This window comes from Vitis vinifera, chromosome 13, assembly GCF_030704535.1.
Source record: "Vitis vinifera cultivar Pinot Noir 40024 chromosome 13, ASM3070453v1".
Classification (NCBI taxonomy): Eukaryota; Viridiplantae; Streptophyta; class Magnoliopsida; order Vitales; family Vitaceae; genus Vitis; species Vitis vinifera.
Genome location: NC_081817.1, coordinates 1147769 through 1217092, shown reverse-complemented (window position 1 = coordinate 1217092; position 69324 = coordinate 1147769). Strand labels below are relative to the sequence as shown.

The window sequence follows — 69324 nt, the reverse complement described above, 5'->3', positions numbered from 1 at the left end:
CTTATGACTTATTTAGTCATATTTTATGAATAATCAAACGGTCTTATTTTTTATACATAAAAAATAAATTACCAAACATGTTTTCAAGTGTGCAAAGTAGTTTTTTGATTTTAAAAATAAAAAATTGATTTTTTAAAACAATTACCAAATAATTGAATGGAGGGTAAAACTTACAAATAACATTCAATAAAATTTAGTTAATATCATCTACATTTGATAACTTTATTCAATGATAGTACATGCATTTGAACCAATTATTTAGGGATTCTGTCAAGTTAGGATGAATGAACTGAATTAAGATGCAAGTGCAAAAATTGAAAGATAACTTCAATTTATTGACATGTCATAATCCTTGGCCCTACTTCATCAATTATATGAGAGGTAATAGTAATGTCTCGTATCAGATATGTGAAAAAGTTATTAATACTATATAAGTATAGACTCATCTTTAACCATATAAATATGTTTTAAAATTGAGAGGGTCCCCTTAAATTTAGAGCGGATAATATCGATAACTTTATCTAATTTATATTTATATAAACTCATTTTAAAATTATAAGAATGAATAAACTTACTTTAACTCAAAATTTACTTCAAATTTCCTTATTATTCTCAATCATATTTTGAGAATACCCGATTCAAACTTTTCCATTATTCCTTATATTGTGATAAGAACACCAACATGTACATGAATAAATATATAAGGCCTCTCTCTTTCATGTTCAACAAACCCTTTTGACGAATCTATCAATTTGGCAAAAGTGGACAAGCACTCTAGGACGATGATGAGGATATTTAATTAAGTTGGAAGCATATATTCAATGAAATCTTCTTAAAGTTTGTTTTGGTGTTGGGAAGATAAGTCCCATTAGGTTGAATAGTTAAAATGACCCACAAAAATTAATTAATAAGTGCTTCTTGACGTATGTAATCGAGCATTGTGGACATCGAAAAAGCTAGCAATTAAAAAGAATGACGTGTTCAATGTTGGTTTTACTTTCATCCTTCATTTTCATAAACCAAGTTTTCATAGCTTTAGGTATTGTGGTCGGACTTGTAAAACACAAAAGAAATGGTAGGTTAAAAGTCAATAATTTGAAATACAAGGTGCATTATTATTGATTTCTTATTAGAATTATGTTTTTTCTTTCTTTCTTTTCTTTCTTTTTAAATAAAATATGAAAAATTAAAATGAAAAATAATGGGATATTCATGTACGCCTATGGTGAAAGTGGCGGGTGGAAATTGTTTTCTATTTTTTTTTTCAACAATGCCTCTCTCAAGTCTCACTCAAGCTCTCGATTTTCTTTGCTATCATGATAAGCATAACTAACGTCAAGAATTGATATTTTGATTTTAATATTACTTTGATTTCTTCAAAGTTAAAAATAATTCTAAATAATAATAATTAAAAAAAATTACCTATTCTAGAGAAGAGACTAGGTTAGGGTGGACCGCCTTAATAGAATGTATCTATATATATTGTGAATTTCTATCTTAGAAGTTTAAGTTTTTAATAAAAAAAAATATTTATCTAATATGATACCAGAGTAATTTGGCATGAGGTTATATGTTTGAATCTCTCATATTTATTTCTTTAATTTATTAAATCTAAAAATAAGTTATTTTATTTTCTTAATTTATTATCACCTTAATTATTTAAGTACATTTTCATTGGATCTCAAGTTTGAATTGGAGCAAATCTTAACAATACTAGTCTCATCATCTCTTCAAATTTAGAAAAATAACTAAAAATATAACATTTGAGTGATGAAAAAAAAAACAAAAGGCTAGTTATAATAATAAAATAAAGTTGTTATATTCTAATAAAATAAAGTTGTTATATTCTAGAAAATTGATTTTAAATATTTAAAATCTATTTGGGAATGTTTTTAAAACCAATTTTTGAGAATATTATTCTCAAAATCAAATCTATGATATTTTATTAAACAAAAGTTCTATTGAATTTTAGAATGTTCTCAATTGGTTTTCTATATTTTTAAATATTTCTTAAAAGTAGCTTTTATCTCAAATATTTTATTTTCAATGCATATTTGTATAATCATGTTTAAAACAACTCACAAAAGGAAAAATAACTAAAAATAATTAAAATATATTCTCAACATCTTATTTTTGGAACAAATTCTAAAAAGCTTATGACTTATTTAGTCATATTTTATGAATAATCAAACGGTCTTATTTTTTATACATAAAAAATAAATTACCAAACATGTTTTCAAGTGTGCAAAGTAGTTTTTTGATTTTAAAAATAAAAAATTGATTTTTTAAAACAATTACCAAATAATTGAATGGAGGGTAAAACTTACAAATAACATTCAATAAAAGTTAGTTAATATCATCTACATTTGATAACTTTATTCAATGATAGTACATGCATTTGGACTAATTATTTAGGGATTCTGCCAAGTTAGGATGAATGAACTGAATTAAGATGTAAGTGCAAAAATTGAAAGATAACTTCGATTTATTGACATGTCATAATCCTTGGCCCTACTTCATCAATTATATGAGAGGTAATAGTAATGTCTCATATCAGATAGGTGAAAAAGTTCTTAATACTGTATAAGTATAGACTCATCTTTAATCATATAAATATGTTTTAAAATTGAGAGGGTCCCCTTAAATTTAGAGCGGATAATATCGATAACTTTATCTAATTTATATTTATATAAACTCATTTTAAAATCATAAGAATGAATAAACTTACTTTAACTCAAAATTTACTTCAAATTTCCTTATATTCTCAATCATATTTTTGAGAATACCCGATTTAAACTTTTCCATTATTCCTTATATTGTGATAAGAACACCAACATGTACATGAATAAATATATAAGGCCTCTCTCTTTCATATTCAAAAAACCCTTTTGTCGAATCTATCAATTTGGCAAAAGTGGACAAGCACTCTAGGATGATGATAAGGATATTTAATTAAGTTGGAAGCATATATTCAATGAAATATACTTAAAGTTTGTTTTGGTGTTGGGAAGATAAGTCCCATTGGGTCTAGTAGTTAAAATGACCCACAAAAATTGATTGATAAGTGCTTCTTGACGTATATAATTGAGCATTGTGGACATGGAAAAAGCTAGCAATTAAAAAGAATGATGTGTTCAATGTTGGTTTCACTTTCATCCTTCATTTTCATAAACCAATTTTTCATAACTTTAGATTTTGCGGTCTTGGACTTGTAAAGCACAAAAGAAAGGGTAGTTCAAAAGTTAATAATTTCAAATGCCCTTATGCATTATTATTGATTTCTTATTACAATTATGTTTTTTTTTTTCCTTTCCTTTTTTTCTTTTTAAATAAAGATGAAAAATTAAAATGAGAAATAATGGGATATTCATGTACTCTTTGGTGAAAGTGGTGGGTGGAAATTGTTTTCTACTTTTCTTTTCAACAATGTCTCTCTCAAGTCTCACCCAAGCTCTTGATTTTCTTTGCTATCATGATAAGCATAACTAACATCAAGAATTGATATTTTGATTTTAATGTAACTTTGATTTCTTCAAAGTAAAAAATAATTCTAAATAATAATAATTAAAAAAAATACCTATTCTTAAGATGAGACAAGGTTAGGGTGGATAGCCCTGATAGAGTGTATCATACATATATATTGTGAGTTTCTATATTAGAAGTTTAAGTTTTAAAAAAAATATTTATCTAATTTGATACTAGAGTCTTATTTGACATGAGGTTATATGTTTGAATCTTCCATGCTCATTTCTTTAATTTATTAAATCTAAAAATAACTTATTTTATTTTCTTAATTTATTATCACCTTAATTGTTTAAGTACATTTTCATTGGATCTCAAGTTTGAATTGGAGCGAATCTTAATAATACTAGTCTCATCATCTCTTCAAATTTAGAAAAATAACTAAAAATACAACATTTGAGCGAAGAAAAAAAAAAGGCTAGTTATAATAATAATAATAATAATAATAATAATAAAATAAAGCTGTTATATTTGGGAATGTTTTTAAAACCAGTTTTTGATAATATTATTCTCAAAATCAATTCTATGATATTTTATTAAACAAAAGTTCGTTGAATTTCATAATGTTCTCAATTAGTTTTCTATATTTTTAAATATTTCTTAAAAATAACTTTTATCTCAAATATTTTATTTTCAATCATTATCTCCATATTTGTATAATCATGTTTTAAAACAACTCACAAAAGGAAAAATAACTAAACATAATTAAAATATGTTCTCCACGTCTTATTTTTAGAACAAATTCTAAAAAACTTATGACTTATTTGGCCATATTTTCTGAATAATCAAACAAAATCTTATTTTTTATATATACAAAATAAATTACCAAACATGTTTTCAAGCGTACAAAATAGTTTTCCCATTTAAAAAATAAAAAATTGTTTTTTTAAAACAATTACCAAATAATTGAATGGAGAGTAAAACTTAAAAATAACATTCAATAAAATTTAGTCGATATCATCTACATTTGATAACTTTATTCAATGATAATACATGCATTTGGACCAATTATTTAGGATTATGTCTAGGATGAATGAATTGAATCAAGATGTAAGTGGAAAAATTGAAAGATAACTTCAATTTATTGACATGTCATAATCCTTGGGCCTACTTCATCAATTATGAATTGATTGGTGTTACTTTTCTTAATATTAGGATTATTATTAAAATCAATTTTAATTATAGTGATGATAATTTAAAAATTACTATGTAGAAAGAGCTTAGGACAAACTATGGAGGACCATGATTTTTTTATATTTAAAATATATTAGTGTTTTCTTACCATGAGAAAGAAAATGGATTAAAAATTAGAAAATATTTTGTTTGAATAAGCAAAAGAAAAAAAAAATGTAAACCGAACAAAATTAATCAAAGATAATTAAATTGTAACAATCCACACCCAATCATATAAATATTATATGCTCTACGCTTAAAGGGTTCTCACTACTTTAAAACACATTTACATGGTTAAGAAGAGTTTATATTTATGTAGTGTCAGAAACTTTTCCCTCATTTAATATAAGACATCATAAATGTCCCTTATATATTTTATTTTATTTTTTTATAATAAACAAAATTCTATTTAATTAATTTTTTTTAAATATCAACATTATTTCTAATTTTAATTAAATGCATATGTAAAATATAGTTCCCAAAATATAAACTATATTTTAAGATTTTTATAATATTCTTTAGTGGTGAAAAAAAAAAACAAAAGCAAGACAAATTAAAGAAAAAACACGTATAAACACAAAAGAAACTATGAACAATAAATAAAGGTGAAAAAATAAGATAGGAGATGGAACAAATAAAAATGACATTTTATTTTGGGCTACAATTATTTGGGCTGGTAGTGTAATTGGCCCATTAAAGGGCTAAACAAAGGAAAAGGAAAAGAAGTGGCCCGTCGAGTTTTAGTCCAACCCAGTTAGTATCTGTCCAAGACTAATACTGTGGGCTTACGGGCCCAATCATTGACTACAAAAAACACTAAATAGGCTTTACCAAAGAAAAAGCTGAAAAAATAAATAAATAAAAAAGGAAGAAAGAAAAGCGAATCCCAAAGTTTTCCGATCACTTTCCTTCTCTTTCTCTCCCTCTGTTTGTTTTATGGGAAAATCACTCCCAACCACAACCAGGCTTCAAGAATTCGCTAGGGTTGTTACATCTGAGAAGTTCCAAAGTCCCAAGCACGCAAAACCCATATCGAGAAACCGGGTTTCGCCTCCAGAAACAACGAAATTGAGAGGGGCACGACTCGGCTCGGAACGGGTGAGGTTGAAGATGGAGAGCTCAGAGGGGCAGCGTCGGATGCCGCTGGCCCAGGTGGTCTCCGACTGCGCAAAGCGTTGGTTTCAGGACACTCTTAAAGAAGCCAAAGCTGGTGACACAACCATGCAGGTTTTGGTGGGTCAAATGTACTTCAGTGGCTATGGAGTTTCCAGAGATGCTCAGAAGGTCAATCCATTGATTTTCTAGTTTTCTTTTGCTTTTGGGCTTCTTAATTTTTGTGGGTTTTTGTTGTTAGCGCCATTGTCATCATGGTCATGTGTGTGCTGACACCCTTGTTTTTCCTTTATGCTGTGCTTGCTTTATGAGAAAAATTAGGATAAGATGGGACATTGAACTTTTGAGTGTTAGATATTTATTGTGGTTGTGGTGTTCCTGGGGACGCGTATGAAGTGAAAATTAGATTGTTGTAATGAATACTATTTTTTGGTTTCTTAATTTTCTTTCTGTTTTTTTTGTCCAGATACGAGATTTAGGGGATGTAGGGTAGTATTAGTTTTTCCCCGCATATGAGTTGTTTGGTTGCTGAGAAAATGTGGAGAAGAATTGGATCTTAGATTGCTATAAAAGACATGTTTCTAAATATTGCTCAATGGAGAGACAAGTTATTTGCATAGTTGAGCGGGAATATAAGACTTATTGACTTGAAGAGACTCGGCATATTATAAGGATTCAAAACTTTGTTTCTTTTTTTTCCCCCTTTAATAAGATTTATGGCCAGGGTGAAGAAAATTTTGATTCATTGCTTTGCTTGATCTGTCAAGTTGTTGATATTAGCATTTTCTATTTCTTTGATTTGATTACTTGGGACTTTCTTTTTTTTTTTTTAATGTTTTACTTTATGTTTTATTTTTAATTTTGGCAATTCAGGGCCGGGCTTGGATTAGTAGAGCTTCCAAGAGTCGATCGTCAGCTTTGAAAGTTGGTGATAAGCATCCAGGTGTTCTCTCTCTCTCTCTCTCTCTCTCTCTTTCTCTTTCAGACCATTAATAGTAGCTTTGTTTGTTATGATTGATGTGGGTTGGTTTCTTTTAGGTTACAATGCAAGTGACTCTGATTCAGACGACTTGAAGAATGATGAAAAATGAAGGCAAATGTACTTTCCTATCCAATTTAAAGATGAGCATGTGAAAAATGATGACTTGAATTTCTTGGACCGAGTTTTTAAATTTTATTTGAATTTCTTTTTAGTCTATCAAACATACAAATTTGCAATTGTCTTTACTGTTTACAGTAGGAAAATAAAATATTGCACTACATGCACTTTCCAACCCCAAAAATTGCAAAGTCCTGTGGGAAGAAGACCAATGTAGTTATTCCTTCTCACTTTTGTGCTCTAATTGAAATTGGGGCTTGCAAAGGGCCTATCTCCTAGTTTTTCTTTTATAGTAGATGATAATAAGGCTTTGTTTAAAGAATAAGGTGGTCAAAAGAAGCCTCTGATTTAAAGTCTGTACTAAATACCTTATACTGGTTTATGATCACTCTTATGTTCCTTTTACTTTGAAAAGCTAAGTTGTTGCAAGCTTAGTCACATAATCTGTCTGGAGGTTATTTCTATCGGTTTCAACTTTTTCACCCTAAGGGTAGCTGTTGGAATGCAAAAGCCAAAACACCGAAATATCTTCCCACTTAACCATTGTGGATATGGTCATTTTTGTAGATGGTGTAATTGCATTTCTAGACCATCAAGAGCTCCAATGGGTGAACTCCTAATTGTTGCTCGTTTTGTCTTTCCACTTAGTTGTTCTCAATTTATTTTATTTTATTCAAGTTATAGACATATGCAACCCAAACACAACCATCCTGACATTCATGGACCAACACCACCCAAAAGTATATACGCAAGTTTGTGGTGTTGTTTGAGCTTGTGTACTTGGATCTTCTCTATTGGGTTAATTTTGGTTAAAATTGTTGCTTAAGTGGTGAGATAGATCCATATAATGTCACTCTATATGCTCATTTTCTTTTGCTTTGGTAATGGGCCAGCTTAACCGACATATAGAGGAAGACTTCCCATGGCATATCTTGGCAAATAATTTTGGTTGAGGACAATATGAGTTTTGTTCTAAGCTTTTGGTTGATGATGCTATATTGGGGTTCCAATCTAAATTAAAACTACTGAAATGTACTTTATAATATTAATGTTTTAAGATGAGCATGACTGAGAATCATCAGATCAGCTTGGAAGGTATAATCGGTCCCTTGTTAGTTGGTGTTGGTTTTGCAAAGCTGGGGAAGAGATGGACATCACATTCTTATTCATTGTGGAAAGGTGTTGCAGTTGTGGTCCTTGGGATTCACTTTATCTGAGGTCTCTTGGTTCTAGACCTTTCTGTTGAGAGATATGTCTTGGTTGGCATGATAGTTTGGGGGGAGGGGGGAAGAGTCACATGAGAGTGTGGAAGCCCTGCCTGTTTATGCTTGTTTTGGTGTATCTGAAAAAAAGAGATTTCTTCTAAAATCCTGTTTGCTTAGTCTGTTGATTTGGTTTGGCTTCATAGTGTTCCCATCTTAGATTCCATCGATAGCTTAGGTGTAGGTTAGGCCAGTGTAAAGCTTTTTGTATCTGTTGTTTTCTTTTATTAATGTTCTTTATGTACTTCATTTTTTCTATTTCTAATTTATACATATCTATCTTTGCCTATCATAAAATAAAAAATAAAAAAAAACTTCATGCACACTTGGATTGTGCCCTCCCTCTTTTTAGTTAGGTATATGTATGTATGTATGTACACACACACGCACACCCACACACTCACATATATATATATATAATTGCCCTTGAAAAAAGAAAAAGAAAAAGATGAACAGGATTGAGATTGTATCATATGTGACTCCTTTTAACAGTCAAAACTAGGAGCATACATGAATAGTGATTGGCTAGGACATACTCAGCAGTAAATATTTTCATTGTCTCATGTTCGGATCAATTATCAACGAGGAAGGAGTAATTGGAGAGTGGTGTACAGGGATGGATGAAGTTGAGAATGCTTTTGGGTGAGTTCTTATCAAGATAAAGGGATGATATGATTTATTTGCATTTACATTTTCTTTTTCATTGTTTCCATTGAAATGCCATGCACAAAGGTTATGCTGGCCATTGGGTCTTTCATTTGGCTCTATAGGTTTCTATGAATAAACATTTATTTTATTGGTGTCTACGAATGAACATGTAGCTTGTTTCAACCTTTACTGTGTAAATTATTTAACAACATAAAACCAACGAGAGCAGGCTTGGTTCCTTTTATTTGTCTATTTAAAAACTGGTCTTTTTCCTCTAATGCACAGATGATATACTTCTTCACTGATACTTTACAAAGTGCCCAAAAAAAAAATCATATAATTTAAATGAAAATTTGTAACAAGATGCTTTCTTATCACCTTTTTTAACTCTGCCTGACACCTTGAATCTGTGGCTGACTCCATGATTTCTAGCATTAGTAAGTGGAGAATGATTTTTAGCATGAGAAAGTGGAGATGGTTAAGAATTAGCATCGATCTTGTTGTCTTGCAATGGCATTCCATTCCGTCTCAGTAACCCTGCACCTACCCCATACTTACCCAAGAATCCCAGCTTCTCATTTTTCAGTTCATAGCCTCTTAGAAGTAGAAGGCACTCTGGTGGGATCCTCATGGACAGAAAAAGACTGCAGTTAGTTTGATAATGATCAAGTGACATTGCTTCTTCGGCCCAAACCAAGGAATCCCTCCTTCTTTACATGGGCATTTTAGACAAATCTTTGAGGAAATATATGCTTATATGTGAAGACAAATTATGAAGGAGATTAACTTGGAGAAAACCAAGGCACTGCTTCAGTTTCTTATTGTACACGACATTGTTGGAAGCCTTTGCTTGATGACATTTTGATGGAATTGCTTATGCTAATAAATGCATGTTTTAGCCAGCATCATTTCCTTAAGACATGGTGTATTGCTGTTGTCTTGAGAAGATTATGTGAGATAATCAAATGCATGATGGAGTTGCATTTCAACTCACTTTATCTACCCTGTACTAATTGCATGCTGATAATGTGTTTTTCAAATCCTTCTTCATTCTGCATAGGCAAGGTCCTGTGATAGTTGTCTGGATTGGATTCTTTTACAGTATGATAAAAGTACACATGTTTCTAACTAAACCGGTATGATAAAGTATACTTGCTTAGGCAAGCCCTAAGCAGAACTTTAACATTGAAATACACTGGGTCTTATTTGTGATTAATTTATAGGATTTGGTGTGGTGACTTTTTGGTTTGCAAGTATTAAAAATGATGGGACAGTGGCCCAGTGAAAATTTTTGAGTGCAAAACAGGACAGATCTTGTATTTGAAATGAAAATGAGAGTGGCCATTGACTTCTTTCGTTCCGATAATAATGAGAAAACTAAAATATAAAATTTTGAACTGTAAACAAATGTAAATCAAGGCAACTCATGAACGCAGGAAAGAAAATCTAGTACTAGACTACATGGCCAATCTTGGCCTGGGACTCGGATTGGATGGGGAACTTTGCTAAACACCTATTAAAAATTATTTGGGCCTAACTTTCATCTGTTCTGTATAGGCAGGATTTTTAGCATGACATTCATTTCTCATACCAGAAGAATAATTAATGGTACCAATACTTTGTGTGGCACAATGAGTCAATCTTGCAAATCCTTTTTTATAAAACCTGAATTTTATAGCCCTCCTATTGTATACTAATCCATGCCTTTTTGTCTTTTGCAGTCTTGTCTTGGCCTGTGCCAATTACATGCTTGCCAGGTTTCAGTAACAATCAGCAGCTTCTATTGTCTCATTTTTCCCTCTACTTAGTTCATTTCTTTTCTCGAATTTTTGTTCATTAGTGGGTACATTAACTGTCACTTTTTTTTTTTTTTTAATCTTTTATATACATGGTAAAAAGAACTGTTTGCTCTATTTTCACTGAAGTTTTTGGGGCTGTGATAGAATCTTTTCATGTTAATTTTTTGTGGAAATTGATGGATTGATGAGGCAATTAATGCTATGTTGATGAATAAAGAGAGTTCTTGCCCTTTTTACACCTTTCATTCTCTTTTACTTAATTGTTAATGCTTTAGTTGATGAAAATCAATGTCCTTGTTAATTTTTGAGAGTTCGCTTTGACCAGTGGTGTTCTGCATATGGGTTATATTTGAGAAACTAAGAACATGCTTAAATATTTTGGAACATTCATTTCAAGCTTCAAATTTGGTTTACAACTTAAGACAGCAGTAAACACCGGCGAATACAATTAATCTTAAATACGCTCAATACATGAAAATGAAACATAATTTCCATCTCTTAGTGCCGTGTTCTCTTTTCTGCTAGCATTCCCTGGTCTTGAAAATGTGAGCCTTCTTTGCATTAGGTGCTTGCCTCATATGAGTTCCGGGCAGCCCAGAGGAGGCCACACTTGTCCAGAAGATCACTTTGCTCCTCTAATGGCAATATCATCTCCCTTCACGTCGGTCCTTCCTATAATCCCATGGCTTCTCTGGGTTGGGTGAAGCCCACAAACCAATGCGCTTTGCTCTGGCCTCTTTCTCCCACTAATGTCACAGGTATAGATTTCTTAGCACAATGAGGAATTAGAATGATCGAGGAAAGATAATTGGTTACTTACTGTTGCAAATTCTAGGCGCTGGTCATAGGCTGTGTAATGCCATGCACACCCTTTCTTGAGCATTATTTCCTGAGAGAGCTTAGTTTGGATTAATAAACTGTTGCTATGAAACTAGAAATCGACGGGGTATTAGGAAAACAGTACCTGTACAAAGATACCATTGCAATATACATCACCTACAGTGCGTCCATATCGATCTTCTCCATATACTAGGACTCTCAAACACTTTCCCTGAACAAGCATAGCTAACTCCTCCTTTGCTTCTTTCCCATATGGCATTGAATTCTCTGGTGCATCTATTCCTCTGCTCATTCCCATTACAAAATCATTAAGCATTAACTATTCACTGAGCATGCTGAAGATCCAAGCATGCTATCCTATTAGAACAGTCAGTTATACCTTAGTCGAATTCGATACTTCTTAGCAAGAACCTCCTCATTTTGAAAATTCAGCACTCTGCCATGAAAACAACTCTAAATCAATGATCCATGGATCTAATTAATGAAAGGGAATTTCTGGGGAATACTAATTAACCAACCGATATCCAGCATCAATGATCTTATCATGAAGTGCATCTGCCTTTGCATAGTTCCTCTCTGAGCGGGCCTTTGCTCTCTGAACAGCTAAGATTTGTAGTTCCCCAGGAACAGAGGCCGACTCCCTTGGGTCGGTAGAACTCACGTAAACAGTTATGGTATCCCCATCTGCCACGGCTTTAACGTCCACCTAGTTTCATTGAAATCATTCATCAAAGCCCAACAATACTTCAGTATTACGTTGATTATGATAATCTGAGTTGTTAGAGTTGTTTTATTGATACCGGAAGTGTCTGCAATTCAAACTTCACTCCTTGGGGCAGTGAAGTTGGAAACCCAGATGAAATTTGAACCAGAGTGTGAGGAAGAGGGAGACCATAGAAAGCTAGAAGCCCCTACAAAACATTCAACAACAGATGAATTACCAAATTAGAATCAACCTCTGTTTGTTCCAAGCATTTTCCACAATGCTTCCAGAGTTCTTGGTGTACCTCAACATCAGCCTTTTTGTGTCTCTTCAGGGTCTGAATCACAAGCCTAGCTGCCTCTTCAGGTGTTTTTGGTGGTGATTTTGATTCTCTCCATGCCTCCAGTAGTTTGTTATACCTTTATTTACCACCAAGAAACCAACAAAAATCAAGAATGTGCAGCAAATCAACTATTTACATCACACAATTTTCAGCTAAAATCTTAGTAATTAAGAAAAGGGGGAGGCTACTGATCAATATGTTCTTATATATGTAACTAACCGGAATCCACCCAAACATGGAGACATTTATCTCAATTATCAGCAAAACAAAAAAGCAAACTTCTGGGTGATATGGACTTGTCCTTTACCCTATATCCCATTTCACCTTATAAAACATAAATACTGGAGTGGAGAGACTCAATTTGGGATTCTGGATGATAACCAGAGGGCCTCAATGATTCCACCTTATAAAATTGACCTCATTTATTAACAGAGAAGCTCCTTGAAAGCATTCCCAAAAGGGAAAATCTAACACTACATTAATGATCAAAGAAAATTCAGTTCATAATGCGAAAAAAAATTCTGTCATTTCACGATCCTACACTACGAAGATAGATCCCTCGAGAATTTACCAATTTGCCTGAGCCTTCTTGGATGAGACAACATGCTGGCTGAGCTTTTCAGGAACCTTGAAACCACAAAAAAAGAGGGAAAATGAAAATCCCCAATCAAGAGAAAAACTATGCTAATTACACAGAATTAAGCATAAAATTAGGAAGTTATGTCGTGAAAAGTACTTGGGAAGTGATTTCAAAGTGGAAGAGATCGTGAGCGAGAGCCGAGACGCCGACGGTGGAGGTGGAGACGCCGTGAGGTCCGAGCGACTCCGACTCCGAAGCGCTAGGCTTGCAACAATTGGCATATAGAAATCTCAGGGCATTTCCCATTTCCGATTACGAATTTCAGAATTTTGGGAATCCAGTAGATGAGGAAGCAAAAGCAAGTCTTTTTGAGAAAGAGGACGAAGGAGGAATCTTACGATCAAGCAGATAGAATAATAATAATAAATACACAAATGGCGGAGCCAATGAGAACGCGGTACGCAATGTGGCGCATTTTGATTCCTCGCAATTAATTTACTGCGGTTAAAGCCGTTGGTCAATGTGGGCGTCTGACTAGTGATTTTCTTCCCGTCCGTTAGATGTTAGTGAGTATATCACGGCCGTACGTCATGAATGTTAAAATAAACGTTGGGTATGATTATCAACTTATAAAGGACGATTGCGTCCAGAAAAAGCATTACGGTCATAAGGTGAGATGTAAATTTCATTTTAGAAAAGTTCTTAAGATAAAACTCTGAGAATTCATTGTACGTTTTAAAATATAAAAATATAATTAAAATTAAATAAAAATGTATGTATTTTAAAATTATTTCATCTTTATATAATAAAATGAATTTGAAGAAACTTATAAAATTAATATTTTATTAAATTTAAATCTTTTTTTTTTTCCAAATTTTGTTAAAATTAAGGGAGAATTATCTAAAAGGGTAAGCTGGCCAAAACAATTACTAGAAAAGGTGGTATCTTTTAATAATTATTGGAGTGAACTTTAGTAAGCTTAATATACCAAAACTGTCCTTTAACTAAAACTTTTAAAATTCAAATCATTTAAAGCACTTCACTTTATTTGTGAATACATTTATGGTACATGGGTCCCACATTTATTGTAATTATTGATATTTAAATTTTAAATCAAAATTTTGGGTTTAACCCTTACAATTATATATAATTTGTTATTTAAATTTACTATTTAAAACAAAAATACTTTTAAAAAATATTTTCAAAATATCATTTATTGTTTTTTTACCTTTTTTTATTTTTATTCTAATTTTTAATTTTATGAAGAAAAAAATAAGTTTTATAATTATATAATAAAAATGATGATTTTTTCATATATATATATATATATATATATATATATATATATATATATATATATATATATATATATATATATATATATTATAAGTTTAAATTGATAAATTATGTTTTTGTATTAAATTTAAGGAAGATAAAATATTTAATTTTTCATTCAAATTCTCTAAAAATAATAAGAAAATGATAGAAAATGTTTAATCATTTTTTATTTTTATAATAAAATAATTTTAAAAAATTTATATGATTTTTTACCTTTGCATAGTGTTTTTTTTTTTTTTTTAATTTTCATATAAATTTGTTTTCTCAATGTATCGAGTGGATGATGTTAATATATTTGATATGTTGAATATTAATAAGGTATAAAAGGTGATCCTTAAGATTATTACTTTTATTATACAATACAAGTACAACAAAAATATGTTATAATTACAATATAAATACACTTACATTATAATACATTACAATAAAACCTAATTAAGAAATTTATGAATTTTTTTATAAAAATGGTAATTTTGTATGATCATACCATATTTCACAACATACCTATATCATAAATAATTTATGAAATAAAATGAAATACTAATTTAAATTCACGTAGTTTATATATATATATACAAAAATTATTAAATAATTTCAAAACACTAAATAAATGTTGTTAATATATTAATATGATGTGTTAATACCAATAGGGTATGAATAAACATTTTTAAAATTATTACTTTTATAATAAAATATAGGTACGACATGAATGCATTATACTTACAATATAAATACACTATCATTACAATATATTATAACATAATTTAATTTATTTTTATTTAATTTTTTCACGTGCTATATTACCCAATGAATAATTGTGAGTTATTCCATTTAATAGGTGTGTGTTAGTCAATTGAATATTTATATATTATTCAATTGATGAGTGCTCGTAAAAAATAATTATTTATTATATTATGATAACAAAGTTTTTAATTGTATGTTTTATAGATAAAATGATATAATAACTTTAGGATATGGTTTTTATTTATGAGATATTAAAAATTAGTTTTTTTATAAGGTTCTTTAAAAAATCTCAATTTAAAAAAAAAAAACAAATTTTTAAATAGTTAATTGTTCAAAAGTGATAACAATTTTTTCAAGTTGAAAAATGTACCGTTGATTGCCTATCAACATGTACTTATCATCATGTATGTCCCATATCATTTATCAACTTGTACTTATCATCATGTATGGGCCCCACATCATTGACAATCTTAATTTATTTATAAATAATATAAAAAATATATTAAAGGGTAAAATTATCTTCTAAAAGAGTGAGTCTTCATAATCATTATGTTTTCTAACCCACCCTTTTGGGCCTAAAATTAATAAGTCCAGGCCCTAGCTGGACTGGATGCTTCCAAAACTCAAATATATGAGGCAAGAAATCTTGTTTCGTTTAAAGAGATTAGAGGTGCTTCCCAGAAATGATTGACCATGAACACTCGCCTTCCTCTCATGAAGATCTAACAATGGATTCTAACTCTAAACCACTTCCTTCAAACTTCTGGCTCGCAATCTGGTCGAGCCGTTGCACCATCTCTGGACTCAAATGGTTCTTCCAATCTCCAACAACTCCCTGCCTGAAAAAAGACCCAAACCCAATTCCACTCCAGTGAACCTTTTCTGATCCATTCTGATTCACATCCAAGTTTCGGAGCCTCTGATAACTGCTCTTCTTCACAATCTCCTTGATCTCAGATGAAGCCAGCGAACATCCCAAGAACTCTGCAAGCCTCTTCACATGCTTTTCCGGGTCCTCCTTCAGCTCCTCGTACGTCAAAAACAGTAGACTCTCCTTCTCTTTCTCCTTCCTGTACTCCAGAACATGATCAAAATACAAACCGCCCGGAACAGTCCTGTAGGGACCCCTCCCCTTGAGAAACACGTGGCACGCAGTTCATGGTGACGCGTGGCACATATTATCATCCGGACCATCATCATCTGGATTCCCCTAAAGGTATGCATGGTGCAGTTATCCTATCCGGACCACCTCAAGGAAAGCCAAGCCCTATCCAAGGAAGAGCAAACGATGCAGGCAGAGCGTAGACATCCGAATGGTCTCCACAACACATCCGGATGATCAGCATGAGCCATCCGGATATAAATCGTTTGGATGGTCAATTAAAGTAAAGCGAGTCTTACACGCAATCACAACAAGCAGCCATGACCCACATCTCATCACCTGCAGAGTGAGAAGACAAGGGGAAGTGACAGCAAGTCACTTCCCACGATCATTCTACATAATCACTGTCCACGATCTCTGACAGCCGCATCACCTACCATGGTTTCTGACGGTCGTTCGTAGGGCGATAATGCTCCTACTAACACCTATTGTCATCATCACAACATAAAATATCTCCTCACCATTAATGAGAGGAACAGTACCCCTGAAGCTGTATATATATACCTTCGCACGAAGAAGAAAGGGATCCCCTGGTAACCTCTTGATACCTAGTAAAAGGCCAACTGATTTATATATCTCTCTCTCACCATGGCTAACAAAACCATCGGAGGGTGCGTCCGGACACCCTGTCCGGATGCCTTTTGCAGGTGCAACCGCTGAATCAAGAACCCCTTGTGTGTTGAGAATCACGTGTCCATCCATATAGCAGCAACGTGGACCACCGGATACGCGAGGCGACAACAAGTCCCACTGCAGAACTCCTCATAAACCACGTCCAGAGGACTGAGAAGCCGAGCGGCTTGTTGAAGAAGTGCCAGTACGAGACGAGCGTGTCCATGGGGTTGCGGGCAATGTAGAGGACCCGGCAGCCGGAGCTCAGGACGGAGTCGGGCAGGTTGAGGAGATTGAGGTGGGTGCTGAGGATCCTTGGAGAAGGGATATCTTGGATATTGTTTTTGGGGTCTTCGCCGAAGGATTCCAGCTCCAGGAGAGGAATGAGCTCGTGGGGGTTGTGGGTGAGGAGAGGATCAGAGGAGGAGGAGTTGTGGTTGATGATGGAGAAGTGAGGGCTTTGAGCCATGCGGTACCAGTCTTGGATAACGAGGTTGTGGTGATGTTTGTTTTTTTATTTAATTCTAAATAGAACCTTAATGCTTAACAGTGTTAAATATTAGGTTGTTTGTTTTTGTAGTATTTTATTTTTATTAAGTATTAAAAAGTAAAAAAAACCAATATGTTATTTTTTATATTTAGAAAAAGCTACATATTTGATTTTTTCTATTTAGTAAAAAGTTTATAATAAAACATGAAAAAGTAGAAAAATAAATAACCTAAATTTTAAAACTAAATTATTTTTAATAAAAAGTCAAAAAAACAAACACCACCTATGAGTATGTCAGGATGGAAGAGGCTTGAAGTCTGATTGCATGGCCAATGTGGCTTTCACTACTTGGGAAGTATGCCAGAAGCCATTGATTTCCGTACTTTAAAATTGAAATATGACCTTTCAGTTTAATCCACACCATGTAAAAAGATTTATCAAAATTTTGTAATAAAGGAATATTTTAGAAAAAAGATTTAATAATTTAAAATTTCTTTATTTATTCCTAAAATCAATCAAGTGTTTTAATTTTTATTTTTATTTTTTCCTTTCCTTCCATGTTTTAACATTCCTAAAATCATGTGTTCTAACTATAATTCTATTTTATTTTATTTTTTTCCTTTTATATTTTAACACTTTTTTTTTTTGTTAAATTATCTTTCACCAACCATTTCCTTAAATATTTTATTAATAAATTTATATTCAATAAAAAAATTATTGATAGTATTGATGTAGGAAAAATTACCGAAAATGGTGGACTAAATGTGATGACAAGTCAAAAATGTTGACAAATTTGATAGTTCTTGAGAACGAAAAGACCAAAATTTCATTAAGAAGGAAAATTTTTGTTGAAGGTTATTTAGCAAATGCCAAAATTCCGTAACTATCCTTTAATTAAAGTGGGTGAAATCCTTTTTAGGCATTTAAAGCGAATTGAATTTTCCCTTTTCCTTTTTGGGCATTTAAAGCATGTGACTCCCTTAATGGTTGAAATCAATATTAATACTATCATAAATCGTGAATCATCTACAATAGGCAGCTGTTCGGTGCCTTAAAGTACTCCCTAGCAAACAGCAAAAATTAAATTGATATCTTCAGGCATAAATGGAGGCGATGCCATTCTTTTTGGCTTAAAGCTACCTTTTTAATTAATGGCTAGTAAAGCAGGCTTTAGCATGAAAGGAATGAATTGATCATCGTGTCTCTTCTGCTGTTCCGCTCCCCACTAACCGATGACCTTTTTTTGGCACTTTAAGTTTTCAATCATTAATCTAACACATCATCTCGTGACTTGAAAATGATTCACAGAGACTAATTTTTCAGGAATAATGACTTGAAAACGCCTATAATTTCCCCTAAATCAAATTAATATTAATGCCTGGACAATACCCTAGCAGAAGCATGGTCTCTAGAGTCAACAAAAAAAGAACAATAAAGGTTACCTTTCACAAAGTTATATTCCCATTCATGAAGGAAAGAATCTAATTCCTTACACTAACCATGTATTTATTTAAATATGTGCATTCAGAGAGCTAATATCAATATTTTTGCAATCTTCTTCTTCTCAAGTACTGAAGAATTTCCCCACCAAACTCCCAGAATTGTTTTCATCCAACCTCATCCATCTGAATGGCTAATGTAAGTAACCCAAACACCCCACTCCTGGCTTTGTTTTCTGAACTTCTTTTCTCCTTTTTCTGTGGCCTTGATCATGGAGGTAATGGCTCTTCTGGATTCTGCAATAGGTGGTGGAGTTGAAGGTCGGCTTACACTGCGAGGAATGCATCAAGAAAATCTTGAAGGCCATCAAGAAGATTGAGGGTATTCGCCCAAATCTCCGGTATCCATTTCGCGACTACAGTATTCCAAATTCTGATTTTATATTTTCTTCTTTGGGCTAGCAGATATTGAAACATACAACATTGATACACAACTCAACAAGGTCATAGTGACAGGCAATGTAACCGAGGAAGAAGTCATCAGAGTCCTCCAAAAGATTGGGAAAAGAGCAAGCAATTGGCAGTCAGAGTAAACCAGTTTCGGATCTTAAACGATCATTCCTACAGTTTTTTTGGATCGTGGCCATGGAAACAGAGAAAAAAGGTCACTATTGGGGGAATGGAGCTCCCAAGCACCTGCAGAAACTTGCTTTAAGGCCCTATAAATCTTCATAGAGGAGATTATTATAATTTTTGCCTAGAATATTATATCTATGGAATGTAAAATTGCCTTCGATTAATTCTATTCGATTTTCCTTTTTCTTGTTGTTGGATATCTCGATTTTATACCATTTTCGATTAATTCTATTCGATTTTCCTTTTTCTTGTTGGATATCTCGATTTTATATCTTTTTCCGGAGGATTTTGAACAAATTTTATTTATTAGAAACACATACACAGAACATGACCGCTGTTTTGAAGATCTATTCATCGAGTTAGAGTGATCTCTATGTACACATTCAAAGAGGGAAAAAAAAGCACAAATAAACTCAAACTACCAGGAAACCCTAACTCGCCGGCCTCGAAATCATTGACGCCACAAGCATCGGAGTCGCTCTACCGCGGCTGCTGAATCGGCCTCGGACTCACCTTCACGCTCACTATCTTCGGAGCCTTCTCGAAGTGCCTAGGCGTCACCACCGGATCTCGAGTCTTCCGCCACTTCAACGCCCCCAGCGACACCAACTCCCTCTGATGCTCCTTCTCCTCCTCCGCTTTGCCTGCACAAAGAAGGACAAACTGAATCGAATCGGACGAGGTATCGAGTTGGGACTGAGAGAGTCAATAGATTGGAAAAGCGCTACTTACTTCCGGTGCAGTCGTCGAAGAGAGCGTCGATGTCGGGGAGGGCAGGATCGTCAATATCGTAACAGTAAGGGTCAGTTTCGGGATCTTGGAAGCATTCTTGAAGCCAGTAATCGCGAAACCAGGGAGAGGACTGTACCAGGGCCCACCATTGATCGGAAAAGTCCTCCACCGTCCGATATGCCAACGGAACGAACAAAGGTGCGTTCGGATTCAACGTCGACGATGACGGTGGTGTACGTGAAATTACCTCCATAGCCATTTCGCTAAGAAGCTGAAAAAATATCTCAAGATAGAAGTTTGAGCTGGTTCTGATAACGAAAATGAAACTGGAAATACGTTCTCCCATCGCCGTTTATATAGACAAGGAAGCCAAACAAAAGGACCCTAACTTTAATGAAATTACGTAAATGCCATTTACGTTATCTTAGGAACTTTAATAATCCATTTTTGGTTTATACAAATCCATTATTAATTCTTCAGGGCGTTTTTCACTAAAAATATCTCAAGATAGAAGTCTGAGCTGGTTGTGATAACGAAAATGACACTGCAAATACGTTCTCCCATCGCCGTTTAAATAGACAAGGAAGCCAAACAAAAGGACCCTAACTTTAGTGTAGATTACTTCTTCCTTTTTTCTATTTTTATTCTTAAAACAATTTTTTTAAAATATTTGTAAAACCATAAAATTTATAATTTTTAAAAATTATTATATTAATATTAAAAGATTAAAAAAATCTTTTGGACATGTAAAAAGTGGGAAAGAATGAGGGCAATTTTGGTATCTGAAATGGTTCATCTTCCCGAGTCCCAAGTCATACGGGTATTTTGTCCGTAAATATAACAGTGGCGCCCACAGCCTACCGGCCTATTTCGATGGGAATGAACCTAGGTGCATCTGTACCCGGTTTTCCAAAGCCCAATAATTCCCCTTTTTCGACTCCGCTATTTCCACCCAAGCTGGTCAAACTTTTTCATCCTGATTATTTTATTTTAATGCACGATCTTGATAATAATCAAAGGCTATACTTTTTTTTCGGAAAGCAGTAGAAAAAAAATATATATTATTTTTTTATATTTGATTTTATTAAGAAAAAAATAAATATAATTAAAATTTATACATTTTAAAAAATTTTATCCAATCATATTTTACATTAAATAAAGATTGGACAAAGGTATTAATTTAATAATAAAAGGTAATATTATTATTGATATTTAAAAAAAAAATTGAGTGAGTACAAATAAATAGTATATTTTAAATAATTACTTTTTGGTACTAAAAATTTCCAATTGATTGCTTGAGCTGTTCCGTAACAAGACTCTTGTAGTCACTTGTCTAGTAGCATATTTTCCTTCACTGAATAATTGGTCATAAGTCTAAGAGCAATAATGGTTAGGAAGCATGCGCAATGAAATGAGATAAAGAGATTGATAAGACATTGTACCCAAAGATTACATGTAAAATCAATTGATACTTTCTATAATAAAGTATAATAAAGTAAACTTCCATTGATATCTTTTTTGAAAAAGGGTCTTTTTGATATTATTGCTATTATTATTATTATTATATTACGTAGGAAGGTGCTAGATTCATGGTATAAAGTTTAATTATAAAAATAAAAATGAAAAACGATTTTTAAGTGTAAAACTAATTGTTTTAGAAAATAATTTTGAAAAACAATTTTTAATAACAGTTTTTTAAAATTATCATATGATGTTTTGTAAAATAAAAATATATTTTAAAATATTATTTTTAAATCTTTTTAAAAATAAATTTTATATATGATATTTTATTTTTAATTATTTTATATATTTATATAATTATTTTTAAAACAACACTTGAACAATAATTAAAAAAATTTATCTAAAAATACTCTATTTCCAATTTTTAAAAATAGAAAATAAAAAATAATTTTTTATTGTCATGTTTTATTTTCAAAAAACGGTTATCAAACTGAACCTAAGATTTTAAACTTGACAATCATTTTCTAAATTAACTTTTTATTTTCAAAATAAAAAACAGGCTTAGTAATTTGAAACACAATTTTTCATAATAACATTTTTAATTAATTTTCAATAGTTATTTTAAAAAATAATTATATAAAAATGATAAATGATTAAAAATAAAATACTTTAAATAAAAATTATTTTAAAATATATTTGAAAACAAATAAAATACGTTAATAAAACAATATTTTAAGTTCCAAACATATTTTTATAAAAATTGTTTATTAAAATTATTTTTCAAAATATTTCTCAAACACAACCTTATGTTCCATCACTATTGTAGAAAAAAAAGAATATAATATATATATATATATATATATATATATATATTTTAAATGTGTCTTTTATTTTTAAAAATATTAAATATCTAATTTTATTTCTAATAAAAAAATTAAAAACATATTTGATAATTATAAACCATATGAACATTTAAATCAAAAACGAAAATATTCTTCATTTAAAAAAAAAACTTTGAATGGATAAAAATATCTCTACGGCTCAAACGTGGCTTATAAGTTATAAGCCACAGCTTAAGCCGCTCAGTGGAAAAAGAGATAAGGTAGCAACTGCCACGTGTGGGTGAGGTTTTAATGCAATTGATTTTGTCTTTATCAACAAGACTCATAGATGGTAGGTCACACGTCTTTGATCTCATCCCTTCGATCACGTGGGTGTCAGCTGCAACCCGGCCCCAATAATGGTCGCTTTTGCTTTTTTATTTGCCACGTGGAAAAATCTTTTTCGTTCCTTAGATAGGAATGTAAATTAGGTAGGTAGGGCCCTACGGGGACCGCAGCCTGCCCGAAATTTTCGGGCCAAAGCTGGATGGGCCTGTAATTAAGCCCAACTAGGGCCCGTCCTTCAGGAAAGCTGGTTCAGATCGAGTACTCACTGACTGCGATTTGTTCAGGCCAATCGTCCAAACATCTATAGGGATCAAAGGTATATTCTCCATCTTATCCGTTTCTCGGTGCCTTGTTTTTTTTTATAGATATACAAATATTTGGGATTTTTTTATGTGGTGGTCCTATTCATTTTGTTTAGTTCTCCAAAAAGTTTGGAGTCGTTGTTGGTTTGTGGTTTCGGCAATTTGAGATAAACCTCTGTTTGGTGGCCGAGAAAATAAGGAAAAGGAGAGGTTTTGGACTTCATAGTTGTCTCTTTTTTTTTTTTTGAGCAAATCATAAATAGATTATAATGGTTTTGATTTTTTCTTAAATTCGGTCATATTTGCAGCTTATTTTGTGTAAGATGTGCATTTTTTTTGTGGTCGTCACTTATGCCAGACTTTTTCTGTGTATAACTTTTTGGATGAATGATCTCGTAACATCCCATTAAAAAAGCTGTTTGGCGTTTAGGGTTGTTCCGATTAAAAGGGATAAAATCATCCTCATTCTTCAAATATTTTTAATATTAAAAAATATATATTTTGGAAAAAAATATCTTCATTTAAAAAATAATAATAATTCTTTTTAAAACACATAGGTAAATAATCAATATATTACATATGTAAATAAGCAACAGGTGAAGGATATTCATGTCGAAAACAAATTATTTTTCAAGACAAAAAATGAGGAGATTAGATTTATAAATGTAGAATCTTTTTATCCCTATTAGTCAATTAATTCAGTTATTTAGAGTGATTTGATTAAAAGAAATGATCATCCCCGTTTTGTTAATTTAACTCTGAACGTATTTTTTATTAAAAAAAAATCCTATAAAATACTCATTTTAAATAAAAATATTTTCATTTTTGTTTCAAAAATAAACTTTTTTTGAAGTACACGTGTAAATAATCAATATGTCAAGGGACATTTTTATTTGAAAAAAAATCGTACACCAAATGTTCCCAATTTTATATTTAAAAAATCATTTTGAAAATTTGAGGAGATTTTTCAAACATTAAGATGAACTTCAAACCATTTCCAAAATCATTCTTAAGAGTCTAAAAGTGTGTTTGATAGTAATTTTAGAAAATATTTTTATTATTTTTAATATTTAAATGATAAAAAATTTTAAGTATTAAAAATGTTAAAAACGTTTTCTATAACGCTACCAAATATACTCTAAACTTACTAGAACTTATAATTACGTTAAAAAAAATAATTTGATTTCTTTCTTCCAAGCCAATAAATTTTGTATTTGTAACCATTTTCACTTTTTGTATCCAAAATTTATTTCTATTTTAAAATATGAATATTATTAAATATGTCCATCTAAGCTCTTTATATATCTACCAATTTTTTATTTATTTTTTAAATAAACTTTATGTTTATAATGAATAGAGTAAAATATAAATCTTGGAGATAGGATTATGGAGAAGAAAAGGCTAAGGGAAAAAATATATGGAAAGAGAGCCTAAAAAGCATATTTGAAAATATAATAGACAATTTAAAATATTTGATTTTTAGATTAGATCTTTCATGAATCATTTTTTTTTTTATTAAGCATATTAGTCGTGAAAAACTATCTAAAGTGATGAGGATGAATCTAATTCAAGTCCAAATGAAATCTTTAACAATTTTTTTTTAAAAAAAAATTTAAACTAATAAAAATTTCTAAAACAAATAAATTTAATCATATAGACATTCGATGTTTTTCATTGATTCTTCTTGCATTTATAGTTTTGTTTCATGGGTATGATTAATTAGAAAAATTTATAACAAATGTAAGGGTTCTCTTTTTTATTTTTTATCATTTTGTCTTAGCATACTTAAAGTCTATTTTGATAGTATTTTTAAAAAGCATTTTTAATCTAAAAACTACTTTTGAAGAAAAATTAGACATTTGTAAAATCTAAAAAAACACTTTTGAAAAGTTGAAAAATCACTTATAATGCTTCTCTATAAGCATTTAAAACGTGTTTGATAGTGATTTTAGAAAGTATTTTTAATTTTTCTAATATTTAAAATTTTTTTATGTTTCAAGTATTATAAAAATTAAAAACATTTTTCATAATCACTACTAATTTAAAAACACTTTTAAAGAAGATGTTTCAACTGAAAACATAATTGAAACACTCTAAAACACAATGTTAATTGTATCAATCGATTCTTTGTCCAAAATGAAAAATATAGTCGAAAACAAGAAAACAATTTTATGTAACATTTCGATAGGAGCATAAATTAAACCTAATGAAGCCTAGTTGGATTTCTTGTTTTTAGTTTTAGAGAGATGGTAGAAAATGAAATTAAAGGAATAATTTTTAAATCATAATGTTGGAATGAAAAAATTTTCAAATAGATTTATGCATAAATTGAAATAATCTTGTGTTTGGTGCTTAAAAAATGTGATGATAAAGAAATAAAAATAAAAATAAGAAAAAAGAAAAAAAATGAAATAAAGAGTTAGTCATTCCTAGATTGGTGCATGTCAAAGGAAGAATAAATAATAGATATAATGTCAATAAATTGTTTTTATTTTTATTTAATTAATTTTAATTATATTTTATTTTTAAAATATTTTTTATGGTAAAAAAATATGAAAAAAAATATTTTCTTTACTTTTTTTTTCCTTAATATTTTCGTAAAATCAAATATAGCAAAATATTTTCTTGTAACTTTTGCTTTAAGTCATAGACTGTTTTAGCAAAATTATTCAAAAAGCATTTATTCACCTCTAGAAAAAGCTTTTAGATGTACTTACCTCAATTAGGGATTTCTTCATCCTCAGTGGACAATATGATCTGGACTATCTCCTTTCTGTCAACTGACGAAGCTGTCCTATACAAATCTCCAATCAGTAACCCTCATATTTTAGGGGAAGCTTATCCTCCGAAGGTTGCTTTGGTCAAAGCCCAACCCTCACTTCAAGGACACCACCACCACCACAGGGCTCAACTCTGTCTCTTTCTCTCTGACTCACCATGGCAGTTTCTTCGTCCTCTCCGTTATCAAGAACTCTCAGGATTGGTATAGTGGGATTCGGCCCCTTTGGGCAGTTCCTGGCAAAAACCATGATGAAACAAGGCCATACCCTCACCGCAACTTCTCGGTCAGATCACTCTCAGCTCTGCGCCCGCTTGGGCATCTCATTCTTCAGGTACAATACTCTCACATTTTCTCTGTTAAAGACTTAAAAAAAAAATGCTATTGGAAAGTGCCATTTTCAGCATTTCTTTTTCAGAAAAATACCTTGGGAGTCTTGGCTTCTTTTTTCTTTTTCAATATGTAATAGATGTGGGTGGATTGACAGGGGCATGAATGAATTTATTGAAGCAGAGAATGATGTTATAATGCTATGCACATCTATACTATCTCTAACGGAGGTCCTCGAGTCATTGCCTCTCCACTGTCTTAAGCGGCCGACACTCTTTGCCGACGTCCTATCGGTTAAAGAAGGCCCAAGAGAGGTTCTATTGCAAGTATGTACTTACAACTGAACACCCTGATGTGAAATAGGAAGAAAAGGGGAATTGAGAGACTTTTATTTAGTAGAGAGAATAAAGAAAGATGCCCTTCACAGCCTACACTTTTCAACTCAAGTATAAAATAAGAGAACCCTGTTCATGTTTAAATTGTTATCCCCATACACACATATAATATCTATATCTAACATGTCCATGAAGCTTTTGATTTTGGATCTGGATTGGAATTTCTGTTTGCTAGTCCATTTCTTGGTTTGTAATTGAGTATTTGTCTCCCTACCTCGACCTAGTGGGATAGGGATGGGGAACTTGCCCCTAGTGGGGATTCCTTGTCCCTACCCCGCCTAGTCTAAGACGGAGAATGAAGTGGAGATGGGATAAGAAAATTACAAACGAGGATGGATGGGGGAGGGGAATCCTGGCCCACCCATCCGATTACATCCCAAGTGAGTTGGGAAAGCGCACGAAGTTCACTTGATGGTCATTTTTTAAAATAAGCTAAGCTATTATAGAAATCACATTGTTTGACACTACTGTTTACCCATGTGATACATATATTTGAATTCCATGGGTAAGGTGCTCCCCGAAGAGTCGGATGTGCTTTGCACTCACCCAATGTTTGGACCAGAGAGTGGGAGAGATGGGTGGAATGGTTTAGCTTTCATGTACGAGAGGGTTCGAATAAGAGATGAAGCTACCTGCTCCTCTTTCCTACACATTTTTGAGAGTGAGGTAAGTGTTAGTGTGAGATTTGGAGTTGGTTTGCAACCATTCTCTTCTCAAACTCCTTCCTTTGTTCTTATAATAATAGGTTTGGAAGTGTTTTAGAAAGGAAATTCATGTCTACATATCTACTGGTTGATTCAGGGTTGCAGAATGCTGGAAATGTCCTGTGAAGAACATGATAAACTGGCTGCCAGGAGTCAGTTTCTTACTCACACCATTGGCAGGTAGAAGCTCTTCTTGCCCATCCCTAAATCCCAAATGAGCATGAACTGCTGAAAAACTCGGTTATAGATGAAACTTCGGCTTATCATTCAACAGGATACTGTCAGAAATGGAGATTGAGCCCACACCTATTGACACAAAAGGCTTTCAGACACTTATTCAATTGGTATGCCCAGTCCTTTATACCTTCTCCATTTTGTTTTGCCTTTTTGTATAAAAGGGAGAATCAAATGCACTAAAGTAGCCGCAATACTCATTTATCCTTTGTTTGGTTGTGAAAAACCATGTCTTGGAAACCAAACATAGCATAAATGATAATCAGGAAGGAACACACTAACATATGGTTATTTGCAGAAAGATAGCACAATCAGAGATAGTTTCGATCTGTACAGTGGGTTATTTGTCCATAATAAGTTCGCTAAACAAGAGGTATGACACTGATTCCTCTGTTCTAAGATGACTTTCTGATTTATGAAGGAAATGCTACTGTTTTATGTAGAAATTGACATGAGAAGCTTTGGGTTGACTGATAAATCATGATACAGCTGAACAACCTAGTACTCGCATTTGAGAAGGTCAAACAGAAGCTAGAGGAGATGAACGAGAAGTCGGATCTAAGCATGCAGCCATTATAGAGACGAGCCTCACAGAGAAGATAAATTTGAGGATTATTTGACTGCTTTATTGGTTTGGTACTTCTCCTTTTTCTGGTAGATTATTAGTGTACACCAAAAGTAATGTTAACTAGACCCTCTGAGCTTGAATGCGGCTCATCTCTCCATGTATGGATTCGATTTTTTATTTTAATGGGTCAAAATTCAGAACTGAAAAGCCTGATCTACATGTTAAAACAAAGAATGAGCCTTAAGAAAATGGTTTCAATAACCCTTTGAGGTGCCCAATCCTTTTTGTGAGCTTTAAAGAAAAAATGTAAGACCGCAACGTGGATGAGTTGAATCAGGTTAATGGCTAAATCCAAGCCTAGCCCAACCCAAGCGGGGAAAATTTTAAGACAATAGCAAATAAGAAAAAATAAATTTATATCTTTCTAAAAAACTGAAAAAATATATGATATAATTATAATTTGATATTTTTTTCTTAAAATTTTAAAAAGAAAATGAATATTATTATATAAGAATGTATATTACAAATAGTATAAAGACTTAGGTGGTGCTTGTTTTTTTACTTAATTTTAAATAGAATCTTAATGTTTAATAGTATTAAATATTAGGATTCTATTTAAAATTAAGTAAAAAAACAAGCACCACCTAAGTCTTTATACTATTTGTAATATACATTCTTATATAATAATATTCATTTTCTTTGAAGCCGCGTCCGGGTTGAGAATTAACTTGGCTAAAAGCGAGGTTATTCCAGTAGGGGAGGTGCAAAGGATAGAGGAAATGGCTGTGGAGTTAGGTTGTAGGATGGGGCAGCTTCCGTCTGTGTATTTGGGGCTGCCGCTGGGGGTGCCTAATAAGGCTGCATATGGATGGGATGGGGTAGAAGAGAAAATGAGAAGGAGGCTTGCTCTTTGGAAGAGCCAATATATCTCAAAGGGTGGGAGAATCACTCTAATTAAAAGCACTATGGGTAGTATGCCAGTATACCAGATGTCGTTATTCCGTATGCCCATTTCTGTGGCTAGAAGATTAGAAAAATTGCAAAGAGACTTCTTATGGGGGGGGGGGGGGGGTCTCATGGAGAGGAAAACTCATCTGGTTAAGTGGGATGTGGTGTGTGGGGATAAGGAGAATGGGGGGTTGGGAATAAGGAAGTTTACTATCATGAATAAAGCGCTTCTTGGCAAGTGGACTTGGAGATTCGCTTTGGATAAGGAGGCCCTTTGGAAGCATGTGCTGGAAGCTAAGTATGGTCAGGAGGATTATGGTTGGAGGACCAAAAAGGCTGTGGGTGCGTGTGGTGTGGGGGTGTGGAAGGAGATCTTAAAGGAAGCTGGCTGGTGCTGGGACAAAATGGGGCTCAAGGTGGGGAAAGGTAATAAAATCAGCTTCTGGACTGATGTGTGGTGCGGGGATACAGCGCTGTCCCGTAGGTTCCCGCATCTCTATATCTTGGCAGCCAACAGAAATGCAAAGGTTGAAGACCTGTGGGACCAGAATGTTGGGGAAGGAGGCTGGAATTTGTGTTTTATAAGGGATTTCAATGACTGGGAGGTGGAGTTGGTAGGTGAGTTGCTCCAAGCGTTGAGAGGAGTTAGGATAACTTGGGAGGATGACTCTGTTTTTTGGAAGGGAGGGAGAAGTGGGCAGTTTAGAGTGAAAGATGCGTACAGCTGGCTGGATAGGTCTATGGATGTTAACTTTCCGAAAAACAAGATTTGGGTGGGAAGAGTCCCAACTAAAATCATGTTTTTCACGTGGGAAGCGACTTGGGGAAAGATCTTGACTCTTGATAGGCTCCAAAAAAGAGGTTGGCAGCTCCCGAATAGGTGTTTTTTGTGTGCTTGCGAAGTGGAAAACGTGGATCACTTACTTATTCATTGTACAGTGCCTAGAGAGCTTTGGGATTTAGTGTTGGGCTTAGTTGGGGTCAAGTGGGTGTTCCCTAATACTGTAAAGGAGGTTTTATATAGTTGGGGGGGGGGGGTTCTTTTGTGGGAAAAAAAAAAGAAAAAATTCTGGAATTCCATTCCGTTATTCATTTTTTGGATGGCTTGGAAGGAAATGAATAGATTAGCCTTTAGGGGGGGAGGGGGGGGGGGGGGTCTTAGCAATTCAGAGGTTTAAATATTCTTTTGTTTGTAATATCTGGGATTGGGCTAAATGTAATATGGAAGAGGAGTCGCATTCCCTTTTAGATTTCCTAGAGTGGATTGCCTCCAGTTGAGGGGTGGTTTGTTTTTTGATTTTTTTGTTTGTTTTTGGCCTTTGTTGCCTAGTATACGTCCTGTATACGTTGGGGTTTTTAGCCTCTTTAATGAATTGTGCTTGCTTATCAAAAAAAAAAAAAAAAATAGTATTAAATATTAGGTTGTTTGTTTTTGTAGTATTTTATTTCTATTAAGTATTAAAAAATAAAGAAAAACCAATATGTTTTTTTTCTATTTAGAAAAAACTATATATTTTGGCTTTTTCTATTTAGTAAAAAGCTTATAATAAGTCATGAAAAAGTAAAAAAACAAACAACCTAAATTCTGAAAACAAATATTACTTTCAACAAAAAGCCAAAATAACAAACACCACCTAAGTGCTCGAATTCAATCCAAATTGAATTTGAGTTGAAAAAAATTTAACCAAAGTCCAACCAGAATGTTACAATCACTAGAGTCCAACCCGGAATAATAAAAATGATTGGCCAAGCCCACCTAGAGATCAGATTGAGTTCAGGTTGGCTCGGACCAACCCACACAAGTTGCAACCCAAGTTTAAGTTACAAGTGTCATTCAGAAGAGGTGTGTTTCAAACGAGGGTTGTGCCATTCAATCTATTGTGGGTTAAATTCCCAGCTATATGCTTTTCAAGCATCCCTTACTTCAAACTCATGTAGAATTCAATATAGTTCTCGTGCAGTTGATTAATTCTGCCACTATACACTGAAATGTTTGCCAAAATTTGTAAAAGAATTATATTTGAACAATATAAAATAAGGGCATAGATCGGACCTATATGGCAAACGGGTTGAATCCATTATCCCATCTCTCAGCATCTTTGGCAGAATGATTGACAAACTAGTATGACAAAATGAAGTGTGGCCATCACCTTATTGATTCTTGATTTCATCAATATGGGTCTCTTCTGCGCTGCTGCATTCTAACGCAGCATGATTTGAAGAATCTACTGTTTGGTAGGAGGGTGGCTCGCTCTTTTGAGTCTGCAGCCCCGTAAATCGTGCTAGATCAACCCATTGCTGCAGCATATAAAGAGAGGAAATTAAACCAATATGAAGTGGGAAAACCATTCAACAACATTATTACAGGTAGATATTAAATAACAGTTCCACACGGATAGAAGTACATGTGCGGGGGCAACGACTTGGCTGCTTAATTATGCAATGAAGCAGCCTTTTTTCATGATTTCTCAGGAGTAATGGTATGGATGATAATTACATGATAAATTTTACCAAGGAGAAAAGGAGTTAAAATGGGCAAAAAGAGGGAACTTCAAGAAATTAAAATTGAGCCTAACCTGGGTTCCCCAGTAGGAGTTGATTGTCCGAGCAAAAAAGGATAGCATATTCACAAGTAATGGTTGAGAAGCAAATTGATCAGAAAATCGATGCTCCACTACCCCAGCAATTATCTGTGTTACAATTTGTTTTAACATCAATACCAAACAAATAATAAGACAAAATAAAGCTGAAAAAGATAGTAACAAAGAAAAAAAGAGAAAAAAGGACATCAATTCATGTGGGTTGGTTTCCAAGATATTTTGTACTTAAAAGTATAGTGGCAAATACTCGGTTTGATATCCAACATGTAGCTTTCAAGCTACTATATAGAGATTATAACAAATGAGATTAAACAGTTACCAGCTAGTAATTGAAACAACAATGTTTGAAGCATAATTATGATGATGACAACACTGTCATCAGTTGATGGGGCCAACCTACTGAATCCCCCAAGTTCAAAAATAATTTATGTATCCTAGACATTCAATCTTTCACTTTTTCTAATAGCCAGTCATTGTTTGGCCAGGACCAACAATACAGATAATCTCTTAAGAACGTGTTTAGTGCATGTGTCCCCAAAAGAATGGAAGCCACAACTTCCTAGACACCTTTCATAAAGCTGTCATTACTCTCCACCTATGCCTTATGTGGCCACTACTGAAAAACAAAACAAGAAGAATTTTTTCTATTCAATTTCCATAAATGAGTTCCTGCAACGTTTGTAATAATGCAAACATTATAATTTACAATTTTGAGCTTTACCTGATACCGGAGATTGGCTGATATTCCAAGAAAGCATCCATAGACAAATGCTGTTTTAAATATCGGTGACCTTTTATTTTGCTGATTAACAATTAGTGCTGGATTAAGGATTTTGCGGACTGCATACAAAGTATTTGATGCAGCCACAGCCCCAATGCTAGAAATAAATCCAACACTAGCAAGTTTGACACCACCAAAAAGCACTGAAGCGACTCTATGACTCAGATTCCAGTCCTTCCCAGCAAGATTCTTCTGGAATGCATTGTCTGGAATGGAACCAAGGAGACCCTTTAATGCATCTATGCCATCAGGGGCGTTCATCTCATCAGCATATGAAAGGAATGACAAAGTTGGGGCAGGAAGCCACACAGTAAAAAAATCAACTACTGATCCCCTCAGGGTATCTGTAATAACATAGTCAAGCTCCTCAAAGAAATTTTCTTTGCGCCTCTCATACTGTGCTAAAAGAGTAGTGGTTATTGATATAACTTCTTCTATCGCTAATCTATGCAGGAATTTGGGGTCTGCCAACAATCTCTCCCTGAAACCCTGCATCAAGATGAGCTATCATCAACTTTCTACCTATTTAGAAGTACCCTCCCTATAATCAATTGCTTTTGCCCATAGCATCACAAGATAAACAAGAGAACAGGAAATGTCCCATATGCACAACAGGTTTAACCTTACAGTAAATAAGGTAGAGTGTTCTTAAGCTTGAATACCAAAAAAGGATTTGATCCCCCATAAAACAAGCTTACCTGGAATCGGTGAGTGAGCTCTGAAATAAGAGGATATTGCTCCAGATCAAAGAAGTTCTGTAGTACCTCCGGTGAAACCAGACCTAGATCAAGTCCTTTCTGAAGATCCTGATAAGCATGACACAATACCATCTTCATGAGAAGAATAAAGGAAAATTATGGGGAAGATGAACCATTTATAATTGCATTTATAACATACAAATCCAGCGCTAAACATCCTACTCAACTTGATTCAACTTCAGTTCACATAACGAGATCAAAGGGTCTAAAACTATGCAATAATGCATGAGAAAATAGTTAAAACATAAGAATCCATTGAGTCAAGGGCATAATTAGAAGTCATCCCATCTCCAAAAATACTATTAAGAAAGGCTAACCTGTGGTAGGGCATCCCGCCTCCTGCCAGCTGCATTCATTACTCGGGCAACTTCAGCACGATCGAAGCAATTTCTGCTACAGGGCCTGGCAGCAGAATACCACAAGAAATCGGCAACAGGGACTTCTCCTTCTCTTCGTATATATTGCCTCTCAGGGTCAAGTAATATTACAGTTTGATTCCTTTTTTGCAGCTTCTTTGAAATTCTTGCTGGCAGCCCTGTCCCTCTTGATCCATACATAACATGGCTTGCACCTGTCACCACTACCAGCATACCAGTGGTTCCTCCATCCACCATTTCTTGTAAGATTATCTGGGACATTGTATGGTCCTCAACCACTCTTGCCTGTGCAGATAGATATGAGCTTGGTCCAAAAGGAACAGACTGATTTGGAGAATTCGTGTCTATTGATGATTTGCGTGAGATAGAAGTAAAGCCTGAGATGAAGCCTGAACCGGCTGGAGGAGCATATTTTCTGCGTTCAGCCTTAGAAAGCCCACGAATTCCTTCAGCTTGAACAGTCCTTAGGACCTATTGTTTCAGAATAATCAGGAAGTTTATTTGCTACTATAGCGCTCATGAATAAACTGACAAATTAAAATGACAACAATTAAAAGTAATAGAAAAAGGAAAAAATCAATCCCAAGAGAAGTACAAAGCAAACAGTATCCTTTTGGATATGGATGCATCTTTGCAAAGACCAAGGCCTTATTTAAACACTACTAAAAGTCATATCCAACTTGCTTCCATTTGAATCTAAAGCAAATTGATCATTTTTTTTCCTTTTTCCTGAATTTGTTTCCTTATTGTCTTGTCCTAGGAACTTGGAGAACGTTTTAGACTTGTGTTCACAGATTTACACAAAAATGTACACATACCTCAAGAGGCGTACCACAAGCAACTAACCGAACTCCATTATCTCGACAATAACTTAAAAGAGGCTCATACTCCTGCCAACGCTGAGGTGGCCAATGTGATGCATAAGACTTTAAGGTTTCTCCGTCAATCCTGCCATTTAGTATATGCTTCAATTAAGCAGTGCGGAAATGTAGGAGAGAAAAATGAACAAGAATGAATAGGCTTTATCCAACCTCTAATAATGCATTTAAAAAAAAAAAATCTTTTCATAGAAGGCAGTTCCAAACATAAAATAAAATATAAAACACAGAATGATATATGAATACACTGCAGTATCAGTAACCTACAAAAGCTCAGCTTTACAGGGTTCCTAATTAGTGGAAAGTGTTTATCCTACCTTCTGCACATTGATATCTGATGATTTGAATCAATAAAATAAGGACTTCCCATCACAAGTTACAAACAACGGCAATGGAAAAAAGCACAACAGATAGAATTGAAGAAATGCTGACTTCCTCTCTCAAGGTGCATGCTCTATTTTTCCCCCCTTTTTGATGGGTAATATTTTTTTATCATTATTATTTTCTGGAACCTCTTATATCCCCACCCCAACCCCTTGCTACTTGAGTCAAGCCTCAAGGGATTTCAAGTTGTTTGCTTAACAAATCAAATGTGAATCAACTCCACGCCGAGACACTACTCGTTAGGCGTGGAAGAAAAAAAATAACAAGTTATCCGAATTATTAGTATGGTATTCTTGCGTACTGATTTCATGGTGCAACAACTGATGCTTGCAACTTCAGTGGATACTGAAGATATTTTAGAAACCGAAAAGGGTGGTCAAGTTTCGTCTTGAATTCATTTCATGTATTCCTTTTTTTTTTTTTTTTTTTTGATAGATAAATAAGCATATATATATATATATATATATTAAAAGATGCACCCGAATAGCAACCCAAAGTTTAGAGGACACATACACGAACCACAAAGAGGCTCAACCAAGAAAAGGAGCTACAAAACAAGAAGTGCTACAACAACACCATCCTCAACAAAAGTCCAACCAATCAAAGAAATTTACTAGAGTCGAAGGACCATCCTTTATTAACATCTTAGTTTCCAACCACTAAAAACAAATAGAAGAGGTTTTTAAGCATTTCGAGTGAAAGCTCATCACCATCAAAGGCAAATTTGTTTCTTGCCTTCCAAACTGTCCAAAAGATGCATAAGGGATGTTGCTCTCCATGCCTTCTTACGCCTTTTGCCCACAAATGAACCTTGTCAGCTTAGATGTGTCTCTCTGACCGACAATGAAAGCACCCACGAAACCAAAAAGAGCAAAAAGCAGTTCCCATAGAACCCTTGTCTTTACAAGGTGAACAAGGATGTGGTCAATGAGTTCCTCATCAATTTGACAAAGATAACATCTATTCGCTAAAGACCACTCTCTTCTTTGAACTTGATCCAAGGTTAAGGCTTTTCCTCACATGAATTCATTCATTCCATGTATTCTTGTTTGCTCCTTAAATATATGAATCCAAATAAAATAAGAATAATTAATCTGTTCAAACAAATCCTTGTTGGAAAAAAAAAAAAAAAAAATCAACAGAACGCAGCCTTATCTCAAGTAAAGACAACTTCAAAGATCAGTTCTATTGATATAGAATTTAAGATTGTTCATGGAAGCATTTAGACAAAAATAATCATGTCACACAGAAACCCACCCTGTTATCAAATTTTGAGGCTGAATGTGGCAAGTTAAAAATGTCACTCTATCTGTCTTACATGAGTGCCAGCTATCAACACATGTGGTAAGAAAATTTACTGACTGTCACAGTACATGTGATAAGAGTTTTTCCTTGTTGCAGCAAGCAGTCCTTCTCTTGTAGGCTAGAAAATTAGAGTTTACGATCTTCATTCAAAATGTTCCAGAATAAATCTTGTGTGCAATAATCGTATGGACTTCTCCCCAATGGAACAGTAAAGGCAAAGTCAGTATCACTACTCATTATTGCTCCATGAGATCACATAATCAATTCCTATTTTCCTAGTGAGAAAAAAAATAGTGAACATGTTGAACTACAGCTGTAGATTTAGAATAACAACTATGTTTCTGGAAACATCCCTAATGCTTTCTTAGGAAAAACATTCAAAGCATCCATGTCAAGCCCTTACACAATTCGGGCACATTTGAATCATTGAATTCAGTAAAACATCCTCAAATGTCAAGATGACAGAGCTCAATGACAAAGAGCACGTTAAAAGAACCAGTACAAACCTATAGTCCATGTATTGGTTGAGCGGTTCCTGTAAATTGCAAGGAAATGCCTCCAAAGCCAAAGATAAAGGCCGTTCATTCTCAGCACACCTTTTCCTCAATTTCTTCACAATCTCAAGCTCCAATTCCCTATCATCGCGAATCGGAACTTGCTCCGCTTCGCCCAAATACACAATTCGAGCATTCATCAACTTCTCCCAAACCTTCCGTTTATCTTTGCCGAGGGCCATTGGCTCTCCGATCACCGTCGCGTCGTAAATCCTCGAAACTATCGCCTCCTCCATCTTCTTCTCCGCTGCCGCTGGCACTGTCCCCGATGCCGCCGCCGGCATCACAGCCTCAGTTCCCTCCTCCGCTCTCGCCACCACTGACCGCAACGAATACGCTCCAATCGCCAAGAATGGCGTGACCAACACCTCCCGCCTTGTCCCGACCTCAAACAGACGATCTCGATCGGAGCATGAAGGCTCACGCTTTTCCACCGGACTCCGGCAGCATCTGACTGCCACATCAACACCGCCGCGCTTTCCAGTCGAAATCCGCCGGAAAACATGGTTTCCGGCGAAAAATGCCTTCCGGATGTGATTTCCCTGTAGATCAAAACGACGGCCGCTCGCTGAGCTGACAAACACTGAGCCAGAGCCGAAGCCTCTGTGAGTGTGAGGCTTCATTTCCGGACGGCGAGAGAAAAGTTACCACATGGCAAGCGAAAAAGAGCGGGAGAGAGAAAGATGGGCCAGCCGTGGGCAACCGTGGCCTTCAGCCTTTAATTTCTCTATTTTTGTAAATTGCATAAAAAGTATTTTCCACTTGGAGAAATAAGAATTATCTGATATTTTTCTTTGAACACCGGACTCACCACGTAAGGGTGCAATAAAGAATTATTTTATTTTTTCTGGCCGCAGGAGTTTTGCTATTTTCTGACGTGTCGGATATGCACGAATTTGAGTGGCTAGGAAGGTGAAGGCGAACAAGAGCTTACGTGTCGCGATGGGGTTTTCTAAAATCGTCGCTATTTTTTTATTTCATTGAAATATTGAAAAATAAAAAAATTCAGAAAAAATAAGAATGTTTTCCGGTATTCAAAAATAATTTCCTCGTCATTTACTAAAATAAAATTTGTTTGAGAATAGTGTTTTTGACTTGTTTTTATATTTTAAAACTAATATTTACTTATGCTATAATTAATTTGTCAAATGAAAAAAAAAAAAGCTAAAAATAATTAAAATATATTATAAAAATATAAATATAATTTTTATCTTTCAAAATTTAAATATGATAATAAATATTTTTTCTTTTTTTTATAAAATATAATTTTATAGCTTGTTAGACATGAAAAATTATTCAATTTCTTTATAAAAAGAATAATTAAATATTTGCATATTAGAGTTGTATGATTTCTTTAAGTTAATTTTTATTTATTGAGCATATATTATTTGTTTGTTTTTATTATTTGGTAAAAAAAAACTCTCAAAAGTTATTATTTTAAACCATAAGAATTGTATTTTTATATTTATTTTAAATATAACAATTTATAATAATATTAAAAAAAATCTCCCATGATAACTTTTTGATATCACAATGAGACCCAAAAAAATTGATCCAAAATTACTAAATTATTATTTCAAAATACAACTTTGGAATGTTTTTTCACCTCATTGGGCAAAATGTCAAGCTTTCAAACACTCTTTTAATGCAAAGGTTAAAATTATAATTTCAAACCTATGACTTGTAAAATGATTTTTCAAAATACAAATTTGGATTTTTTTTTCTTTTTTTTTTTTTAATTTTTTCGGATTATCTTATCGAGGCAAAATATCAAGCTTTCGATTAAATCAAACGTTAAAATCATCTTTTCAATACATAGCTTGTGAACACGTTCTTCTACTGAGCCCTCATATGTCAACCTTATAAGACTAAAATATCATCTTGGATCACCTTATCGGGACAAAATGTCAAGCTTTCAAAAGCTATTTTCAATCAAAGGTTAAAATCGACTTTTTTTAACTTATAGTTTGTTCATGAATGCGTTGCTCCACTAAATCTTCATATGTCAACCTCGTAAGGCTAAAAGTATCATCCACAGATCAAAGGCTGATCCTTCTTAAAAAAATCTTATGCTGTCAATTTTTTTTGTATATATTTTTCTAACGAGATTCTTGGAATAAAAATACTAAATTCTTCATTTATCAACATTACAAAGATTAAAAGTACGTTAAATAATAATTTAAAAAAATGTTTTTAAACTTTCTTACACTCGAAAATTTTTATCTTTCAAGTATTAAAAAAATATAAAAATACTTCCTAAAATTATTATCATATGCACACTAAGAGTGTATTTATGAGTGATTTTATAAAACGTTTTTAATATTTCTCATACTTGAATAATAAAAAAATTTAAGTATTAAAAATATTAAAAGCGTTTCATAAAATCATTACCAAACAGACTTTAAAAACGTGTTTGACAATGATTCTAAAAAGTGTTTTTAACATTTTTTAACACTTAAAAATTAAATTACTGTTAAACACACTCTAAATGTGCATTTGAGAGTAATTATAAAAAATGTTTCTAATATTCTTAATACTTTAATGATAAAAATTTTAAGTATTAAAAATATTAAAAATACTTTTTAAAATTATTACCAAATGGACTCTAAATATTATCTACAAAATCAAATATTGATTTTTTTTTTCAATATAAATTTTGTGAATGTCTTATTCTACTAAATTTTTTTGTGTCAACTTTATCATCTACAAATTAAAAGTTAATCCTTCTTCTACTAACTATGAATCAAAGGTTAAATTTATATTTTCAATGTATAACTTGTGAATGTCTTCTTCATCTTCGTTTTCTTAAAAAACGTAGAAAAAAAATCTTATGTGGGCATATTTTTTGTATCCTTTTTTAAACAAGGTTTTTAGAATAACATTAAGATAACTTGTACTAAATTCTTCAAGTGTCAACCCTATAAGAGTAGATATCATCTACACAAAGCTTATACTAATACGTGATTAAAAAATATTAAATGTTTTGGAGATAGAGAAAAAAGATGGTGGCAAAGGCTTGTTTTGAAATGACCCGCTCCCAACCGTGTAGATATTATTTGTTTTATGCCAAAATGGGTTCTCACAGCTTTAAAACGCGTCTACAAGATTAAGAGAAATCCATACTTATATAGCGCTATAAACTTTCCCCCCTATCCGATATGGGATGTCACAAACACCCCTCATGCAGACACAACGTCTTTGTTGTGTCCCACATGATTGCGAGGTCAAATAGACGAATACCCCTGAAGGGCCAAACAAACCCCTACACCGAGGTTGTAAATCGGATCTGATACCATTTGTAATGACCCACTCTCAACCTTGTAGATATTTTCCGCTTTGAACCCAAAGGGGCCCTCACAACTTTAAAATACATTTACAGGGTTAAGAGAAGTCTATAGTTATATAGCGCCATGAACTTTCCCTCCTATTCGATGTGAGATGTCACAAACACCCCCCCATGCAGATACAACATCCTCGTTGTGTCCCATGAGATTGTGGGGTCGAACAAACAAACACCCATTACGGGGCCAAACAAACTCCCACATCGAAGTTGAGGATCGACTTTGATACCATTTGTAACGACCCGCTCCCAACCGTATAGATATTGTCCACTTTAGGCCCATATGGGTCATCACGACTTTAAAACGCGTTTATAAGGTTAAGAGAAGTCCACACTTATACAGTGCTAGGAACTTTTCCCTCGTATTCGATGTGAGATGTCACAAATACCCCCTATGGAGACACAACGTCCTCATTGTGTCTCATGAGATTATGGGGTCAAACATACAAACACCCCATTTAGGTCCAAAACGGACAATATCTATACGGTTAGGAGTGGGTCGTTACAAATGGTATCAGAGTCAATCCTTGACCTCGGTGTGGGGGTTTGTTTGGTTCCATAGAAGGTGTTTATCTGTTTGACCCCGTAATCCCATGGGACACAATGAGGACATTGTGTCTGCATAGGGTGTGTTTGTGACATCCCACATTGGATAGGGAGAAAAGTTCCTAGGCTATATAAATATGGACTTCTCTTAACCTTATAGATGCGTTTTAAAGCTGTAAGGACCTCTTTGGGCCCAAAACGGACAATATGCCCACTCCCAACCATGTAGATATTGTTCGCTTTAGGCCCAAAGGGGCTCTTACGACTTTAAAATATGTCTACAAGGTTAAGAGAAGTCCATACTTATATAGCATTAGGAACTTTCCCCCTTATCCGATGTGGAATGTCACAAACACCTCCCATGCAGACACAATGTCCTCGTTGTGTCCCACAGAATTGCGGGGCTAAATAGACGAACACCCTTAAGGGGCCAAACAAATCCTCATACCGAGGTCGGAAATCGGCTCTGATACCATTTGTAACGACACACTCCCAACTTTGTTGATATTGTCCGCTTTGAACCCAAAGGGCCCCTCACAGTTTTAAAACATGTCTACAGGGTTAAGAAAAGTTCATACTTATATAGCGCTAGGAACTTTCCCCCCTATACGATGTGGGATGTCACAAACACCCCTCATGCAAACACAATGTTCTCATGAGATTACAGGGTCAAACAGACAAACACCCCTTACGGGGCCAAACAAACCCCTACACTAGGGTCGAGGAACGACTCTGATACCATTTATAACGATCTGCTCCCAATTGTGTAAATATTATCCCCTTTAAACCCAAAGGGGCCCTTACGACTTTAAAACACGTCTATGGTGTTAAGAGAAGTCCATACTTATATAGCATCAGAAACTTTCCTCATCTATCCGATGTGGGATGTCACAAACACCCCTCATACAAACACAAATGTCCTCATTGTATCTTATGGGATTACGGGATCAAACAGACAAATACCCCATTTGGGTCTAAAGTGGACAATATCTACACGATTAGGAATGAGTCGTTACATATTTGATTGTAATTTTATAAAGTATTTTTAATCATTTTAGCACTTATAGTTTTTTATTATTCTAAATGTTAAAAAGATTATAAATATTTTCAAAAATTACTACCAAACACACCCTTAATAACTTTAAATGCCAAAATCAATAAATAAATTATTAAGTTTAAGATTGATTTATTAATTTGGTTAAAAATATTTGGTAGAGTTGGCAATAATCTAATAAGTTTATCTTTCAAATTTTACAATTAAAGTATGAAATCAATTATTAAATTTATATTCCTCCTAATAACTTGAGTTCACGCGAAGGTCCTCATAAGTTCATCAATCCATACAAATTTTGTACTTTTTGCATGTCATAGTTGTTGTGTCTTTGAAAAACTCATGGTACATATTCTCTTAGTTATATAGAGTTTTATTAAGCCACATGTAGCGTTTCTAATGGAGAGTCGATAATAGGAAATTATTTTTTATTATAAAATTATTCTCATGTTTTTTAGACACCAATTTCATATTTGATTGTAAGCAAAATTCGTTTTGATTTCATATTTGTGTATAGGCGAGATATCCGAGAGATCTGTGTCTTCAAGAAGACAAATTTTGTGCTAAAGCCTCAAACTCGAATAGTTCATATTATCTTATGTGCAAGTTCTCAATGGTCATTTTAATGATACTATCATTGTTGTAGATTTTTTAATGATGAATTTTCATTTATAAATATCATTATAGGGATGACAATGGGTAGGATCGGGATGAGTTGTCCTTATTTCAATCCTAACCTGTTCCATTTTTTTTTTAAAATGTAATTTTTAATTTTTTAATTACATTAAAAAACATATATATTTTATAAAATAATTAAAATATTATAATTTTTTATAACTTATTTTATTAAAAAGTATTTTTATAATAATAATAATATTATTGTTAAAAATAAAAAAAAATAAATTTAAAATTAAAATAATTTTTAAAATTAATTTTATATATAACTACGACGAGACGGAACAGGATGAGACAAAGTAATATCCAAACCCGTCCTTGAACTAGTCTTGGATTTAAAAAATAAAATCTCAAATTCACATCTTACCATTTATTTAAATTTTAAACTTGTCTTATTAAAGATAGAGTGATGGATACATGAAAAGAATCATCATCCTTAAATATCAAATATATCACAAATAAAATATTCATTCAATAAATACTTGAAACAAACCCGCATTAATCGGCAAATTTGAAAATACATACATTGCAGGCTTATTAAGTATTGAGTGAGACATCCTCTTATTCACATTTTTACTAAATATAGGAAAATCTTAATCGTCTCTTTGGTATGCAAAATGCTTGGCTTAAAAAGATATTAATTGGCCTTTTGGAAAATATATACATAGCAGTTTGATGGAGACATCCTCTTATTCACACTTTTTGCTAAATATAGGAAAAGTAAACTCTTCACAAAGCAAAACCTATTCTTTTTTAGGAATAGAACAAACACGTCACCATCACCCTCAGACTTATTTTCAACTCCACCAAGGCAACATTTAATGGAAAGTTACGCCGAGAGGGAAAAAAAGCCAGAAGCATGGCAGGAAGTTCAAAACAATATATATATATATATATTCCAATTTAAAAAATATAAATTAGAAATACAATTATTTTCATCATTTTTACTAAATTAATTTAAATTTAAATTATTTAATAATATAAAAAATTATTTTTAAATAAAGGCTTGTTTATATATATTTTATATTTTTCAGCTTTAAAATCAATAATAAATACAAAAATTGAAGTATAATTTTTTTTTAAAATTTTAAAATTTTTAACAGAAAATATATTTGCTAATTAACTTTATTTGATTTTAAAAACAGAAAATGTACTAAACGGATGCTTAATAATTTTTTTCTCTTTTTAAAATAGACTAAAAGTTCCAAACTATCAAAAATTGCAACGAAAATACGGGTGGTTTGTTTTCTAGATATAAATATTAATTAAAAATTTACTTAAAACATTATTTCCGCATGGGAAAATCATTAACATATTGAACGACCAGCAAGAAGAGGGACCGGCAAAGCAGCCTCATGTGTCGACACGTGGCAAAAAGTCTTTCGCCGTACACATTTCACATACGACTGATGTGAGGCAAATTAAGCAAATTAGAATGTAATCATGGGCACGTATCGCGCTTCTTGAGTCGCTCTTGCTATCGCTCAAGGTCTTTATATGGTGCAGTTCTCTAGACTCTCGCTCTCTTTCTCTCTCTCGGTTTGCCTTTTGATCTCTTCTTCATTTTCAGAGCCTACCGGCAACCTGACAGGGCATTTTCTTGTCCTTCTCCAGAGCTTTCGTCTGCTCTATATATTACTATTGGATTCCCTAAGCTTCACCAACTGTGGAACGCTCTGAAACGTCTCGTCGCACGAAGGAGATCACGGATTGGACGATCTCAGGTCTCTGAGTGAGAAAGCAACGTCCATTTTTTCCTCATTTCTTGTTTTACTTGCCTTTTTTTTTTAAATTTCGGATCATCCTGGTTTATCGGAGGCTCGGATTCAAAGGTGATGTACTCTTGGTTGTATAGGGTTTGTTCTTTGTAGGAAGTGCCCGTTGATGTTTTTGAGGGATTTTTTTTGTTCGGTGATTGTGTTATATGAACCATGTAAGCCATTTTGTATTTATTTTGGTATTTTTGTCTTCCTCTTTGTTTGGTTGCTGAGAAAATGTTCAGGAAAAGTAAGGAAAATGTAGGCTTAAGTAGTTTTATTTTTTGTTGACGGTCTGATAAGACGAGGACTGCCGTACTCAAGACATGCTCGACTACTTTGTCTTAAACTGTTTTTGCCAGTTATGGAATTTGAGATCTCATTTTCCTCATTTCTCTTGGTAGCCAAACGGAGGTGTTTTGCGAGGATATACATGTACTCTGTGATCATTTGTTTATTCAACTACTATTTTGTTCTTTTACCAAAATAAATCTCTCTCTTTCTCTGTTTGGGCTATTCCTAAGGTCTCGATGATTTTCCGGGATTGTGATCTACATAGCGCTAACAGAAATAAAATTCTATGTTTTTTTGTTCCTTTTATCAAATGCAACTTTAAAGAACCAAGAAATGTTTGAATTTGGATTTTTCCTTTGGTCATTCTAAAATGAGAATGCAGGGAAAATTGTGAATTCTTTTAGAGGATTTTGCTCACATGCTCTAATTCATTGTCATTTTCTTGTGCTAGTCCCCAAAGTTCAGTGGAAAATAGTTTCTGAAAATGCCTTTTTGTTTTTTTTTTTTGATAAGTTTGAAAAATTATTTTGTCCTGTACTGCATTTATCTGGAAGCTATTGAATTTCTTGTCAGTTCTTTGGGGAGCTTTTGGAAAAGAAGTCTCTGAAAATGCCTTTTGCTTTTTTTTTTTTTTGGATAAGTCTGAAAATTATTTTGTTCTGTACTGCATTTATCTGGAATTTTTTTTTGTTCTGTTCTGCATTTATCTGGATGGAAGCTGTTGAAAATTTCTTGTTAAAGCTTTTGGAAAAGAAGTCTCTATGTACCTGGAATATTTTCTTTATTGTGAACATTTCTCTGAAGTTTTTTTCTATCTACAGAGTATGGAGATGGAAGGTTTCTGATTCAAAATTTGCAACATAAACCGGGATTTCAATCTTGTTGACTGTAATAGTTAATTAATATCAATAAAATTTGTAATTAGTCTTTTTATTATCCCTAATAATTTAGTGTCTTTGTATATATGTTATGTTAGAGATTCAAAATTGTCTTGTTAATTATGTGCCTTTCAATTTGTACTAAATATGGCTTTTGTTAGCTTTTGAAATTTCTATGTGTGTATTATGTTATCCATTTACTTATATCTCTCCTAATGTGATTGATATTTATTTGGTTTTAATTTCTAAATATTGTTTAGTTGTAATCCTTAGTTGTTATGATCTCAGATTTTTGAAGAACTGCTTACAGGGAGTAGTTTTTTTGTGATTGTTTGGTTCAGTGTTAACATGTTTCCTTCTTAGCTTTAGCTTTAGCTTTATTAGAACTATGGTATTTTATGATTCAGAGCTTTACTTGTTCATGCATTTCTCTGAAACAACAGAATGGGTGGAGGGAGGAAAGCAAAGGCTTCAAGGCAGAAGGAAAAACCTCTTCCCTCCTGGACAGTGAATTGCAGTGTAACTGCTAGAAATCTAGGGAAGAGTGATTTAGGAGGAGTCATCTTTGGATGCAAGCACAATACAATCGACGAATGTCATTCCAAGCAGTTGTTTGGTTAGTTGGCTATCTCCTATTTCCATGCAAGAAAAACTTCTACTATATCCGATGTTTAAGTTTGCACATCCAAAGAGTTATGGACATTTTTGCATTCTTGAACAGGTTTACCAGCTGCGCATTTCTCCTATGTGAGGAACATCAATCCTGGCTTGACACTATTCCTGTTCAACTATAGTGATAGAAAGCTTCATGGTATCTTTGAGGCTGCAAGCCCAGGACAGATGAATATAAATCCATATGGATGGACTCCTGATGGTTCACAGTTGACGCCGTATCCTGCACAGGTAGTGCCTGTGGTTATTTCATTCCATCATTCTTCGGTAGCTTTGAGGTTTGTGGTTAGATTCAGGGTTCACGGTGTTTAGGTTGGAAATGGAATCCACTTACTAATATCACTGTATGTATTCTTAGGTTCGGATCCAAATTCGGATGCAGTGCCAGCCCTTGCTTGAAGAACAATTTAAGCCAATAATATCTAAAAACTACTACGAGCATAGGCTTTTTTGGTTTGAACTAGACCGTGCTCAGACCAGCAAGTTGGTATCCCTATTTTCATCTTCTCCTTCCCTGTCACAGAAAACAGTGAAATGGAACACTACACTCAAAGGTTTACCAACTGGTACCACTCTTGGTACAAGTCATGATGAAGAGGTGGATTGTAATCGTTTAGGTGCGTCAAATGTTGAATGGGGCTCATCTTGGAATGAACATGGTTTAGGTGGAGAAAACCAGTTTCCAGATGGCACAACTGAAGAGGAAGCAGCAGAAAAACATTCGCAGGATGTTATTCATTCAAAGCCAAATTATTGGCCTTCTCACTCTTCTCTTGAGAGAAACATAAGCACTTCCCTCCCAGAGAAAAAATGGAGTTCTTTATTCAAAATGTCACTTACTTCTGAGACAATTAAGGGAGATGAAGAAAAACCAGTTCCAGAAATGTATTTTACTCATCCAGATCAGTTGGATATGGAATGGGAGCCTTCAGGTGTTGCTGATCATTTGGGTGAAGAGGGGCTGTTTTGGGGAGCTCCCACAAATGAGGAGGTGGAAAAATGCGATAATGCAAGAAAGGAAGGTGAATATTTTGAGAAGGGACCAGTTTCAGAGGTGAATCTTCCTTGTTTAGATGTTTACAATAATGAGGAAGGTAAATATTTTGAGACAGGAGCAGTTTCAGAGACGAATCTTCCCTCTTTACATGTGTACAATAATGAGGAAGGGGAATATTTTGAGATGGGACCAGTTTCAGAGATGAATCTTCCTCATTTAGATGTCTACAATAATGAGTTGGGATCATCATCTGTTGTTTGTTTGGCTGAAGAAAGCCAGCCTATTGAAAATGTTACAGTTGAGGATGGAATGGAAATTCCTGAAGTAGACCTGAAACCAAATTGTGAATCTTCCTACTCTTCTACAGTTTCAGAAATGAAGTCATCTGATCTTCAGTCTGCTGTAGCTAAGGTAATCAATCCTGTATCCTTTGTCTTTCCTTTGCATTTATTTTGATCTAATTATCTCTTCCACCATTGTAACATGTTTAATGTGGTTTTCAAAGTTAATGCAAGAGATGGAACGGATGAAGGTTTCTCAATTAATTCAAAAAGTCAGTTCTCTGGAGCAGGAGCTGGTATGATCCTCTCATGATATCATATGATCTCTTTTCAACAAAGTTATTGTGCTGTAGTGTTGAACTGCATTTCTTCTCTGTTTGATTGGTCTTTGAAGTTGCTTAATCTCCCATGTAGCTGCTTGTTGGTTTTGTTACAACTCTATGGTGGTAAACACTTCTTATGGTGATACATTCTGCTAGTTTGTTGGTTCCAAGTTCAAAAGTTTCATTTTTTATTTTATTTTTATTTTTATTTATTTTTATTGCTCACCATATCTGACATGGTTCATGGAATTGCTAAAGCCTAACTTCATCACAATTCTGATGATCCCTCTATTGTCATGGTAATATTGCATTAAATTTATCGTAATTTTGAGGGCTTTGTTTGAGTTATTTCAGGTTAAATTGTATTCTGCTACTCTTGGAGTGGGATATGCTTGGTGTGACTATCATATTATATCTATTTTCTGCTATTCATATGCAACGACACTGCTATTGTTTTGTAGTTTCTTGTATTCTTCCCATTTATAGTTTCTTTGTATTCTTCTCATAATTATTGGTCTTTTTATTTTATTTTATTTTATTTTTTATTTTTATCAAAACGATTTAGGCACTTCAATTTTCCTTTATACATAAAGTATTCAATCAAACATGCTACCGTTACTTTCATGGAATTCTTAGCATTATTATCTCTTTTGGGTTGAATTCCATTAATTATGTTTTTTCTTTTTTGGTTCAGTATTTCTTAGTTGACAACCCTAGGGTTTATTTACAAAAAAGAAAAACAAGGGTAGCGTGCTTCCATTGTCCTATTTAGTCATTATTTATTTATTTATTTTTGTCATAGTTAGTGTTTTAAAAGGCTATAATGGGTCTCGAGAAATTTTACTCAAATGAAGGGTGGTGTAAGCTTTGAGGTGGAACAAGGCACAAATCTTAAGTTAAAAAAAAAAAAAAATCTGAAAAAATACTAATAATATCTCATAAAAATGAAGCACTAAGACTATGCTTGGTTCTTAGAAAGTACTAAGAAAAGAAGAAAAATATTAAGGAAAATGATTTTCTTATATTTGGTTTTACTATGAAAAACATGAAAGAAAGTCAAATATAATTAAAATTATTTAATCTTTTTATAGAAGAGTTAGATAAATGAAATGATTTTGAAGTACGATATAAAAATGATTTATTGACTTTCAATCTATTTTTGTTTTTCTTCACTTTTTTTTTCCTCTTTTTTTTTTCTTTCACATTTTTTGTCAAAACTTTATGGGAACCAAACATAACCTAAGAAAACCATGAAATTGAAATAAGAAAATTCATTTTTTTTCGTGATAGTTTCTAATTTAATTCTTATATATATATATATATATATATATATATTTCAAACTCTCTCTCCTATGTCAATCTCCATCAAATTATTCTTCATTCTTCTACATTACCATCACTATTGTTAGTGGGATCATCTACAAAGTCATCATAGTATCTAATTGCTCCATTATCCTATCTATCAATGTCAATGTCTGGCAATTCTTCTTCTTCATCCACCAATTGCAGTTGTACATGTTCAAGCTTTAAGCTAAATGATGGTAGTAAGGAGGCAATATAGCAATCCCAACAACTCTAGTGGCAAAGTGGCTCTCCTTTGGAAGTGAAAACTCAACACTTGGTTGAAAAGCAAACCTACTATTCACATTCTAGACTACCTATGAAATTCTACAAATATAATTATCCATTGTCAAAGAGAATTGTGGCCACTCCAACAATGTTTTAATAAAGATCTCCCTCAATTTTTTATTTGAAAATTCTTCCTTGAAAATCTGGACATTACGCTCCCTTCAAATGCCCCAAAACAAGCAAAGGAGAGACATTTTCCATACTTCCTCTGTCAACATCCAATTCCTGAATCTTCCATGCAGCATGAGATTTTTGTACTAAAAGTACCAATTGCAATCCAAACATAGCCAATAGCATGTCCCACTGTTGTCTATTTCTATTACAATGGATAAGAATGCTCTTACTTCTCATGTAATATCCATGTATTACTTGACACAACAACCAACAATCCTTAGTCTGAACTAATTGTTTGATTTTTTGGCTACATATCTAAAGGGACAAAATTGTTCATCGCAACGATATTGTTTAGCTTGAGAATGGGAAATTGTTGGATTTCATTGAGGCTTTAGAATGACATCTATTGAAGGAAATCTTGTTAAGTCACTTGGGAATAGATTGTGCTTGTAGTTCTTGACACATTATGTCAATATATTCCTTTTCTACTGAGTTAGAACAGCTAAGCATTGAAATTGTATCTGAGATTTTTGTTATGGCATTTTAATGTTTTTCCTCATGTTATTGTTCTCCAAGATCCTCTTGCTTTGAGTGTTAAATAATTACTATAGAGTAGCAATAGATTATGTTCTTATATATCCTATTGTGAAATTTGTATGGCTTTTAGTGTGCTTCCTCTTATCCTTCTTGAATGAAGACTTATTTAAATTTCAAATCAGGCTGAATCAAAAAGAGAGATTCAAAAATTAGAAAACCGATGCAAGAGGTTGGAATCAGGGTCAGTTTCTTCAATTGGTGTTGTCGAGGCACTAGAACCCGAGTTGCTTAATGAACCTCAATCAAGCCTTGATGATTCAATACTTATAGTGGGAGGATTTGATGGTTTCTCGTGGTTATCTGACTTAGATTCCTATTCACCTGCTTTGGACTTGATGAAATCTCTTAGACCAATGACCTTTGTTCGATCATATGCCTCAGTAGCAAAGTTGGATGGTGAACTTTATATTTTTGGTGGTGTGGATGGTAATTCATGGTACAACATAGGTATTGGTTGTAATGTCTTTTTTTTTTTCTTTTTTTTTTTTTAAAGTTCTTGTTTTTTATTATTATAATAATTTCTTTTTGCAACTTATTTCCTTTTTTCCACAAGGCACTAATGCTATAATTCTACTTATTTGAAGTTGAATCATATAATCCAATGACTGATCAATGGGTTAGTCGTCCTTCGCTAACTCAAAGAAAAGGAAGCTTAGCAGGAGTTTCTTTAAATGACAAGATCTTTGCAATTGGTGGTGGAAATGGAGTGGAATGTTTTTCAGAGGTTGAAGTCTTGGATCCAGAAACTGGAAGGTGGATCTCCGCTCCGTCCATGCAACAAAAGGTACCTCTCAATCGGTCTTTGGGTAACATATGCTAGGTGTTAATTGAACATGCTAGACTTGGATTGCTAGTAAACAATGACATTGTGAAAGATAAAAAGATGAATAATGGATAGATTTGTTTTAAGTACTAAAATGCATGTTGTAAGACAATGGTTTTATAGTTTTTCAAATGAAAATGCTTAGATTGTTAAAATGTTTTTTCCAAAAAGGACCATAACCAAAGCTAAGGTGATCTTAGTAGTTTGAAATAATATGTTTTCTAAGGAGTTAATTTTAGGGTCGTTCTTAGATATTTTATTTTCTTTGAAGAGAAACTATTAGGACTTGGTTTTGTTTAATTTTACTTCTTTGTTTCTTCAGAGGTTTGGTCTTGCTGCAACTGAATTGAATGGCATGCTCTATGCTGTTGGTGGATATGATGGAGAAGATTACTTGAAGTAAGATATCAAATTAGTTTCATTTGTGTCTTATTTTATTGTTTGGTTGTGTATCCATCAATTGACATAACTCATTTACAATTCTATTTAGAGAGTGTTTGGTAAAATTGAATGCTTAATGCGTAATGATTTGAGATAACTTTAAGTTATATTATGCTTGTTGTTGGCTTAAACTATGCTTGTTGCTTAAAGATTTAAATTATGTTTGTTGCTTAACGACTTAAATTATGCTTGTTGCTTAACGACTTAAACTATGCTTGTTGAGATAACTTGAAAATTTACTCTTATGTCTTTGTTTGTTATTTTGTGAAGGGTAAGTTTTAGGCTAGAGCAGATCCAAAGAGACTTCTTTCGGGGTGGTCAGGATCTAGAGAAAGGACCTCACTTGGTTAATTGGTCCATTGCCTATGTGGAAGAAAATGATGAAGGTCTTTGTAGTCATAATCTTTTTACTTTAAACAAGGTTTTGCTTAGCAAATGAAGTTGGAGTTTTGTGAAAGAATAGAGTCCTTATGGAAACAAGTTATATGTAGGAAGTTTGGAGAAGAGGAAAGGGGATGGTGTTCATGGAGTGTGAGATGGTTATAGGTTGGGTTATGGAAAAAAATTGGAAAAGGTTATATAAAGCAAGTATTGTTCCGTAGTTGAGAATGTTAGGAGGGTAAAATTTTAGAAAGATAGATGGCATAATGTCTTGTCCTTGGAATAGTCCTTTCTGATGTTATTCTCTATAGTAACCGTCAAAGACGATTGGGTAGTAGAGGTATGGGAGCTGGTTGGGAAGGGAGGTAGATGGAGTTCCCACTTCTCAAGATAGTTCAATGATTAGGAAATTGAGGAAGTGGGGATATTATTAAGGAATCTATATTCTTTGTTGATTAGAAGGTTGAAGAGGATAAATGAAGCTGGAAGGAATCTAAATGCAACAAGTTCTCAGTTAGATCCGTTACACCTCCTTAGCCAGGGGAGGTAGAGAGCCTTTCCTTGCTATCATAATGTGGAATCCTTGGTTTCACCAAAGGTAGGCTTCTTTACTTGGGAAGCAACATGAGGAAGAATTCTGATGTTAGATTAGCTCAAGAGGAGAGTTGGAATTTGTTGAATACGTGCTACTTGTGCAAAGATGATGAAGAATCACCTGATCGTTTGCTTTTTCACTATGCTAATGGAAAATGTTGTGGCAAATGATTTACTCTCTACTTGGAGTGTTTTGATGACACTTTATGGTTGGAGGAAGCCTTTGTGTTGGCATGACTCGTGGGAAGAAGTGGAAGAAAGCTTGGAGGGCTCCCTTATGCTTGTTTTGGACTAAGTAATCAAATATTATTTTACATCTTTTTTTTTTTTTTCCAAATGGGTTGTGACGTACATAAAGGACCAAACAATGTCCATAATAAACTTTATGAATTGGCTAAGCTTCAAGTAAGGAGAGAGTTTGTTTTTCATTTTCTGATTTCCCTTTCCTAAATTAGCCTCTTTAGGTGCAATTTGTATACTTAGTGTGTACTTTTGGTGCACCTTCTTTGAGGCACTTCTAATAAATTTTCTTGTTTGCTTATAAAAAAGGAAAAACTTAGTTTTGGCTCTTACTTTAAGTAATAAGGTTGTTTAGTAAAACAAAATTAAGTTTTTTTTTTTAAATTTTAAATTGTTATATTTATCCTCATTACTATTAGATAATAAATTTGTTTGCTTTGAGAATACGACCAAATAGGGTAAAAGATATTTGGGATTTAAAAAAAATGTTTGTGTTTTTGTTTGAAATCTTAATAGACTTGAATTGGAATTAAGTTGAATGTCATTAACTGCATAATTTGTTCTTTTTCCTTAATATGTAAATGTTATTAAGTGTTAATTTATTTATTTTTGTCAATGTTCACATGCTATTGATTGTTAAGTCTCATTGTGTTCAAATGCTAAAAACATTTTAAACTTTTTTTTTTTTTGATTGGAGCTAAAAACATTTTAAACTTAGTAATTAGCCTTCACTTTTATTTTAAATAATAGATATTCGAAAACTTAAATTTGGAGATAAAATAGTTATTTAACATATTTCCAAACATCTCAAAACCCCAAACCCCAAACCCCAAACTTATTGCGATATTATTTTATATAATCAAGATAAGATATTTAAAAACTAATAATTAAAAAACAAATAATTTAGTTGATGTTTGGGTTCATTTCCTATTTTTCATATTTAAAAATAGAAAATTACACAAAATATATAAATTTTTATTCAAAAAGTAGGTACATATTTTGTGTACTTGAAAACACTTTTTAAAATTTAAAGAAGTAAAAAATTTATACTTCAAATTTTTAAAATTTTGGAAAAAATATTCTTGAAAACACTTTTTAAAATTTAAAGAAGTAAAAACTTTCTACTTCAAATTTTTAAAATTTTGAACAAAATATTTAAGAACACAAGGTAAATTTTTGCATTTTGTATAAGACTTCTTATATTTTATATAGGACTTTTTATTTTTAAAAATAAAAAATAAAAATTGTATCCATACCTAACCTTAGCATATTTACAAATATTATAAAAATATAAAAAATAATTACAATAATAAAAGTTTATATGTTTAATTATGTAATTAGTTAGGAAATTTGGTAATTGAGTAGTAATTAGAGTTTCTAATTATGCTTGATTGTTAAAGAAAATTTTATAAATTTTCTAGTTAAGTTTCATTGATTACTCATTGATTTTTAATGTGGTTTGTCTTTGGATCTATGAATTTGCTATGGAAGTGTGTGTTCAGATGTTGAAATTCATTTATTAATTTTTTATTTTTCAATTTGGGAAAAAACATCAAATCTTAAATTTTATTTTTAAAAATTAATTAAAATTATTATGTTGTTGTTTTCATTCTTGAGGGATTCATAAAAAAATAAAAATAAAAATAAATAAATAAATCTTAGATATAAATTGGCTTGAGAGATAAAAGGGAAAATGGTAAAAAATGTTCAAAGTGAATTTAGTTTAATTTTAAGTGGAAAATTGCATTTGAATATTGTAGAGGTTAAAAATTGAAAAGAGAAAAAAGAGAGGAAAAGAGAAAAAGTGACTTTTTTCATTTGGATAAAAATAATTCCATTAAGACAAAATTATCTTAGAAAAAGTAGTAAGTTAAAAAACACATAGCCGAAAGCAACTTGTTTTTAGATTTAAGTAAAAGGAAAAAAAGACATGTCATTTGTAACTTAAATTTCAATATTACATTATTTTACCAATGCATGGTTAATATGTTTAATGACTCAAGTTATTGAGTTGTTTTACTAAACATCCTTTAAATGTAGTAGAAACTTAAACTTTATGATTAAGCAAAAAGGATTTGTGATATTGAGTTAAAACATAATCAGAGCTAAACTCCCTTTTGAATTTTTGGTGAAGATGCTTAATACATTCTAGATGAATTTGAGTGTTTGATCAAAACATTTCTTTACCATCATTGCAGATCGGTTGAAAGATTTGATCCTCGTGAACGTTCGTGGACTAGACTAGAGAATATGAGCACGAGAAGAGGGTGTCATTCCTTGGCTGCGCTGAATGAAAAATTGTAAGTTGATCTCTTTCTGTTTTGCTTGTTGATGGCATTAAGTTTGGTTGCACCATTGGATCAAGAGTAAGTTGTGCTTTTGGATGATATATGCTAAGTGAGCTAAATATTTCCAAATTCTGGTGGGAATTTTCAGCATTTAAAGGTAACAATATTTATTAATTTTGTTTGATGGGCGAATAAAGATACATTGACAAACACCATAGGAAGTATATGCGGGGAACCGCAATGAGGATGAAAGTAGTAAACTGCATAAAAAACAATTATCTTTTGTTTGGCTCATTATGAAATCTAGTAGAGCAATCAATCATTCCCGATGGCACCCTAGATCATTTTAAAAAGGATTTGATGAAAGTCCTTTTCAATCTCTAGTCAAATACCTCCACCTTATAGAACACCTAAATATTATGCTCTTACATTATGCACAAAGTGTAAAGATGGATGGTGTGGAAAACCATTAGAATCGGATGGGAGGATTTTAAGACCAGATCTTGCCTTATAGTTGGCAATTGGAGGAAGGTTAAATTTGGAAAGATAAATGGTGTGAAAATCTGTCATTAGAAGCCTTTGCCAATGTTATTCTCTATAAAAACCTCTAAGGATCCATGGCTAGCAGATGTGTGGGGGAGCAGGTAGGAAAGGGAAGTAGGTGGAATCCTCCCTTGCCCAGGCCAGAAGGGAGACCTTTCCTGCAAGTATAGTTTGGAATCCTTGGACGTCTATGAAGGTGGGTTTCTTTGCTTGGGGAGCTGAGTGGGGAAGGATTTTGACGATTCATCAACTCAAAAGGAGAGGATGAATAATGTCAAAATAATATTTTATGTGCAAAGAAAAATGAAGAATCAGTTGATGGTATCCTCTTTCACTTACCTAAGACAAGTATTCTATGGTAGCTGATTTTTTCGCTATTTGGAGTGGTTTTGTGTTGCATTCTACAGCCAGAAGAACCCTCCTCAATTGGGCATGGATCTTTTGTAGGGATAAAAACAGAAAAAGGCTTAGAGGATCACCCCTTGTGTGTGTTTGGACTCTATGGAAGGAAAGAAATAGGAGATCTTTCAAAGATATTGAACGACTAGATCAAGCAATCAAATCCGTTATCATGAGTACTTATTTGGAATGGGTTAGAGTTTATATTCTTGATCTTTCATCAACTATGATACGACTTTGTTGATTCTCTTAGCTCCAAGTAAGGAAAGTAAGCTTGTCCTTTGTTGTCTCTTATTTTGTTTCGCCTTTTGGCACCTATTATATACATCATGTATACCTTGGTGCACCCCCACTTGGATGCTGTTAATATATTTTCTTTAAAAAAAGGAAAAGAAGGTAAAGAGGAATCATACTCCAAACCTTCCTCGACCTCTCAGTCTTACCCCAAATTTTCCAACCCAAAATGAGATTTGAATCAATTCTAGAAGAACCTATGGGAAATAACAAGTCCCATGGTAATTGGGCCTTTTCACTATGAATTACATATGGTTTGCTGATTTAGTATTATTTTTTAAATATTTAGTTTTTAAAATACTATATCTAGTCACCAAAGACCATTGCTTCCTTATTATTTGGTTGATAGTTAAAATCTTTTCCTGTGTGCTGTGCCCTAAGAAAAGAAACAAGCCCTCAAAGGGGTGTAAGGGAAAGAGTAAGATCTCTCAAGTACAATGAATTGTAGAAAGACTTCACTTGGAAATCTCTTCTCCCCTTCCCTCTACAAAAGGTAATCCTTTATTTTCCTAATCAAATTCAAAGAATGAATAATCTTTATAAACATATACATCTCCTTTAGCTCCCACTTTCAAAAAGACCTTTTAGAAGAGAGGCTCTATTGATCTGATCTTTCTGAATTAGCCAAAGACATGCCACTCTTGCAAATTTGGAAGGAGCAAGACTATAAAGAAAGGAAATGGTTCTTTCAAGAAACTCTCCCCAATCTGCTCATCTCCCCTGCTATTCCCAAACAAAATCTTGGTTCCAAGATTGAACCCAAACTCAACCCACTCCCCTCTAATAGCTTTCCATAATCCCACACCGTGCCTCCCCTTCATCTCTTGAGTACCACGACCTCTTTTTTCCTTTCCAAACTTTCCTTTTATGACCTTCCTCTGCACAGTCCCTTTTGTTAGCAAATTACCACAACCTCTTAAGAAGCAAGGCTGTGTTTAAGGGTTGAAAGCTTTCTGATGCCCACACATCCAATCTTCTTATCCGAGCATTTTGTCATCCAATTCACCATATGAAACTTCTTCTCCTTTAGGTGTGATGATCCCCCCATAGTAAATCTTTTTGCATCATTTCCGATTGACTCTCACTTTATTTGGAATGACAAATATGGACATGAAGTATATCAGAAGATTTGAGAGAGTCAATCTTCCCCTTAAGAAAATCATTGATTATTCCAAGAGACCAATCCCCTATTAAAAGTACTCCTTTACAGAATCCCAAAATGCACCATGCTTGTAAGGTGTTACCATAGGTAGAACTAAATAGGCAGAAGAGAGGCCAATCCACTCTTCTCGAAATTGATTTTTAGGCTAAATATTTCTGAGATGCCTCAATTGATTCTCGCTAGCTTCATAGAACAAAGGGGATGGGAAACGTCCACCTCCTTTCCTCCCTCTCCCCTACCCCAAACCTTGAACCCACTGGTAAAGCCCTTCTGCACTGCCTTTGATGAGAAACAACTGAGAGCCTCCATAACCAAAAATATTTATTTTTTATTGTACCAAAATAAAAAGATTATTTTAGGAGAATATTGTATGAATTTTTTTTTTCAAATGCAGAAGATATTTAAGGTAACACTAAGAGCATACCCCGAAGTTCCATACCATAGGAAGCGTGTGATTCAGATACATTTTCATCACTTCATCATTTCATCATTTCATTTCCAACAATCCATAGGTTGTCGGTACCTGAAATGTGTGGTAGCATTAGTGAGGTTGTCAAGCCTCCTTGTTATACTAATTGGCCAATAGTTTTGCTATGCCTTCCCCGCCAACTGGCCAAGGAACTGTGTGCGCATTTCTTGTGATGTCCAACATAGGTCTTTCATGATGGAAAAATTGTTGCAGGTATGCTTTGGGTGGCTATGATGGAACTAATATGGTTCCAACTGTAGAGGTTTTTGATCCTCGCATTGGCTCATGGATGACCGGTGAATCAATGAATGATCCTAGGGGATATTCTGGAGCTGTCGTCCTTGGAGAATCAATATACGTGATTGGGGGACTGAAAGACAATGAGGAGATTTTGGACACAGTAATTACATCTACATTTAAAAAGAAAAAAAAAAAAAAGTTCAATTGCCTAGTGGGAGAGATTGCATCTGTTTTTATTCAACTTTCTGACATAATGACAGGTGGAATGTTACAAGGAGGGTCATGGTTGGCTGGTTACAAGCCTGAAAGCTGTTGGGAAACGATGCTTCTTCTCCGCCACTGTTTTATGATGAGGTCAAGGAGAGCAGGGTGCATCCTTAATGTTTATGTTAATGCCTTCATGCTCATATTTATGCTATCAGGGTTTCTGTTAATGTTAGTTGAATCTCCCACGAATTCAGGTATTATAGAACACTTCTATAAGAAATACAGCCAACTTTGTAGTGGATAATTTAGAATGGTTAAGATTAAGATATACGGATCAATTCCATTGCATTTAGTGAAGTTGCATGCTATTTTATATTTTGCCCCGATGCATAATCACCACATGATCATCTTGTATATGTGGTGGGCATTGACCTTAATTCAAAGGGAACAAAGGTTTATTTTCAGGAGTCAGCCGCACCTTATAAATTTTAATTTTAGCAAATAAAATTGAGATGCATAAATGATGAGAATCTCACTAATATGGATAAACTATCTTTCAAATCTTTATTATGAATAAATAAAAATTATAATTAAATAAGATAACATATTTTATATGGTTTTAACAGTTGAAAAAAGGATTGAAATTGGACATTTGAATTAAGAAACTAGCATAGGATAATCCCAAGGCTTTCGCATCAATGCACTTGTCCTTGACATAGGCCTGCCCACCAGATTTTACCTCTATTTTATATCAAAATTTTAACAATAATTTGGAACAACACAGTAATGACTTTTAGTTTAGCCATAAATTGAAGACCTTTTTTCTAGCCATTTTGTAACTCCGTATGGTACAATCCAAAATGGGGCCAACATCTTTTCTGAAATTGTATTATCTCGATACAAATGATAAAACCTTTTCCCAAATTGTAGTTCAATTTAAGTTTACCGGAAAGCAACAACAAATACATCAAAGAAGACAGCTGTGTCCCCTAATTTGTAAAAGCTAGAAAAACAAGTTGGAAAGAAAAAACCAACCGTCAAAAGGCAAACTACAAATCTAAGCCTCTCAAACAATGATTACCGCAAGAACTAATGGAAAGGGGAGATGAACCTCACTCAATACCATGAAATGATGGCAGGACAGCGACAAGGGGGTCTCCATAACCAACAGCTTCTGTAAACCACGCAGTTGAAATAAAACAGTAAGCAGAGGGTATTTGCAGGCAGGTGGACATAAAGCCCATGAACTAAGAGAAAGCAAAAACCAAGGCCAAGGAGTGAATATATGATTTTATTATTCTTGGGTTGCTAGAAATCGATGGCATCACCTTGGTAGTGCAATAGGTTGAGAGTTTATGTGTATGACAAAATATGTGCACAAAAACTAATTATTTTTCTGGGTAGGACAACACTTCTCCAACCAGAGCCCTTTCAAGTACTGCCTTCCTTCCATGTCTGAAGTACACCATGCACAAAAGACATTGGCTCAATGGGATCCAACAGGTCTACATTCCATGACAAATGAAGATGTATGATAGCCGTAGGAAATAACCAGTAGTAAGTAGTAACCAGAGAGTTTTACTTAAAAATGAAAACTCATTTGGTAATATAATAGACCTAACTCATCCTGGTACTAACCATTAGGAAGGTGATTGGAGACTATCCAGAGAGTGGTGCTTCAAAGAGATTAACCAAACATAAATTGGATATCCAAACTGCAACTGACGGGAAACCATGTGAAAAGAAAGGTGATTGGACTTAAAATGTTTTTCAGTCCTTCGAACAATGTGTGGCCCTGATGGCAATAAAATGAGTAGTGTATTTGCCAATCGGGTGTCGAAACTTATAAGCACTTGAAATGGTGCGGATTCATATATCTATTGCAGTACTGGAAATGGATACCATCAGGGGAAGTAGGAGAGAAGGCACCCATCAATTTAGGAAATATCCTGGGATATAAAAGTTTTATGTTGTAATTATCTAGCAATATGTACAATTATCTTGAAATATCATCTATTCCCCTATGGGTGAAATCACTAAACTCTCCAGGGCTCTGTATATATAGACTTGAGACATCAAGATACTAAAAACGGTAAGATGCTGGAAAATTGGTAGACATCATACCTCCATCATTGAAGATGACCTTCAAAACTTCTCCAGCTGTGTCTGACTGTTGCTCAACAAGCATCGAGAATAAAAGGTCATTCTTTCATTAAGCAAGAACCAGAAATTAATAACCTGAAATGAAAAGGGTCACCTTTACAGGAAGTTCAGAGCCAAATTGATCCAAATAGCCTATCACTTGTCCTTCTTTAATCACATCACCCTGTTTCAGATTGAGAAAGGCCGCTGAAATTATAACTCGGTGGTACTTAAATTCAATGCCCACTTGACTTTGGTAAATAGATTAGGGAGTAACAATGTAAATAGTTGGTATAGGACTATAAGAATCCTTGAGATGGACATGAATGGCATACAGCTAAATGAACATAACCAGCAGAATTGGGAAATTTTCCTTAAGTTGGGACAAGTAAACATACCAATAAATAAATAAATTAATAAGAAAGGAAAAAATTAGCGATTTTTATTCCATATATGATTTATTAATTTTAGATGAGCCTCCTTTTTATACTTAAAGAGGGGGGATTTTGCAAGCTTAGATGACTTGAGAATAGAACATAGGCACATTAACTGACAAATCTGAGAACTTAAGGATACATTAGTTTATCAAGTCAATACAAAAATGAGGGTGCTGTGAATACCTCTTTACATACAGGAGGTTGCCTCTTTCCTTTCAGTGTCCTCCCAGTTCGAAATGAACCAACCTGTCAAAGAGGATTATGGATACGATAAAAATTATTTCAAACAAACAAAAGCACAGCAGGGTCCTGACTACACGGGTATGTCACATACTGTTGGAGAAGACACCAAAACATATGCATTAGCTCCAGAAGCTTCTAAGGCCCGTAACTTTGAAGGTTTCTCTAAGAGGCTCTTTGTAAATGGACTGATTTTCTCTTGAGAGGGCTTTGGCGGTAATGATGGTGGGGCAGCAGGAGCTGATTCAACTGGGGGTTTAGCTGAAACAGTTGGTGGTGCTGTAGGTGCAATGACAGGCATGGGTGGGTTTGTGACTCCTACATTTCGCCTCAGATGCATTTCAAAGTCTCCAACCTATAAAAATGTAACAGACAACCAGTCAAAAAAACAAATGAACTGAATGAAACAGCAATTCTCATACCATGGCTCCAAAATGTGCCTATGCCGGTGATCTATGGACAAACAACACCATCATTTACTGGAATAATATTGAAAGCATCCTCATGTCATTTGATCAACATGGAAACCTAAATGCTAGTTGACATGGGGGCATGTGTTGAATATGCAAAATTCCTTCTGTAAAGGTTTATTTTCTTTCTTTGATAGGCTTAAAATTCCTGAGTAACATGTTAAGTTCCTCTACCATTTTGATTCTTCTTCTGAAGTTCTTACATTCATTTTCCATAATCCAAGGCATTTCCAAACCATTGAGCCACAAGACTAAGGTACCCAAGTATAATAGGGATGTTTAACAGAATATAGGAGTTTACTTTTAGCTTCAGCTCAGCAACATCTGTCTCGTCACAGACCTCCAAAATCAAAGCCTGATATGAAAATAATAAGCACACTAGTCAAGTTCAAATAAAAGAGGTATATGCAAATACCTAGATTTCAATGCAAACGAAACAACGAGCATGAGAACCATTGAATAATCAGTTTAAGCATAACTTAACAAGAAAAAACAATCATGAACACAATATAAAATAGGTAAACCACAGAAAGAAGTATAAATCGAGAAGGACTACAACATCCCTCAAGGTGGATTTAAACAAAAGAAATTAACACACTGGATCTCAAAACCTGCCCTTATGCCCATATGCATGATATCAAGACAGTAGGGCTTTTCCAGAATATAAGAAAGAAATCATGCAGAAAAATGAGAAAGGATTGGTGAAGATAGGATAATATTGTGAGTAGTTTCTATATAGGAATCATCAATCAATGCTAGTTCAACAAATTTGTCCCATGAACTTTTGATCAAATATAGCAAGAAGCAAGGGAAATTTTTAAGAGAAAAACTCACCTCAAATCCATTAGGAAAAGTTGCACTTGGAAGAGTATCCTTCTGCAGTAAGCCTTGAGGATTGCCATCTGAAAAAAGTTGCTCCATAATGGTAACCACATTTTAGGGTGCAATGCCCAACGAAATGTCACCATATGTTTACCTACTATGCAGATATGCATATCTAAAATCCTCAAACTTCTTTTTTCATGAAATCATTGAGTAGGTATGGAATAGTGCAGTGCCATGTTTAAACAAGAAGAGAAAACTGGAATACTAATAGTTAGGTTAAACTTCCTGTTTTTTGTTTTTAAAATCAGAAAACTTCTATGTAGAAGTAAAACATCTTGTATAAAAAGTATAGATTCACCTTATGTCTATAAAAATCAATTTCAGAAAGTTTGAAATTTGAGGTAGCAAATTTATTTTTTTTAATCTCAAAATTTTCAAACAGTTTTTAAAACCATTACTTTTTCAACATGTTTCTAAGAGTTCCTGTAGCTTGATATAAAACCCTGATTTTAAAAACAGAAAACAGAAAGTGTATCCAAACGAACACTTAGTGGCACAAGCACAAAACTGAATGCTGCCAGATATTTACCTAATACCATAAAAAGTGAAAATGCCAAATGACTTTTTGAAGTTATTCAAATCATATGACAACTTCATTTCAGTAACATTCAGTGCCTAGATTTATTTAGATGAGCTTGTGCACTGATGTATGTACACCATAAGCTACCTATTTTAAATGTAAAACAGGGCATTCAACAAAGAAAAGAAATCTTTCTTTTTTTGTTTGCCTTGATAAAAAAACAATGGGGGTGGAAAAAGAAAAAGAAAAACACACACACAGAGACAACTTCTCCTCCCCCTGAAGAACTGAGGACAACTGAAACAAACCTGCAAGAAAGTGATCTTTTGGCCTAGATCTCATGATTGCTGCTCATCACTTTAATTCATAGGTTAAACTGATATCCATTTATTATTTTGTGGAACAGATGATGTTCATAAGTTTCAGGCATGTGTGTTAAACTTGCTGATGGAAAAACTAGCACATGCATGAGTGACATACATGAAAACAAAACCAGATACAATACAGTAACTTTTCATTAAATATATTCTAAACAAGCAAAAAAAAATTTGGGAGGGTGCTGGGATTCCGTAAGGCCTGACAGCACTCCTAGACCAAAAAGACCAAATGCTACCTCTTTTCTAAATGAGGTATGTACTGACCATCACATTTAGCTGTTCCTGCAGTTTCAGGTGTCTTTACACATGAAATTAGTGTTCCTTTCTGCTTAATTGGAGAAGAAATGAGCTTTCCACCAACTGTCAAGCCTTGGACATGCAATGTATTTGAGGTAGGCCACGTGGCATTATACATGGGGACCATGGTAGGTCTCTCAATAAATGACCGAACATTTGAAATAGCACCTACAGAATCTGGAATTTGGTGACACCATATAAGAATCCAATTGCATATCAAATAAACAAAAACTTGATAGGGGAACTCAAAACTAAAATTACAGAAAGATATGCACAAAATACTAAGACACACAAATGATCCTTCAAGCTAAAGACCACCTTTAACAGATGGACTGATATAATCAGGAAGATATTTTAAAATGACAACAGAAACTGGCCATAAGATGTAGATGGTAACTTGGAAAAGATATCAAATAACAGCTAAATTGAGGAGAACTTATTAAGAGTCCACATTCCCCCACAAAAATATTTCATATTACTGAAAATGAGACCCAAGAACTTATCTTAGGGCAGAGACACACTTCAGCAATATCACTAAAATTCCATCAGACAATAAAAAAAAAAAGTAGGCAAGTGAATCCACACATATGATATATTACATGTGAGGGCTTCATTTCCAGGCAATTGGTGCCTAAGGGGAATAGGAGTGGGGAACTTTTTTATAACAACAGAAAATTTTGTTAACTTCATTTCCAGGCGATTCGTGCCTTAGGCAAGGTCTTGAGTGGATTTATGTATTTATTTATTATTATTTAATTTTAGCAATGACAGTGAAATTTTCTCATATTGAACAATGATTTTAGATATTGCAGCTAAAGTGTCACAGCCAATCACTAAGTAACTAGGCTTGAACCTAAATATATATACATCAAACTTAAAATTTATGGAATGGTTAGGCTCTTTGTAGGGCACGTTTGCTGGTTTTTGTGTCTTTGCACTTCTTTTGTGGGTCTTTTGATTTCTTTGTATTTATCGTGTATACCCTCTTTTATCTATAATACATTTTCTTTATTTATCAAGAAAAAAATATATACATCAAACTTAGGAGTGCATACAGCTTCTAGTAGCAGAAATCTTATGCATCTTTCTTCAATCAAATCCACTGAGCTCAAGAGAAAACACCAATGTAAAAAGACTGAGGCTCGTTTTCCAATTCCAAAAGGTTTCTATATCTCAAAAGCATAATAGATATAAAACCACAATAGGTCCAACAACCTCCAGCCTAATTCCTCTCCGAAAGTCCAGTTTCATACTACAAAGTAAGAAATGGAAAAACATTAGTACCCTATTTGGTAAGTTTCTGTACCTCAAAAGCACAATAGACATCAAATCATAGTAGATCCAATAACCTATAGCCTAATTTCTCTCCCAAAGTCCAATTTCAAAATAAACTAAGAAACAAAAAAACATTAATCTCGAGTCTGGTTGGTAAGAAAAATATACTAGAAACAACAAAGAAATTACAATTCCTAGACCTCACCTCAACTTAATCCACTCAAATTGACAAATTCTAAAAAGGTTCTTACAGCCCAGGAGCACAATAGATCCAACAACCTCGAGCCTAATTTCCCTTTCAACGTCCAGTTTCAGATTAAAAACGAAGAGCATTACTACTCCGTTTGGATGCTGAGGATTGTAGGAAAAAGAAAAAAACTACAGCTCCTAAGCCTCAACTCGAATTAACCTAGTTCCACACTTTCCTCTTTGCAAGCAACACAAAATTCCAAAATCTTCTCTTCCTTTCTTTCCTCATTTTCTCACCTATCAAGCGGAGTCAAAACCAGAGACTACAAACATTCGATCCGAACTGCGAAACCGGAACAACGCACACAGGCTCAAAAAAGCCAAAATTCCTAAACCTCTACTAAACGTAGCACAAATCTTTCCTCTTCTGCAAACAACACGAGATTCAAAAACTCTCCTCCTCCCGGTTTCCTCATTTTCTCAGCTACCAAACGGAGGCCAAAAGCAGAAATCAAACAAATAAATCACACAACTCATTCGATCTGAAACACGAAATAATAGAAACAATCGAAAAGAGACTTACAGTGAACAGATCGGAGAACGGCGACGGACTCCATGGACGACGGAGGAGAGTGAGAGAATGGGGAGAAGAAATGGTGTGATATGAAAGAAAAAAAGGAGTGAGGTGGAGATGAGTATTTATAGAGAAGAAGTTGGGGGGCAAAATCGAGAAGAAATGTGGGTGAGTTTGGTTTGCACAGTTGGGAGGGCGCCTTCGAAATGTCCGCCTTCTCTCATCAGTTTCTCCGCCCGTTTCAGTTTCAACTGCTCCTGGCTAACGTGCGCTGTGTGTAATGAAGTGTCCTCTCTGAAAATTACCTAAGACCTTGTTTTCGCTTCTTGTCCGTCAAAGCTTTCAGTAAAAGTAGATGCACGTGTTATTACTGTTAGTAGTACTAGTAGGCATTTTATTTATTCATTTATTTTTAAATTTTAATATAAAGTAAAAATTTTCCGATATAATATAAAATATAATTTTTTTTTGCAGAAGTCATGATAAAGAGTCTTGATCTTGAAAGAGATGCAGCATTACGAGCTAATTGTAAAAATGACATACTATTAAGTTTCGTACGAAATGTAATTCTTACTTCTAGCGGTATAATCATATAAGAGACTCACATGTACTTCTAGCGATATAATAATAGAAGAGACTTGCTTGGAAAGAATTGATCGAGAAATTTTATGTCAAACCATTTTTTATTTTATAAAATTAAAGGAAAAATTCTACCGGACCTCTTTATCACCTTTTTACCTACCACATGAGCTTTACTTGGCATTGAATATGTCATTTGTTGGTTGTGTTTTGCATTATTCCTCAAGACCTAGAACCTCATACATGTGATATTTTTTGCATTTTCATTAAATATCTATAATTTAGGTTATCCGTATTAAAAGAAGGATATGATATATGACTATGATTTTCTACAAATATCATGTACAATTTTGAATGTAACATAAAAAAATAGATTTAAAAAATTTCTCAATGGACTCGTGGTCACAAATGTCATATATAGTTTGGAACGAATCATCTTCGGCTTTGTTCGCATTCCACAAATGATGTCACCTTATCAACTCCCTTTCCACCCTTGAGTTGTTGCTCTTTGGATCTTGTTCTCACAAAATTTAAGGTGAGTCCTCTAGGTCTTTAATGATTATAGAACCTCTAGTGTTTAAGTTAGAAGAGGAATAAGCAACTAACATAGAATGAGAGGAGGAATGTTTTCTATTTTTCTTTTACCTATTAGCATTTTCCAGATGCTTCTTATATATCAATGTGACAAAAAGAGTTGGTTTGTATGCATATGAAGTTAGGTGAACCACACTAAAAATATCTTATATTGTAGGCATAATGCTACGTTGTACAAGTGATTTGTTCCCTCCTTATATGTGACATATATTGATATGACATCTTTGCTATAAATATTGGTAAGGTATTAATTCTTTTTTTATTCATAAAAAAAAATGTTAGCTTATTTTAAAAATTATGCATTACTATGTCACATTTCATGATTGTCTATTCTATTTCTTAAGATCGATGGTTGTGAGGACCGTCTCAATGCAAATCATTTAAAGGATATACTCTTAAAAAATAAAAAGTAAGTACAATCGTGTGTGGTTGTATGCTGCTAATTAATTAAGAGATTAGATATATTTTCAATTCCCGATATGAAGGGATTGAAGCTCCAAAAATAGAAATCTACATTACACATGGTGTTAATTTACAAATGGGTTAATCCACTATGTTTGCCTTATACTATGTAATATTTTTGTTAGGTTAATTTTACTTACATTCAACGAGGTTTTGACTAAATATGCCTAAACACTATTAATTTGAAATTTTATCAAATACATTTTTTACTATTTTCATTATTATTTTTACTTACATCCCTTTTGATTTAAAATAAGAGAGATATTTGATAAAATTTCAAATTTATAGTAGTTAAATGTCTTTATTTCAAACATTGAGGAATGTAAGTGAAATTTATCTTATTTTTGCTTGACGTGATATTACATATTTTAATTTTAATGAGTATGATTATCATAGTAATATCAAAGAGTTTCACAATATGATCACAATTAGATTGAGTTTTTAGACGTCAAAACTTTTTTTTGAAGCTTAATCAAATGTTTTCAAATATTTGGACGATTAAGAAAAATTATTTTTGACTATCAAATGAACTTGAAATATGAAAGAAAGGAAAATTTATTTATTGTGAAAACTTTCTTTATGTTTATTGGAAAACTTTCACTTCTTCATGATAAAAGCAAAACATAATTCAAATTAAGCCTAGTTTGAAAATAAATGAGCTATTATTAGTCGGGATTATTCATTATGGTTTATTAATCTTCATATTAGAAGCAACCTAATCAATTTAACCATATATCTATCTATAATACTCATTAACTTTGTTCTATATATAACTTAGAAATTCATCAAATGGATTATTACTCCCTTTTTGAACTTGCTAATATCGAAAACTTTTTGCCTATATAATTAATATGCGCTAATCGTTACACATAATTAAAACTCAATTGGCTACAAAAGTTTACCACCTAACCTTTTCTAGACCATAAATTACAATGTTACATTCACCATCATATTAAATCTTTTAGACACAATTCTAGATTATTATTCTAGAAATAACCCGTAGTTATTATTAATTGATATTTATTAGGTATTTCAACTTTAACCCGAATTAACTATATTTACGTTATTAATCCACCGTTACCCAATAGTTCATATTTTTGAATTAAAAAATAGTTTAACGTGATACTAAAACTTCATGTAATGCTTGAATACCCTTTTTATTTTTAGTTTTTAAAAACAAATATTTATATACAAAAGATAGTAACTTCTATGCAAAAATGTAGAAACTTATCATGTAGTATTAAAAGTTCTTTTCAAAAATTAAAAAATCCAAATGAAAATTATAAAATTTAAAAATTTAAAAAGTATTTTTCACTATATAATGTATATATCTACTTCTCGTATGAGATGTGACTATTATGACCTCTCAATTTATAGATCTTTCCTCCTCTCGACTGGGCAAAATGCCTTCACGGTTGATAAATTAATAAGACCCTCCTACGTTTTGTAGGAGAGCGATTAGCTATTTTTAAAACAAAAAAAATAACAAATATATTAGCACACAGTTTATAACTTGCTAAAAAGAACTAGAGCTACAAAAATACTTAACACTGTGATAGAAACATCTCTCGATTTGAATACAAAGTGAAGTAAAGTTGATCTCTGTTAACCGAGGGTAAGACGAAGGATTTCTCTAAATTCTAACCTCCTAGTTTCATTATAGAAGGTTCTGCATTTATTAGGCCAATATGTCAAGGAAATCGACCCTTTTATCTCCCACTCCATTGTCTTCCCCATGGCGGTTCTGTCCACTTTCCACCGCACATTCTCTCCATACTCGTCGCCTGCAAAAACTACTCCTCCCTGCCTGGTGAAAGGCCGGTAAGCACTGGAGTATCGGTCTTTGAACCAAGCTTTTGGGTGGATGAGGGCAATCTTTGAAGGCTTTGAAGAGACGACCTCCCTTCCATCAACGCTATCATGAAGAAACCAATTCAAGTTTGCGCTGTAGCCATGGACGGACTCCTCAAACTTCCATGGCTTCAAGCTCATTGTCATGGTTTCTGCAGATGAAACCTTAAGTCCCAAGTAGGAGCTGGGGCCATCAAACCCACCTTCTATCGTCTTCTCCAAGCCGATTTCTCTTGTGGGGTTCTCAGAAGATTTGCTCACTGATACGCTCAGCACCTTGGTTTGAAGAGCTGGGGTGAGTTGCAGAGATATCCGTGAAGGGAAGTGTTTTTCTGCTACTCCAACTCCACGCTCTGTCATGAGAGCCTCACTCACAAGTCTAACAACATCACACCTGTTAGAAAACATAGCAAAACAAGTAAAATAGGCCATTGT

The 69324-nt window shown here is 33.4% G+C and overlaps 9 protein-coding genes across 18 annotated transcripts in view; 3 read left to right on the top strand and 6 right to left on the bottom strand.

Moving 5' to 3' along the window:
• The first annotated feature begins 5534 nt into the window (after positions 1-5534).
• Positions 5535-10854, top strand: LOC100253518 (uncharacterized). Of its 4 annotated transcripts, none has more exons than XR_787116.3 (4): positions 5535-5979; positions 6682-6751; positions 6847-8811; positions 10539-10854. XR_787116.3 is itself a non-coding variant. In XM_010659904.3 (4 exons), the coding sequence occupies exons 1-3, from the start codon at positions 5632-5634 to the stop codon at positions 6897-6899; spliced, it is 471 nt and encodes a 156-aa protein (XP_010658206.1). In that variant the 5' UTR covers positions 5535-5631; the 3' UTR covers positions 6900-6901; positions 10539-10854. The 4 variants fall into 4 exon arrangements, 3 of the variants coding, with proteins under 3 accessions (XP_010658206.1, XP_003633434.1, XP_059597529.1); XM_010659904.3 differs by having other exon boundaries at positions 6847-6901; XM_003633386.4 differs by having other exon boundaries at positions 6847-6907.
• Positions 10855-10982: 128 nt separating this feature from the next.
• LOC100265624 (staphylococcal-like nuclease CAN2) lies at positions 10983-13543 on the bottom strand. The gene is made up of 9 exons (XM_002278429.4): positions 13239-13543; positions 13074-13129; positions 12464-12578; positions 12257-12367; positions 11975-12162; positions 11836-11892; positions 11581-11740; positions 11437-11505; positions 10983-11362 (listed from the first exon to the last, which is right to left on the bottom strand). Exons 1-9 carry the CDS (start codon positions 13386-13388, stop codon positions 11264-11266), a joined length of 1005 nt encoding a protein of 334 aa, XP_002278465.1. The 5' UTR covers positions 13389-13543; the 3' UTR covers positions 10983-11263.
• A 2333-nt stretch (positions 13544-15876) lies between these two features.
• LOC104881104 (cytosolic sulfotransferase 12-like) lies at positions 15877-17407 on the bottom strand. Its single transcript, XM_019224033.1, has 2 exons — positions 17049-17407; positions 15877-16234 (listed from the first exon to the last, which is right to left on the bottom strand). The coding sequence occupies exons 1-2, from the start codon at positions 17405-17407 to the stop codon at positions 15877-15879; spliced, it is 717 nt and encodes a 238-aa protein (XP_019079578.1).
• A 2369-nt stretch (positions 17408-19776) lies between these two features.
• On the bottom strand, positions 19777-20688 carry LOC100248433 (protein EARLY RESPONSIVE TO DEHYDRATION 15). The gene is made up of 2 exons (XM_003633387.3): positions 20236-20688; positions 19777-20147 (listed from the first exon to the last, which is right to left on the bottom strand). Exons 1-2 carry the CDS (start codon positions 20579-20581, stop codon positions 19984-19986), a joined length of 510 nt encoding a protein of 169 aa, XP_003633435.2. The 5' UTR covers positions 20582-20688; the 3' UTR covers positions 19777-19983.
• A 5224-nt stretch (positions 20689-25912) lies between these two features.
• LOC100263817 (arogenate dehydrogenase 1, chloroplastic) lies at positions 25913-28384 on the top strand. 3 transcript variants are annotated; one of them, XM_010659906.3, is made up of 7 exons: positions 25913-26280; positions 26434-26602; positions 27182-27337; positions 27473-27555; positions 27650-27719; positions 27908-27982; positions 28053-28149. In XM_010659906.3, the coding sequence occupies exons 1-7, from the start codon at positions 26105-26107 to the stop codon at positions 28062-28064; spliced, it is 741 nt and encodes a 246-aa protein (XP_010658208.1). In that variant the 5' UTR covers positions 25913-26104; the 3' UTR covers positions 28065-28149. The 3 variants fall into 3 exon arrangements, with proteins under 3 accessions (XP_010658208.1, XP_059598116.1, XP_002274031.1); XM_002273995.4 differs by having other exon boundaries at positions 25917-26280; positions 28099-28384; XM_059742133.1 differs by lacking the exon at positions 27182-27337 and having other exon boundaries at positions 25914-26280; positions 28099-28384.
• Positions 28385-30971: 2587 nt separating this feature from the next.
• Positions 30972-37496, bottom strand: LOC100253544 (protein RETICULATA-RELATED 5, chloroplastic). The gene is made up of 7 exons (XM_002278195.4): positions 36715-37496; positions 34460-34589; positions 33582-34112; positions 33205-33312; positions 32447-32995; positions 31702-31815; positions 30972-31423 (listed from the first exon to the last, which is right to left on the bottom strand). The coding sequence occupies exons 1-7, from the start codon at positions 37383-37385 to the stop codon at positions 31277-31279; spliced, it is 2250 nt and encodes a 749-aa protein (XP_002278231.1). The 5' UTR covers positions 37386-37496; the 3' UTR covers positions 30972-31276.
• A 6362-nt stretch (positions 37497-43858) lies between these two features.
• Positions 43859-58461, top strand: LOC100246676 (uncharacterized). Of its 4 annotated transcripts, XM_010659907.2 has the most exons (12): positions 43859-43874; positions 43945-44098; positions 45747-45919; positions 46025-46206; positions 46334-47383; positions 47478-47549; positions 50039-50363; positions 50501-50700; positions 51062-51138; positions 54594-54695; positions 57764-57950; positions 58051-58461. In XM_010659907.2, exons 3-12 carry the CDS (start codon positions 45748-45750, stop codon positions 58138-58140), a joined length of 2457 nt encoding a protein of 818 aa, XP_010658209.1. In that variant the 5' UTR covers positions 43859-43874; positions 43945-44098; position 45747; the 3' UTR covers positions 58141-58461. The 4 variants fall into 4 exon arrangements, with proteins under 4 accessions (XP_010658209.1, XP_059598161.1, XP_010658213.1 ...); XM_059742178.1 differs by lacking the exon at positions 43859-43874 and having other exon boundaries at positions 43881-44098; XM_010659909.2 differs by lacking the exon at positions 43859-43874 and having other exon boundaries at positions 44094-44206.
• Positions 58462-58846: 385 nt separating this feature from the next.
• LOC100258686 (biotin carboxyl carrier protein of acetyl-CoA carboxylase 2, chloroplastic) lies at positions 58847-65680 on the bottom strand. Its single transcript, XM_002278115.5, has 9 exons — positions 65413-65680; positions 63333-63542; positions 62121-62188; positions 61588-61641; positions 60911-61171; positions 60760-60822; positions 60255-60323; positions 60122-60167; positions 58847-59171 (listed from the first exon to the last, which is right to left on the bottom strand). Exons 1-9 carry the CDS (start codon positions 65444-65446, stop codon positions 59110-59112), a joined length of 867 nt encoding a protein of 288 aa, XP_002278151.2. The 5' UTR covers positions 65447-65680; the 3' UTR covers positions 58847-59109.
• A 2885-nt stretch (positions 65681-68565) lies between these two features.
• LOC100263842 (uncharacterized) overlaps positions 68566-69324 on the bottom strand; it is a 2485-nt gene continuing 1726 nt past the window's right edge. For both annotated transcript variants that reach the window (XM_002278071.4, XM_010659913.3), the window contains exon 2: positions 68566-69283. In XM_002278071.4, the coding sequence (XP_002278107.1) occupies positions 68644-69283 (640 nt within the window). In that variant the 3' untranslated portion in view covers positions 68566-68643. The remainder of the gene's footprint in view (positions 69284-69324) is intronic.

Coding starts and splice junctions, on each gene's coding strand:
- LOC100253518 (XM_010659904.3), top strand. CDS start 5,632: ATGGGAAAATCACTCCCAACCACAACCAGGCTTCAAGAATTCGCTAGG. Junction 5,980..6,681: donor TTTCCAGAGATGCTCAGAAG/GTCAATCCATTG, acceptor TTGGCAATTCAG/GGCCGGGCTTGGATTAGTAG. Junction 6,752..6,846: donor AGTTGGTGATAAGCATCCAG/GTGTTCTCTCTC, acceptor GGTTTCTTTTAG/GTTACAATGCAAGTGACTCT.
- LOC100265624 (XM_002278429.4), bottom strand. CDS start 13,388: ATGGGAAATGCCCTGAGATTTCTATATGCCAATTGTTGCAAGCCTAGC. Junction 11,893..11,974: donor ATCATTGATGCTGGATATCG/GTTGGTTAATTA, acceptor TTTTCATGGCAG/AGTGCTGAATTTTCAAAATG. Junction 11,741..11,835: donor AAGTATCGAATTCGACTAAG/GTATAACTGACT, acceptor GGGAATGAGCAG/AGGAATAGATGCACCAGAGA.
- LOC104881104 (XM_019224033.1), bottom strand. CDS start 17,407: ATGGCTCAAAGCCCTCACTTCTCCATCATCAACCACAACTCCTCCTCC. Junction 16,235..17,048: donor GTTGTCGCCTCGCGTATCCG/GTGGTCCACGTT, acceptor TCTGGAGTACAG/GAAGGAGAAAGAGAAGGAGA.
- LOC100248433 (XM_003633387.3), bottom strand. CDS start 20,581: ATGGGAGAACGTATTTCCAGTTTCATTTTCGTTATCAGAACCAGCTCA. Junction 20,148..20,235: donor CTTCGACGACTGCACCGGAA/GTAAGTAGCGCT, acceptor TTCTTTGTGCAG/GCAAAGCGGAGGAGGAGAAG.
- LOC100263817 (XM_002273995.4), top strand. CDS start 26,105: ATGGCAGTTTCTTCGTCCTCTCCGTTATCAAGAACTCTCAGGATTGGT. Junction 26,281..26,433: donor TTGGGCATCTCATTCTTCAG/GTACAATACTCT, acceptor GTGGATTGACAG/GGGCATGAATGAATTTATTG. Junction 27,983..28,098: donor ATAAGTTCGCTAAACAAGAG/GTATGACACTGA, acceptor ATCATGATACAG/CTGAACAACCTAGTACTCGC.
- LOC100253544 (XM_002278195.4), bottom strand. CDS start 37,385: ATGAAGCCTCACACTCACAGAGGCTTCGGCTCTGGCTCAGTGTTTGTC. Junction 34,590..36,714: donor AACCAATACATGGACTATAG/GTTTGTACTGGT, acceptor ACTAAATGGCAG/GATTGACGGAGAAACCTTAA. Junction 34,113..34,459: donor CTTGTGGTACGCCTCTTGAG/GTATGTGTACAT, acceptor CTGAAACAATAG/GTCCTAAGGACTGTTCAAGC.
- LOC100246676 (XM_010659907.2), top strand. CDS start 45,748: ATGGGTGGAGGGAGGAAAGCAAAGGCTTCAAGGCAGAAGGAAAAACCT. Junction 46,207..46,333: donor TGACGCCGTATCCTGCACAG/GTAGTGCCTGTG, acceptor ATGTATTCTTAG/GTTCGGATCCAAATTCGGAT. Junction 50,701..51,061: donor CTCCGTCCATGCAACAAAAG/GTACCTCTCAAT, acceptor TTGTTTCTTCAG/AGGTTTGGTCTTGCTGCAAC.
- LOC100258686 (XM_002278115.5), bottom strand. CDS start 65,446: ATGGAGTCCGTCGCCGTTCTCCGATCTGTTCACT. Junction 62,189..63,332: donor AGGAACAGCTAAATGTGATG/GTCAGTACATAC, acceptor AACTTTTTTCAG/ATGGCAATCCTCAAGGCTTA. Junction 61,642..62,120: donor CTTTTCCTAATGGATTTGAG/GTGAGTTTTTCT, acceptor TTTTCATATCAG/GCTTTGATTTTGGAGGTCTG.